The sequence below is a fragment of the Dendropsophus ebraccatus genome, chromosome 2, assembly GCF_027789765.1.
Source record: "Dendropsophus ebraccatus isolate aDenEbr1 chromosome 2, aDenEbr1.pat, whole genome shotgun sequence".
Lineage (NCBI taxonomy): Eukaryota > Metazoa > Chordata > Amphibia > Anura > Hylidae > Dendropsophus > Dendropsophus ebraccatus.
Window position 1 is genome coordinate 72,801,221 of NC_091455.1, and position 72,089 is coordinate 72,873,309.

At 44.8% G+C, this 72,089-nt stretch overlaps 1 protein-coding gene and 1 long non-coding RNA gene across 2 annotated transcripts; both read left to right on the top strand.

Moving 5' to 3' along the window:
- The first annotated feature begins 13,520 nt into the window (after positions 1–13,520).
- Positions 13,521–16,869, top strand: LOC138783268 (uncharacterized). The gene is made up of 2 exons (XR_011361655.1): positions 13,521–13,681; positions 16,660–16,869. It is a non-coding gene; the product is annotated as an uncharacterized lncRNA (long non-coding RNA).
- An 8,605-nt stretch (positions 16,870–25,474) lies between these two features.
- RAB12 (RAB12, member RAS oncogene family) lies at positions 25,475–50,326 on the top strand. Its single transcript, XM_069957759.1, has 6 exons — positions 25,475–25,818; positions 31,607–31,667; positions 36,284–36,422; positions 39,260–39,349; positions 40,420–40,524; positions 49,079–50,326. The coding sequence occupies exons 1-6, from the start codon at positions 25,563–25,565 to the stop codon at positions 49,190–49,192; spliced, it is 765 nt and encodes a 254-aa protein (XP_069813860.1). The 5' UTR covers positions 25,475–25,562; the 3' UTR covers positions 49,193–50,326.
- The last annotated feature ends 21,763 nt before the right edge of the window (positions 50,327–72,089 follow it).

Here is a 72,089-nt window from a genome sequence, read left to right on the forward strand (position 1 = left end):
CAGCCCAAGTGAAGTGAGCATCCATGTATGCATCATCACTACTGCGTTAAATTCAATGGGGTGGACGATCTGCATCCAGCCCTGAAAATGCGTTCAGCATCCTGACAGTGAGCAATGTTGCTAAATGCATCACCACTAACTTACTGCTGTACCTAGGTGCCTGGTGTCATGATCGTGCCTGAAAAGGCATCAGTGCCACCCTCTGCTGCGAAGTTTCGACCTCTGCGCCAAAGACTGCGCTTTTGGCCATTAACCGTTCCGTGTTTTCTGCTTGTGTCTTTTGTTATCCGGTCCATGTTTTCTCAGTTTTCCATGGACTTTCCTTGTTGTGGTCTGTTCACTAATTGTGTCTGCTGTGGTGTGATTGACGGGTCTCTTAACCTCTGGATTTCTTGTGTGTTTCTCCTGCTCCACCTATCCGCTTGGAGTCCGGGACTTCTGTTCCCTTATAAGCTTCTCCCTCCCTTCACTCAGGGCTCTTGATAGCTTTGTCCAGCTTGTCTGTTTCTGCTAGATCCAGCCTCTTGCCTTATTGTCTGTTTTCCTGATCCCTTTGCTTGTTCCTTGCCTTGTCCTCTAGTTACCTGGTTATTGTCTCTGGTTTCTGTTTCTCCCTGTACCTTGTTTACTGTCTGTTATTGCGTTTAGTTCCTTGTACCTTTCCTTGTATCTCTGTTCCGTGTTTATTAGTGTTTCTGACCTGGATTTCGTGACCTCGACTTTGCTTGTGGTTTCTGACTCTGTACTTCTGCTGCCCGTTTGTTGCCAACCTTGCCCGCCGACTATTCTTTATTGTGTTAGTTTGTCTTGTTTTGTTTAGTGTTTGCACTTACTGCAGCATAGGGAACGCCGCCCAGTTGCGGACGGTCATTTAGGGCCTGCTCTGCAAGCAGGTAGGGACAGTGTGGGGGTCTTAGCCATAGGGCCCACTTGTCCTGTGTCTCTGTGTTCCCTGGGGCCCTAACATTATCAAGAGCCTTAAAAAAAATTTTTTACTCCTTACCTGTGGCCAGTAATGGACTCAGCACAGGAGTTATCTGCCCGCTTTGAGGGTCTTGCTACCCTCGTTTCTGAGCTGGCCAATCAGGTCCAGCTATTGGCCCAGCAGCTACCAGCTACCACTCCTGCCACCCCAGTGGTCACGCTCAAGGAGCCTGACAAGTGTTCAGGGGACCTGAACACATTTTTGACCTTTAAAGAGGCTTGGCTTAGTTACCCCACCCCTAGCTCCTTTGAACAGGCCATTGCTCTAGCGATTTCTATTGATCGCACACTAAGACCGCGCCTAGACCACCCCTGTGTCATTAATGTTCCTTCTTCTGTCCCCTCCAAACCTTTGCCTACTATGTTTTGTCCTCTGGTCACCGTGGAGGAATCTTCTGATTTTGGCAAAATTAAAAGATCTCTGGCCCGTAAGGAACTCAGAAGAAGGAATAGACTCTGTTTTTATTGCAGAGAAAGTGGACATTTTATCAGCTTTTGTACCAAGTGCCCTGCAAGGTCAGATCATCAGTGTCCAGATGACTACCAGGAGGGTCATCTGGGCACGCAGGTGGGTGGAGTTGGTGTGCATTGTCCTGTTGATGATGCCATCTCTATGAATTCGTGTAATGTGGAAGTTGGTTCTGTGCATCCCGCTGAGGTTGCCATATCTTTAAGTTCATGTAATGCGGAACTTGGCTCTGTGACTGGTACTGATTTGAGGGGTGATGAGAGATTTGTCAGGAGACCAGCTGTCCGTCACCTGGATTCTGACTCTGATGAGTGGGAGACGGACAATGACATTTCCAGTGACACCGAGACATGCATTGTAAGAGGTCCTTTCCCTCCTAGGTCTGGTTCATCTGGTGAGGGTCCGGAGGCCCCTCATAAAAGGGGGGGGGGGTAATGTCATGATCGTGCCTGAAAAGGCATCAGTGCCACCCTCTGCTGCGAAGTTTCGACCTCTGCGGCAAAGACTGCGCTTTTGGCCATGATCCGTTCCGTGTTTTCTGCTTGTGTCTTTTGTTATCCGGTCCATGTTTTCTCAGTTTTCCATGGACTTTCCTTGTTGTGGTCTGTTCACTAATTGTGTCTGCTGTGGTGTGATTGACGGGTTTCTTAACCTCTGGATTTCTTGTGTGTTTCTCCTGCTCCACCTATCCGCTTGGAGTCCGGGACTTCTGTTCCCTTATAAGCTTCTCCCTCCCTTTACTCAGGGCTCTTGATAGCTTTGTCCAGCTTGACTGTTTCTGCTAGATCCAGCCTCTTGCCTATTGTCTGTTTTCCTGATCCCTTTGCTTGTTCCTTGCCTTGTCCTCTAGTTACCTGGTTATTGTCTCTGGTTTCTCTTTCTCCCTGTACCTTGTTTACTGTCTGTTATTGTGTTTACTTCCTTGTACCTTTCCTTGTATCTCTGTTCCGTGTTTATTAGTGTTTCTGACCTGGATTTCGTGACCTCGACTTTGCTTGTGGATTCTGACTCTGTACTTGCCCGCCGACTATTCTTTATTGTGTTAGTTTGTCTTGTTTTGTTTAGTGTTTGCACTTACTGCAGAGTAGGGAACGCCGCCCAGTTGAGGACGGTCATTTAGGGCCTGCTCTGCAAGCAGGTAGGGACAGTGTGGGGGGTCTTAGCCATAGGGCCCACTTGTCCTGTGTCTCTGTGTTCCCTGGGGCCCTAACACCTGGCCTCTGACAGGAGTCTTCTCTCTTGTATGCGCAATAAAAGGTGGCTACATTTTCTGATTTCTGTAGTTTAGTAGCTGTAGTTTGGGGGTAGTTTAAAGGGGTAGTCTAATATAACAAAAACTCATGTTCATACATCCCATTAGGGAGTTTTAACTAGTATCTTGGAATGATAAACTAGTCTTATCCTGCATTACACAGATAACTCATTGATTTGAATGGGTAATGTATGATGCTTAGCAGAAGAGCTGATCACTAGAGGTCCTAGAAGCAATACACTTTGTGATCGGTTTATCGTTAAGGGGCACATCCATCCTTCAAAATGAATTAAACTATTTTTCAATTGGCTTCCATTACAAAGAGCCAACCAATGAGTCTTTCCCCACAGTCAGTGAAGGATTCGAGGTCATGGCTCAAACATACAGGATTTAGCAATCACACATGTTAATAAGCAACTCTGCACATAGTTTTTGGATAATGACAGATTTCTTACTGTGTAGGATAATGGCACAAAATAGAAATTCATTAGTACAGACAATTTTCCTCAGTAGATGCATCGCCCCTTGCAAACTAAAGTGCTGATCTCTCTTGAATGCTTTAATCCAAATATAAAGGATTTCTTCTAGCTTCATAATGTTCAACCATTTGAACAATTTGCCTAGCAAATGGCAAATCCTAAAACAAACTGCTCCGAGCAGTGTAAAGGCATTAGTGAGGAATGAGGGTCTTCTTGAGTGCACTTTGCAGTATTACATGCCTCATTTCCTTGGGGTCATACTCAAGAGCTCAACCACCGTACCTTGGTAATGTTCACATTAGGTTTGTCACAAGTTCTATGATGCTATGGTGACTGATGTGGCATAAAAAGTGCACAGTAGGCTGTTTATATAGACTACTGAATGTAGCTCTTCTTCAAGCTACATTCTATTAATATCGTGTGAACATTACAAAACAGTCAACTCTGACAAAACTCAGTGAACATTCCATGGGGAGAAAGGTGGGCATCGACTACCAGGGTGTTATAGCTATCACATAAAAAAAGCAATGGCAAAACCCTAAGGCTATGTTCCCACGACATCTTTTTAAGGCAAAATAACGGACGGTATTGTGGGAACATTGCTGCAGTTTGATAATGACAGCCGTAAATATTGATCATTATTGACAGCCGTCATTGTAGCCGGATCATCTCGGCCGGTACTTAAGTACCGGCCGGGTGATCTTTCCGGCCATGGAGCTCTGATGCGGGTGCATCAGCGTGCACCCGCATCAGAGCTTCCCATAGCACACAGTGAAGCAAGCGTCCGGAGCCGCTTGCTTCACTGTGTGTACTGACAGGTCTTTCTGTGGCCGCAATTCACTGAATTCCTGCCGCAGAAAACTGACCTATCATTTTTTTCCGGCGCCGCACAGGATCCCGGCCAGAGCGCATACGATGTGTGTATGCTCCGGCCGGGATCCAATTGACAATAAGCCTATGTTCCACCCAGCAAAACTACGGCCGTAGTTTTACGTAGTGTGAACATAGCCTCAAACTGATAAGAAAAAACAAATGGCAAAGAGCTACAGAATCTAGTTAAATGGGTTACTCAGGAACCAAAATTTTACATTTTGGTGGAAGCAGTATGAAAATATAAGAAAATTATATACTTACCTACCTGGTTCCCTCTCAGCTCCACATCTCCACATGTCTTTATAACACTCTCCTCAAGGAAAAACATTACCTATTTTTACCTATAAAAAATAAACATTACCTATATCAGGGGATGTCCAGAAGATCTAATTGCATCTACTATTATAAATCTATTAGGATATTATACCGAGGTTAATTTGTTGTCAATGTTTTTTTATAATTATATTTTTGGTATCAAATTACCTCTTCAGCCCTTCACACTATATACACACCACTGCAAAATTACTGGGGGAAAAATGTATGTCCCTTTAACAAAGTTTCCTTCCACAGTTAACCTTGCTTGGAGACAGGAAACCCATATATTGCTCATTCATTTCCACACATGAATTTGGCACCAGAGACAGATGAACAATCTAAGCCATATGTGTAGTAAAAATGGTATTACATTCTTCAGCATGTGAGGAGACGCCCTAGTGTTCTCGAAAATCTTACTTCAAGTTGTGTTCATATGGCCTGATTCACACAAACACACATATATATATATATATATATACACATATACATATACACACACATTTATATCTTGATACTTCAGTTAACATATGTGATAATCTACTGAAAAAGAAATTCTTAATATAATTATATATTATATAATATATATATAATAAATATTTTTACCTTGTGCCACATACTTTCAAAGGAACTCAAATATGTATATCAGAAAAACCCTTTAAGCATTGTGATCTACTATGTAGATATGTATGTATAAGTGTAAAAAGGTGTTTAATCCCCTTACAGATCATCCCAAGCTCTTTTAGGGCTGATGGCCAAAGCCATGAGAGTTTTGCCTGAGCAAAGATCAGGCTGATCGCAGGTGTTCTGTCACCGCACCCTCTGCGATCAAGTAGCAGCATCCTGGCTGTTCCCGGCAGTTTAACCCTTTACAAACAGTGGTCAGTCTCATGGAAAGGGAATGACAGAGGGAGTCAGACTTTTGTCACTGTCTGCTTCACTGTGTTTGCTAGAGAGGCAGAATCACAGTAGTAGAACACATTCAGGTCCCTGCTGCTGCAGCAGGGAATTCAGAAGAATCCTTTCCCTGCAGGTTAACCCTTTACATGCAGTGGTCAATAGAGACCGCACCATGTAAAGGGACTGACAGAGGGAGGAAGCTCCCTCCGTTCCTCTCTGCACTGCTCTGCTTGAAAGATCAGCAGGAAACCATGGTCAAGACCCTGATGATGCTGCTAAGAACAAAGGTGCTGCTAAGAACAAAGGTAAGTCCATTTCGAACAGTTAACTTCTTACATGCTGTGCGGTCAAAAGTGACTGCGCAGCATGTCAGAGCATGCCATAGCATGTAATGCCATGCAATAGCAATCGTTGTGTGCTGATGGTGGTCATAACAGCCAGGAGTATCAGGCTGTGCTGGAGCCAAAGGTTAATGTCAGGAACCGGACAGCAGGACAATACAAGACAGTGAGCACTAAGCTCAGCCCCGCACACTGTCCTCTACCTGCTTGCCACAATCCGCCCTAAGAGGGCAGCGAGCAACTGGGCGGCAGTCCCTGCACTGGCTAGGTGGGACACAAAGACAAGACAGACAGACAAAACACAATGAAGAATAGTCGACAGTCCGGGTCACAACAATCAGGCAGCACAGTACGAAATCACAATCCAATAGCAGAGTCAAAAAAACAAGCAATATGGTCAGGGGAAGGCGGCTAGCAAGGATGGTCAGAACACAAGGCAAGAAGGGTCAGAGACAGATAATAGCAGAAACACAAGCAGGCAGACACAAGCTCAATATCCGGCAGTGAGAGGCAGGCTGGCACACACTAAATAGGAGACCAGAGGTCCAGTGCAGGAACTGATTGGACCAGACCCCTAATCTCCTCAGAACACCTGGGGCAAAAGCAACCTGACTGGCAGGGAGAACAGTCTGTCAGACTAGCTAACCAGCATCAGAGTTAACTCCGGAGTGGCCAGGAGTATCTCAGGCAAAGCGGGTGTGGCTGACCAAACCCAGTGGAAATAGAGCAGTGTTCAGACAAGGTTCAGGACACGCAAAACATACAAAACACTGAATATCAGCGCCATCTCAGGCGCGCAGCACGAGCCAAGAGGTGTAAGGAGTTCGGCACAGGCATATTCATGACAGTTAATACAATTATAATGCTTTGTTCTAATCAGTATACCAATGCATTATAAAATAGTCATCTAAAAAGTGTAAGAAAAAAAAGAAAAAAAAAACATTTCCATAAAACTGGTTCTATTTTGTGAAAGTTTAACAACCCAAAACACACATATTTGGTATCAGTGCGATCGTTATGACCCAAGACATAAAGTACACATAAAAAACAAACATAATTGCTGTTTTTTTGTTCCACCCTTCCCCCCAAAAAGACATTTCATATACTTTAGAAGCACCCCAATAAAAACTACCACTCATCCCTCAAGTTATCACACAGCTACAGTGATAAAAAAAAATAAAAAGTTATGGCCTTTGGAATGAAATGGCACAAAAATTTAGACTGAAAAATAATACACACGTATGATATATATATATATATATATATATATATATATATACACACACACATCATGCGTATATATATCATACATATATATAATGACATGTTTGCAATATATATACACAATATATGTGTATATAAAAATAACTTGTCCTGAAAAATACAAAAAATAAGTGATTGAAGTGATGATTGAGGAAAAAGATTTTTACCCATTTTTGGCCAGGTTTAGTCTACAGTATATGGGCACCAACATTTTTGCCAAAAGCAGCAGAGACAGCTCTGTTGGATTTCATTGGAAAACTGACACATTTTTGAAAGACACATTTCTAGCAGCTAAACAGATGATGATGATAGATCTGTATCCATGAATTCAAATACAGTAGTTTCCATACAGGTCTGGCCTTAGGGTGAATGGCGCACTGTGCGGAAATTACTTTTGGCGCCTCCCCCCCTCCACCACCACCATCAAAACGCACTGTTATCAGAATAAGTGCTCCATACAGAGTAGGATACCCTGAAAGTGCCCCAATACATATGTACACTCTTCTCTTACCACCATATAGTGATTACATATTGCCTCCAAACTGTTTTAAACAAAACAAAAAGATATTACCAATGATACCATTACATAATACGTGGACACCAGGGAGAGAGTGGCCTGTTTTGACCACAGGCAAAACACTGCCTGCAGCCACAAGAGTGACTAACAGAGCGGGAGCCAATGGCTTCCGCTCTGTCAGTGTGGCTGTATCTAACTATGAGCACTAATGTCGGCACTGTAGGGGCGGCAGGTATGGGTAAGTAGAGTAATAACTTACCCATCCCAATGGCGCCCCCTTGACAGTCTGGCGGCTAGCTCCCTGTACGACTGCACCAGTCGCACATAGCTAAGGACAGCCCTGTATCTATTAAACAACTTTTCAGAGGTAAGTCTATCCTTTAGAAAGAATGGCATGACATAGCTGAAAACCAGATGAAGCTGCCTGCTATACGTGTGTATTCAGATTTATACCTGGTGTACTGAATGCATCTGACTGGTTTTTATAAAGGGAATCTTGTATCTTGTTCTGTGCTACACAAGAATGAAGCTCAGGCCAAGATAAAAGGTTTTGTTTCACAGAATACTGCATTTTAGGAACACATCATTATCTTCAGAAGTATGCAAAATTTCTAACATCACCATTATATTACTTGTAAGGAATAAACTAAATATTTAGCATATTTTTTAGGTTTACGCCTAGATTTATAGTATTTGAAAGAGTTCAATGACTTGTCTGCTTCTGTGGCTCAGTAAATGGTTTGTGTTGTGAGAGGGCCATCTTGTGGTAATAGGCGGCATGGACATTCTTACACATCTAACATTTATGTGAGTTTGTGTCCCACATAGGCAACCTAGCCACGTACATAGAACAGCAGATGCATTTATAATCACGAGATTAACACCAAGTGAGCATAGCCCTGCTCAAGAGCTCTGGAGCAAACAGCCACTATTGCATTCATTAACAGTGTTTCATTTAACATTAAGACTGTGGAAGGCGATATCATTTTCATGTTCAATAGTGTTATTTATGCTAATATCACATAAAGAGACAGATTATTGGGGGGATAGGGGCACAATCTCTAATGCTGCGTTTACACGGAACGATTATCGTTCGAATTTTCGAAGACGATCGCATTTGAGCAATAATCGTACCGTGTAAATGCAGCAAACGATCAAACGATGAGTGAGAAATCGTTCATTTTGATCTTTCAACATGTTCTTAAATAGTTATTCGTCGTAAATTCGCAGATCGCTTCGTGTAAACAGTCTTTCACCGATTTACCCTATGTAAAAGATAACCTTAACCGCTAGACGACCCTGGACGTACAGTTACGCCATGGAAGTCTATCACCAGACGTAGCGTGACGTAGATAATGTAATGATGTCCTGATTTGTGCAAAATTGCCATAAAAAAAATTTGATTTTTTTTGCAAATCATGGCGTAAGTATAGCCAGGAGACAGTACACCACTGAAAGTATAAGTCTTTTTGGGTGGTCATGGGCCCCCCAGGAGCTCAGGGCCCGGGCTGCCGCCCGAAACGCCCCTGTTATAATCCACTACTGGCCCTGGCACAGGAAGCGTGGTGGCATTATTCTAAGTCGCAGGTGAAGGTGGCATAGAAGTTAGGACATTGCAACAGATTATAATATAGGCGGTCCGAAAGACCGCCCATTATATAATCTGTTGGGATGGCCTGTCAGCGGGCCAGTTCTAGGAAACCTATTGATTTCCTCGGTAGTCCAAAAATAATGCCACCACAGGCCAGATTTGGCCAGCAGGGCAGAGTTTGACATTCCTGCGCTAGAGGATTCATCACACAATACGTAGAGTAACAAGAAGCTAGGAAGACCTCATGGTTATCAACATAAGGTCAGGGTCACAAGTAGTGTATGTGTTGCCTATTTTAACCCCTTAAGGTCAAAGCCAATTTTCGTTTTTGCGCTTTTGCTTTTTCCATTTTATGTTTAAAAGTCCATAGCGCTTGCATTTTTTCACCTAGAGACGTATATGAGCGCTTATTTTTTGCAAAACAAATTGTACTTTGCAATGACAGGCATTATTTTTCCATAAAATATGCTGCGAAACCGGAAAAAAATCATTTGCGCTGTCAAATTGAAAAAAACAAACAAATTTGTTTTGATTTCGGGGAGTTTTGCATTTACGCCGTTCGCCCTATGGTAAAACTGACTTGTTATCCATGTTCCTCAAGTTGTTACAATTACAATGATATGTAACATGTATAACTTTTATATTATCTGATGGCTTTTAAAAAATTCAAACCATTGTTAACATATATATGTTCCTTAAAATCGCTCCATTCCCAGGCTTATAGCGCTTTTATCCTTTGGTCTATGGGGCTGTGTGAGGTGTCATTTTTTGCGCCATAATGTTTACTTTCTATCGGTACCTTGATTGCGCATAAAAGACTTTTTGATCACTTTTTATTACATTTTTTCTGGATTTGATGTGACCAAAAATGCGCAATTTTGCACTTTGGAATTTTTTAGCGCTGACGCCTTTTACCGTGCGAGATCAGGAATGTGATTAATTAATAGTTCGGGCGATTACGTGCGCGGCGATACCAAACATGTTTATTTATTAATTTATATTTATAAAATGGGAAAAGGGGGGTGATTTGGACTTTTATTAGGGGAGGGGAATTTTTATTAATAAAAACACTTTTTTACATAAACTAGAAGTCCCCCTGGGGGACTTGTATATACACGGCAAAGATCGATTAGATCACAGCAATCTATTGCCGAGCCGGGATCAGCGTCATTGCGACGCTGAGGCCCGGGCCGGCCAGAAGAACGGATCTCCGAAGATCCGTCCCACTAGACACCAGGGATGTTGTGCATAAAGCACTTCAATGCAGCTGTCAAACCTGCGCGGCAACAGGACCCGCGCTGGCTAATAGAGGCACTGCCCGGCTGCAGATTGCAGGCGAGAGCGATGCCGTTCAGAGCGGGGTCACGGCGGGTACCAGGTACGTCATGGGTCGCTAAGGGGTTAAACAACTACGGTATCCCAGAGTGGGTGTCCACTGCTTCTAAGTAAGCATGTACAAGTTGGTACTTGGTTTTATAGGCTCTGAGACTGAAGTTTGTAGTATACTGCTGTCACCACTAGGTATCACTGTGACTTGCGCCTTATATTGCACAGCTGAAGAATAACAATACTAAGGGTTAACTGATCACCTCAGAGGTCCCCAACCTATCACAGAGGGTTATCTTGGTTCCCTTGCCCAATTAGATCCCCCCTGAAGAACCATATATATAATAGGGTTGGGACTAGTTGGGGCAGACTTCCAGAATATTGTATAAGGGTGCCTTCACATGTACCATATTGCTGCGTATTAATGGCACAAAACTCGCATTTTAAAGTAGCTGCGTTTTTTGTGGTGTTAAACTCGCCTGTGAAAATGATGTGCAAATCAAAACTCGCATGTAAAAATCGCACCAAACTCGCATGTAGTAATACACATACATTGACTTGATAGCAATCAGTATCACTGTGGATTTATGTGTGAGAAACTCGCAGCGATACGGTACGTGTGAAGGCACCCTAAGAAAGAGTATATCCAGAGTGCATACTGAGGAGATTCTTCCAGGGCCTGGACTGAGGGACTATTCTTTACTTTACATGTAATGTCTGGCTAGAGCACCTCTGGTTGAGGCTGCAGTGAAAAGGTGGGACTAGTCTTATCCACGCTGGGCGGCATCTTTAAAGTTCCTGAAGAGCACTCCAGGACTGAAGTCAGTAGCTAAGTAAGAAGAGTATTGCTGGCAGACTCTACTGCAAGTACTAGGTTCCTAAGGTATCACACCAACGCCTAGCTTTCCCACTAGGTGGGCTTGCGTTCCTGATGCTGTGTCACTCTGTGCCCACAAGATAGCTTAGTCAGATGTTCCTTCCTGTTGACATAGGACTGTTTTCTTCTCACAGACCCCCAGCTGATAGGGCCCCAACCTGTAACCAGCAGCTCCAAGTCACCAACGCTGCCCTAGAGTCAAGTCTATTTCAAGTATCTATTGTATTCAGAGAATGTGTCAAGTGCTTATCTATATTCTTCCCAGCATCAAGGCTGTGCTCACTTAAAATATATTTCCTTGTGTAACAGCAACCCAGATGTGATTTCTAAGAGTGAAAAAGTATTCATTGTTCCTCCAAGATTACTATAACTGTGAACAAACTGCCTATTGCATTGAGAAAGACTGTTTACTATGCATTGCACTACAAAGATTTTCAAAGACTTTACCTTGTTTCAAGTTAATTGGACTCAGTATTTCCTGTTGCACAACAACTTGCAATACACCTGCACTATCTACACCTGTTCTCATACAAAAGCAGTGTGTAAGTGTATCCAGGGGTGGGCACTACCACTCCTGGCCACTGTGATAAGTGCCCCAGCAGTACATACCAACTTGCCCAGCGACATAATATCTGGCTCACCCGTGTCGCTGCACAACATGTTAGTTTCAGTGCTGGAAATGCTGAGGTTTACTAGAAAGGGGGTAGGGTTGGTGTGCAACTCCAAACATCAAAGTTGTGGCACAGCAATTAAACTAGACTTAAAACTTAAACTAGACAGTCTGTAGATGCATGTAAAGTAAGCCAACTAAGGATCAGTGTAATGTCAGGCCACACACTGTGGTTTGTGACAGCATCTTGTCCATTTTTTAATAGTATGTAATGAAGGAATTTTATGAATTTTACTGAAGGTAAGTTTCAGTACTAAAGCTGCTGATTTTGGCTGCACATTTATGTGTGTGTATTTACCTGAGGATCTTCATTGTTATTGTCTGTGCTGTTCATGCAGTTAGGGCATCTAACAAGCTAATTTGGTATAAAATGTATCTATATATAATTGTGCAGTTAAAAGACACTAGTTTACTGCAGCATTTATGCTAGCCTGTCTAGTCTGAGGGCTTATTCCCACACTCTGTAATCCACAGAGGTTATGGAGTGTGAAGCTGCACGGTGGACAGTACATTCCTGCGAAGATTTAAACACCTAGGAGGAGATTTATCAAACATGGTTTAAAGTGAAACTGGCTCAGTTGCCCCTAGCAACCAATCAGATTCCACCTTTCATTTTCCAAAGAGTCTGTCAGGAATTAAAAAAGCTATGTATTTGGTTGCTAGGGACAACTAAGCCAGTTTTACTTTACACAATGTTTGATAACTCTCCCCCCTAGAGCTTTCCCGGCATCATGCTGACACAGGATGCTGGGAAAGCTGCAAATTCACTACTCAGCTTCAAATTACTTAACCTCCATGGATTACGGAGCATGAGAATTAGCCCTCAATTGACAGTGTTAGCTAATCTGAGGGAAATTTGGAAAATTGTTAAAAAATTTCATTTCCGTTTCACTTAGATAATAAGCCCTTACACAAGGATCTCTACCCTTTTGTTTAGGTTTCTTCAGATTACTTCATTCTGCCTGTTTGCTACTTCTTATATGCAGTCTATGTTGGCATATATTGTATATGTCAGTCTGGCATTTACAGTATACATAGCAAATAGGATATGTCATTGATGTCTCATACACGTGGATCTTATCTGCTCTGCTTGGGGTGGCTGGAGATGATCAGAAAGTGAAAAAGGAGTAAACAGTTACTCTGTTACCATAACTCAGGATTAACAGGCATTACAGAAACAGTTTTGCAGAGTTACGCTGTTTATGCATCTCCCATTATCATGGATGAGTTATATAAAGTGCATAAAACCACTCAGCTGACTGTTTCAGCTTCTCGACCACCACAAGCAGAAGGGTCATGGTTCCTCAGAGACTAGGCCTGCATCTATCACAAATTTACTGCCTATCCTGTGGATAGAAATGAATGTCATAAACTATATTTCAGTTTCCTTTCCTGCCACCTCCCTTTTAAGTTCCTGGTACATTGTAGTCTGGGCTCCAGCAACGTCACAGCCCTGCTGATGGATTGCCCGCTCAGCCAGTCAGTGATAGCAGCGGTGTCCTGCCCCTGTTACTGGTTGGCTAAGTGGGCAGTCCATAAGCTGGATGTTGCAGCAGCAGGAGCTGCAGGAGGCTGGTGGCTGTCAAAGATAGGTAAGACAGCACTGCAGGGAAACAAGAATGGGTAAAGTATATCTGATGGTAATTTTTTATTTTTGCAGGGCTTTTCCCCTTCAATTTTATCTTCTTTTTACAAGACAGACTAATGCCTCACTGATGGATCAGGTTACATGATGCCCATACAAGTCTACAGAGAGGAGAGAAAAAGGGTGAGGGAGGCGTAAGGGGTTCATTTTAAAGAGACAGAAACAAACACAGAGATTGCAAAGTAAGTACACAAATTTATTATATTAACTTTTGACTGTAATTTCGGGCATATAGGACGACCCCCAACTTTTAAGAAGGTTGTCAGGGGTTTGCCTTATACGCTGGAAAATGTTAACCCCTGCCTGACCGCAGCCGCGTGTCTCCTGTCCCTTTCCCGGCGCAGGCAGTGTGACGTACACTGCCCGCACTGGAAATCCCCGAAGCTCTCTAGGGCAGCCTAGCGTCCCATCAATGAAGATGCTGGAGATGGTCGCCGGGAGAGCTTCGGGAGAATGACAGAGGCTTCGGGGACTTCCAGCACCTCTGTCATTCTGCTAGGAATGGGTCACAGGTGAGTTAACTGTTTGTTTGTTTTTTATAGTGGTTGCCCCATACAGTGGGGATGTGGCCATTTTTTAGCTCCCCCACCGTATGGGGCAACCATAACCGGCAACCATAAGACGACCCCCGACTTCTAAGAAGATTTTTCAGGGTTAAAAATTACACTGGAAAATACGGTAACGGCCAAAATAGTGCAATTCCTCATGTATACACACGCTTGACAGCTTATCCTGAAATATAGACTGAAACAGCAGGCATATTTTAAGGCTATCTTCACACTGTGTATAAAAAAAAATGACTGTATGTTCACACTAGGTTTAAGGAACAGAAAAGGTGTCCGCTCTTTCAATTTAAATAGACATCAGTTTTTGCTGCAGTTTAACTGACTTCAATGCAATGCATTCACACAGTGTATAAAATGATGAGGTTGTCTGCGTAGACATGAAAATAATGATCATCACAATTATTTTCATTTTAAACTCAAAATGACGGACATAATTTTTTCTTTTCAAAAACAGAGGAAAAAAAGCTGTGTGAACAAAGTCCTCATTCACACACTGTATTTTTGGATTAAACACTGGCCGTTGTTTCAGGCCTGCAACAACAGCCGTTGTTTAATCATAGCGGCCAATCGAATTAACTACTATGGAATCCTGGCTGGATTGTCTGCTATGGCTAATTGGAGTGCAGGCCACACCCAAATGTGCCCGTATTCCAATTAAAAAGAAGTCATGTTAACCAGGCTGGTACTGCAGCACCGACCAAGTTGAACATCTCAGACAGCGGCTATTCTGTGACACGACCGCTGTCTTGCCATGTATAAACATGGCCTAAATCAAAGTAAAAAGTCTATATGCTTTAAATCTATATATAAAAAAATATAGTAACATAGTAAATAATACACAAGGTAGAAGAGAGATGCAGCTGCAGTTCCTCTTTGTTTTTCTAGGCCAGTGAAGCTACTCACTGAAAATAGAGCTGACAGTTATGGCAGTAAAATTACTATGGGTTTTATTATCTGTGTTTCTCTGAAAATAATACAGGGTGTTCTCTGAAAAAAGGCCTATTTTTGGAGTAGGTCTTTTATTTCGAAAAAAACACAGAATATGCCCCTAAACTATAGTCCCACTCCACACAGTAGTTAGCCGCCATACTGTATGTCCCGCTGTAGTTAGGCCTCCATAATGTATACCTCCCTCTGCAGTTGTTCACCCATACTGTAAATATCCCTCCTCTGCAGTAAGACCCCCCAATACTGTATACCTCCCTGTCCCCTCTGCAGTTGTTCTCCTATAGTGTATATATCCCTCCTTTGCAGTAAGACCCTTCATTCTGTATACTTCCCTCCCCACTCTGCAGGTAGTCCTTACACTGTAAACACCCCTCTCCTGCACCCACCTGAGCAGATGGGTGCAGAGCATAACAAGTCTGGCACTGGAGTAGGGCTTATATTTCAAGCCCACCCTAAAAAGCCTGCCAGTAGTGTTATTACGAAGGCACGTTTTTCATTTTTTTCATCCTGTTCACACGTACAGGATCTGCAGCAGATTTGATGGCGCAGATTTTAATCTGCAGCAGATCCGCTGCAGATCTGCAGCAGATTTGATGGCCCAGAGTTACTTTGCATTGAATCTGAGACTTCAAATCTGCGCCATTAAATCTGCTGCAGATCTGCTGAAGATCCTGTACGTGTGAACGCACCCTTAGGTGAATTTTGTAAGTTTTTGGGGGGATGTAGTTGAGTAGGGGCTCTTGGACACTTAGGAAATCACACGGATAACTTGCTGCAGAGTCTGTGCGCGCTCCCCCTTGACTTTTTGCCCGTCTCATAGACTCCATTCTATGCTCAGGCAGATTCAGAAGAAAATAACTACAAAAATATGTTGTATGTATCAATCTAAAACATAACGTTTAATACTACTTTTAAAATATACGGACTTACAAACAAAACATAAATTGGAAAACTCTGCCACATCTCAATCAATGGCCACACTTAATCGATAATGCAGAGTGGGAACAGAGACAGTAACACTTACGGTTCTGATGTATTCAAGGTCAGCCGACCCCAAACTCAGTGATGGTCTGGGAAACAGAAAAATCCCACAGTGAGTCACATTGATTACTGTACCTGAAAAATTAAAAGAACCTTGATAGCTGGGAAAATGCCCTAGTCGGCCCTTAATGCAGGCAGGCTCTCCCTAGTCTGTCCCTGTCCCAAGACACAAGGCCATTGAAAAAAATCCTATGGGGTCTCATACAGACAGGGATCACATCACCATGTAGCAGTCAGATGTGATCCTGTTCAGACCCCATCTTATACCAAAGGCAGATTCAGCCATCGGCCAAAGAAATGTCAATTCTTTAGGCGGACAAGAGAATCTGCCTGACCATAGAATGGAGTCTATGAGACCGGCGGAACTTCAAGCGGAAGCGTGGTGGGGAAAGCAACGAAATCTGCAACAAGTTATCCACTCAACTTCCTTAGTTTACAAGGGCCCCAAGGCTGTGTTAACATTGCATTTTTTAAAATAACCCTTAATCTAGGTTAACATCCTACTTATCACTGAAGGCCCATATGACATGAATTCACGCCTACCATTGATCTGAACTAAAGCTATTATACATACCTGTTCTTACCATTGATGTTTTCCAACACAGCCTCTACAGATAAATGTCCTCTGTAAACCACCTGAAGACATAACTACGTGTTCGATAACACGAAGATAGTTTGTACCGCTACTCCAAATTATTCCTTGATGAACCCATAAGAATACAGTATGAAAAGAACGCGTCAGAAGGAAGTGGACTAAATCTTCATTATCCCCAATAATCACAATTATCAGTATTAAAACAGAATAGTGTTTATGACATATGATAAAAGTTTTGTTTCCTCATTCCTATGCTTTGATCGGTGCGTGATTACACCAGTGACCAGACTGGGTTGCAGTGTCCCAGAACAGAGTATTTATTTGTCACTTTATCTCTGCACCTTTGTTGTAGCCAGTTCTGTTCTGGAAAGCTATGGTCCACTGCAAACTGTGTGTATTGTGTCACCTCTCTCAGTATTCAGGTCTGCTATTCCATTTATTTCTTGTGCAGTGTATTATGACTGATCAGCTTCCATAACCAGGACATAGGACGCCTCAGTGAGGCCTGCGGTTGCCCTGGCTACATTGGGACTGGGCTACACTGGGAGATCTATCACTATGTTAAAGGGGAACTCCATATAAGAAAAATTTGTTTTCTGTTAAAAGTACATTAAAAGTTATATAGATGTGTCTATACAATGTATTACCATATCTGTACGGTTCTGCCACACTGGTAGCTGATAGAAATCCAGGAAGTGAAGAAAAATGGCCAGTTCACATTGTCTCCTGCTCCTGCTGCTCTCCTACCTTAGGAGACAAAAATTCCATGTCTCTGTTGTCTCACATTGTGTGTGTTGGCTGATGATGCAGACAGGGGGCAGGGCGTGATGTCACAGGAGGCTTGCCTCTTAGTGAATCCGGCCGGCCGGGCGCCCGAATCTGCGCCTGGCATAACAAATCTACACCTGTTTCCAGCAGGTGTAGATTTGCTTCATGATTTGCGCCTGTGAGCAGGCGTAAATCATGATAAATGAGGCGCAGGAGGAGGCCACGCCTCCTCTCCGTCTCATCACGCCCCTGCGAGCTCCACCAGCCCACCCATCAGGCGAGCGGGGCGTACAGGAGGCGTACGCCAGGGAGAAGAGGCAAATCTGCGCCCTCTCCCTGGTGTACGCCTGTGGCGTACCCTTCGTAGATCCCCCCCCCCCATTGTGTACAGACATATTACAAACAAATATGCACAATATATACACATCATACACAGATATAAGGAAATGCACATTACCTATATGCATACATAGTACACAGTCACACACTTGCACGATACATACATCAAGTCCCTGATTTTATCATTTCCTTGCAACATATATATGATGTATATTTATGGTGGTGTCCATGTTGCTATGATACTATAATTGGTGTGACCCTGTCACTTGAAAAAACCTTTTGACAAACCTTGCAGATGTAGGTATAAATCTTGCGATGCATATTTTTTTCTTTAAGATTTAAGTGCCACTTTAGTCCAGGGACATGCACATACATGCAGGAGTTCTACTGTCCACTGCTCCATCCTACTTGTGCTCATTGTGCATTGTGACTCTGCTATATGTGATTGATCCCCAACTTCCTAAGCATAATAACTTACACCATATAACACAAAATAAAGACACAACACATTGTAATCAGATGTCATGGCTCCCTCGAGGGAAACCTCGAGGGAGCCATGGCTGGAGAGTTGCCCCTCCCCTGGGCTTAGAGGGTAATACCATACTATAAATATAATAAACTGGATGTGAGAGAAATCTGGCTGCCATATCTGTCACCTTATTCATGGCTAGGCGACTGTAGCTCTTCTCCCTCACAGATCCAGGTCCACTTCTCAAGAAGATGGAGATTTGATGAAGGGGTAGTCTAAAGCAGACCACCCCTTTTCCCCTGCTAGAACCTCTGAGGGGTAGGGGGCAGTAAAGTAGTAAAGCTCAAGGTCCTCTGGCGCATCCAAGATGGCACTGATCAGGGCGCGGTGCATTGCTTTATGGAACCTTCTGTATGACATAAGCACTTGTCATCACAGTGAACGGTTGCCATGGTTACTGCAGGCAAATACATGTGAAGCATTAAAGCATTAACCCATGAATGACTGGTGATGTGCTTTACTGCAGAGGTCACCAAGCAAACAGCTTATGTTTAGGCCTCACTAAGAACATGGTTTGATGTTGCCCATAGCAACCAATGACAGATCAACTTTTGTTTCTCAAATTACTCTGGTAAAATAAAAGCTGAACTGTGATTGGTTGCCATGCGCAACTTAGACAGTCTAACCTGCCCATAGCAACCAATCAAAGCTCAGCTTTACTTTTATAAGAGCTTGTTAACATATGAAAGGTGAGCTGTGATTGGTTGCAATATGCAAATTAGACTGTGTTTTGTCTCTGGCAGATTGATAAAGCTGCTCCATTGCTGTAAAGTTTATGATGATGATGATGATGACTGAAAACACATGACATGACATGACATCCCTTCCTCCATACCTCCCAACACGTACTTACCTCTGGTACAGGAAAGTACCAGATACAGCTCACATGCTGTGAAGTTTTCAGCTTCAGGGCCACACTGTGCAGGCTGCGGCCCCTCTCCCTCCTCTCCTCCTGTGTCCTGACTGCCAGCAGCAGCACATAGAGCAGATAGAGGCAGCCTGAGAAGAGGAGGTGGCAGAGGGTCCCAGGGGAGAGGAGAGGGACTGCACTAAATCTGCACACTACATGCTGCTGCCTGTCACCCCAGTCACTCCCTTCCTCTATATAATATGATGAAACCCAGGGTTACTAGATAGAGGCAGTAAGTGACCAGGTGAAAGGCATGTGCAGCAGTGTTGGATGATTATATGTCATCCTGCAGCTGCTAGACAGAGAGGCCCAACTCCTGTTTGGGGGCCCATCAAAGGGTAGGGCCCACCGGGGGATCCCCCTGTTCCCCTGTGCACCAGTCCGAGACTGCATCACTGTGTAGCATGGAGAGATGACTCCACAGCTGTTTTCTTCAATATTTAGTGCCTTCAGATCAGTTTATTCACATACATCTATGAGTGAGGGATAAACATCAAGGCATGTACTCCTAGCACAACATCCCATAGTGGGATAGAACAGAATGTGATAGCAGGATGCCAAACTACAGTATCAAAGTCTATAAATAGGCAGTGGGACTCTCCTGGATCCCGGGAAGGGATCACACTCCCAATCAACTACTAGAATAAAATGGCTAATAGCATAGATCAGTCTCTGTGGTACAAAGACTTCCTATGGTATATATAACTTCTTCACGCTGTGTTTTTCAGGTAACAGGTAGCCTTTACAATATCATACACTGCTGCTCCATTCACACAGTCTCTCTCACTTTTTCTATTATTGATGAAACTACTTCCACTGAACCGGACTATGATCTCTTCCAGATGTCTTAAACTACAGAACCTAGATAAATAGATAGATAGATAATCAAAAATAGGACTGCAGCACTCGGTGAAAGTAAATGAAGGTGGGTGCCAGTTGTCACACCTGGGTCCACCGATGTATGTAGATAGTCCACAAAATCGATACGACTGCAGCACTCTCAAATAGTGAAATTTTCACTATTTGAGAGTGCTGCAGTCGTATCGATTTTGTAGATAGATAGATATACAGTGGTGCCTTGGATTACGAGCATAATGCGTTCCAGGGCCGTGCTTGTAATCCAAATCACTCTTAAACCAAAGCAAATTTTCCCATAAGAAATCATTGAAATGCAGACAATTGGTTCCACACCCCAAAAATAATGATTTATTATTCTGAATAACATGTAAAATAAAATTAAACAAACATTTAGAAACAGATGAATAAGTCACATTATAAACTACTGTACAGTATAGCAATCAGCATGTGGTGTATAATGTACAGTAAGTGCATAAACCTGGAAAACAAAGGCAGATACAGGATGAAACTGCAGATCCCAATAATGCAGTAGCGTAGTACAAGAGGCTAGGATAGAGAAGCAGGGCTGCTGTCAGAGGTCTGTGAAGTCACATGACTGCAATGGGGAAGGAGGTGTGTTCAGCATTGACCAATCAGAAAGTGAGAATCACAGAGCTGTACAGGAGGACATCGACAGAAACTTTTCTATACAGCAGTATGAATGGCTGAATGTAAGTGCAGGCACATTATAGCAGCAGTGTGTATAGCTGAGTGTGAGTGCAGGGACATTATAGCAGCAGCATGTATAGCTGAGTATGAGTGCAGGCACATTATAGCAGCAGTGTATATAGCTGAGTGTGAGTGCAGGCACATTATAGCAGCAATGTATATAGCTAGGTGTAAGTGCAAGCACATTATAGCAGGAATGGAGAGGATGGGAAATGCAAGGGCCGACAGAGACTGCAGGGAGCACAAAGGAATGAGCAGGGCAGATTTGGGCACAGTATAGCAGCACTCTCTGACCAGAGATTACCTCCACAGTCCTGTCTCCTGATGCAAGCCCCAGCCTGAAGTGGATCTGATGTGGTTTGGAAGGTGAGGGATACTTCCTGGGTCAGAGTACAGTGCTTTAGACCACCCTATACAGAGTGCAGACCATGCCTCTCTCCAACTCCCCCTTGTTCCCAGTACGGGGAGTTCTTAAACCAGAGCAAAGCTCTTAAACCAAGTTACAATTTTGAAAAACTGTGAGCTTTTCTTGCAAAGCGCTCTCAGTTCAAGTTACTCATAAACCAAGGTACCACTGTACATCCGTTCAAGCTACCTGTTGTGAATATCTGCATCTGCATCTCTCCTATAATCTGCTAGCCAACTAAAACATTCCAATGTACAATAGTTTCAAGAGCAAAGAGACTTGACTTGAAAGTAAAATATTTCCGGCATCTGGTAGAATCTCCAAAAACACAAGGAGATCTGGCACACAACTGGCTAGGTGTGCCTGATCAAATACTAACAATAGGTATTTCTGTATTGTGGATTATAACACAATGTAGAATATGACATTTTAATTTTCCTGTAGATAGATTTATGGTTTGAATATAAGAAAATTCCTTTTCCACCCGGCTGAGTTTCTTTTAAATGCTTCAATTTGTTCACGATAAGAAACATTTTACCTTTTCATGCTCAGAGAACTTGCACTTAGCACTGTATACATATAAAGTAGTTGTACTGATGGGTTCTTCCAGCATTGCATTATATTTTTAAGGCTTATGACCCCGAAGTGCTGATTGTATATTTCAGCTTACTTCCACGGTCGGCCGCATGCTTTCCATTTCTATTACAGGCTTATAATGAAGTTTTCTCTTAAATAATTATATAGAATACACAAAATAAATTATTTTCTGCCATAATCATTGTCTGCATGGTTCTCTTTGTCCTTTCTCTGTATATGCTGTATGTTCAGATTAAAGTGGATGTCAGTTTAAGACCACAAACTATTGCGACACATTCACACAATTAAAATAAAAATAAATTCCCTGCAGATTTGAAGCATGCGGAGGATGACTTACTGTTTGCATTAAATTTTTACTGACATAGGACATATTCATACAACATACTACCATGTCCAAAGTTCTACTACAACATACAGGGGCTCGGCGCCACCCTTACTTTGGCCTCCAGGGGCCTCACCTGTCTGCGCTCCTGCTCTGTCATGCCCAGGCTACTGCGCGGCTCTTGCGGGTTTAAAGGGCCAGTGCGCCTTTAATTGGTTAATCACCTACACTTCACTATAAATATGTGCACCTGCCCTGACTTCCCTTGTTGGAGCCTTTCCATGCTAACCGTTAGTATTGCGGTCCCAGATCTCCTGCTTGATTCATGCTCATGATTTCTGTGTGTGAGCCCTGCCTGAGATCCCTGCTGTATTCCTGTCTGCTGTGGGGCTTACGTATCTCCAGCTGCACCTTGCCTGCCACTGCGAGCAAGCCAAGCTACGGGTAGCAACCTGCGGTCGCCTGCTGCAGCGAGTCTGTCCCGCTGATGGGCACTGGTGTAGACCAGCAACCCCTTAGAGTTTTCTACCTGGTGTTACCATCGCTAGTGGCAGTCCAATGGTTTCATGACTCATAATAATGAAAGTATACTTACCCATCCCCATGCCTTTGCAGCGATGAATTCCTGATATATACTAGCCTCCGCCCTCCAGCAACATCAATTGCTCGGCTGATGGATGACCGCTCAGCCAATCAGTGACTGAGGCAGGACACAGCTTTAGTCACTTACTGGCTGAGCAGGCAATCTATCAGCCGAGTAATTGATGTTGCAAAAAAAGGAGTTGGGGCTATGATGTATACAGAAGCTGGATGAAAATTACTTCTTGCACTTGCAATTACTCACTTGTCAGAGAAAAGTGAGAGCAGCCATACAGGGACACGTGGACTGGTAAATATACTTTATTTATTATGTTCCCGCCCCCCCCCTGCATCAGATTTTATAGTTTCATGAGACTTTAAAGTGTCACTGTTGTTATAACAGAGAATGTGAAATCAAGCATTTTTATTTTAGTTATCAAACTTTAAAAAGAAACTATACTTACTTGATTCCAGGTCCAATGTCCTGAGGGCAGAGTGTCAGGTTTAATGCATCCGCCAATCAAATGGCTGCTTCCTGTGTTTTGTCTTTTTTCGATTGCCGTGCCCGCTAATTAGCCTTTTAAATGCAGCTGACAAAGCTGACAGCTGCATTTAAAATGCTCCTTTGCCACTTACCTGGTGTCTAGTGGGGTCGCGGAGGAGCGATCCCCACATCTGTCACCGGCAGGGGTCTGCGCCATAATGGCGCTGATCCCGACTCGGCACTCTATTGTTTTCGTCTGCAGAAGCCAAAAGCAATAGAATTCCTATCTCATTGATCTATGCAGTATATCTATACTGAATAGATCTCTATGAGAGATCAGAGCAGTCGTACTAGAAGTCCCCCAGGCGGGCGTCTAGTATGTATGTAAAAAGTAAACAAATGTTTTTTTAATGATAAATAATCCCCTCCCATAATAAAAGTTTGAATCACCCCCCTCTCCCCATTTTATAAATAAAAATAAATAAATAAACAAACATATTTGGTATCGACTCACACGTAATCTCCTGAATCACATTCCCAATCTTGCACGGTAAATGGCGTAAGCGTAGAAAATTTCCAAAGTGCAAAATTGTGCATTTTTGGTTGCATCAAATCCAGAAAAATTGTAATAAAAAGCGATCAAAAACTCGCATACGTGCAATCAAAGTATCGATAGAAAGTACAGATTATGGCGCAAAAAAATGACACCTCAAAAAGACCCATAGACCAAAGGATAAAAGCATTATAAGCATGGTAATAGAGCAATTTTAAAGGAACATTAATTTAAAAAAAAGTTTTAATTTTTTAAAAGCCATCAAATAAAATAAAAGTTATACATGTTATATATCGTTGTAATCGTAACAACTTGAGGAACATGCATAACAAGTCAGTTTTACCCTAGGGCAAACGGCATAAATAAAAATACTCCCCAAATTTAAAAAAATGTGTTTGTTTTTTTTCAATTTCATCACACATTTTTTTCTGGTTTTGCAGTGTACTTTATGCAAAAATCAAGCCTGACATTGCAAAGTACAATTAGTGGCGCAAAAATTAAGTGTTCATGTGGGTCTGTAGGTGAAAAAGTGTAAGTGCTATGGCCTTTTAAACACGAGGAGGAAATAACTAAAAAAAAATTTGTCCGGTGCTGAATTGGTTAAAAGGTTTATCAGCTAACAACAAAAGCAGGTTAGAATAGCAATGTGTGTGGTGTGTCCTGCTGACTGATCTATGTAGCGAAAGTGATAGATGTATTTCTAGAATACCAGCCCTTTCTTTTGGGTGCCTTGCTTAGTCAGGCCTCTCCCGATTGACCTGTCTGGCACAGGAGACCCCGCCAGGAGTACCACTCCTATCAGCTTAGCTCATTGGATCACCAAGGCATGCAAGGTCCCTGACCACGTCAAGGTGAAAGAACCATGAGGGAGCTCCTCCACCCTAAGCCAATTAGCCATCCCAACCCTTAATTTACCTTTCCTTTGTTAAAACCTACCTAGAACTCCTTAAAACTGTGAGCACGAGCCCTTCCTGGCGCCCTTCCCTGCCCACCCCCCTATCTTGGACCCTCCTGGCGCCCTTACCAGCCCCAGTTCCCTAACCCGGATCCTCCTAGGGTCCTTCCCAGCCCAGGCCCGTCCCAGCCCCCTAACGTTGACCCTTCCGTTGCCCTTCCCAGTCCAGTTTTTTAAGTCAGTAGTATGTAAAGCGCCACCCCAATAACCTACTGCGGACGGTGAATTCCTAACCTGTCTGTCCTCCGGCCTGGCTCTCAGCATCCAGACGTCCCACTCAGGGAGCTGGGAGCCACAGAAGCAGGCTGAAGGTATAGTATTCTCCCTCTGCAGTGGGTTAAGGGAGTGGCGATTTACATACGTGGAACAGAATGAAACCCATATAGACAGAGCCAGGAATTGTAGCGGGTTTCTACGTGTGAGCCCACCCTAAAGCCAACTCTGCTAATCAGTCTATTTTTACATAAAAACTGTGTAAAAACAAACAAAAAAATGTAAACAAAAACATTAAACATGTTTAACATAAAGGAGACAGCAAGTGGGCCTCTGTGCCCTCCAATGCCAGGGCTGAATTGTATGCCCAGTCCGGGCTGCAGTCCTATGTAACGTGCTCTGTGATGTCTGCTGAGAGCTCATTCACACACTGCACTGCTACATGCGGCTGTCTGGCCCCCTCTATGCTGTGTGTGGTAATAGTGATGATGATTGGCCGCCGGCCGCACTAGCTGTGCCCGGGGTCTTCCACACCCATAGAGGGCGCTCCGTGCACATTCCCAGCCCGTTTCCTCCCAGACGTTTCCGTGTGGAGCGCAGGATCTCCCCCCAGTGACCGCCGCCAGGACGCCCCGGCCCGCCAGCCTGCACCCGGGCTGGACTCTAGCGGACGATACGGTTCGGATGTGCTGATGGATCCCAGGCCGGGATACCACAGGGGGCTCGGGGGCGGCGGGAGCAGCAATCACATCTCGTACGGCGGCGGCTCCTCGGCCTCCGGTTCCCCGGCGCTGACAGGCGCTCAGGGCCGCAGGAGGAAGCAGCCGCCCCGGCCGGCGGACTTCAAGCTGCAGGTGATCATCATCGGCTCCCGGGGAGTGGGGAAGACCAGCCTGATGGAGAGGTTCACGGACGACACCTTCTGCGAGGCGTGCAAGTCCACCGTGGGTGAGAGTCCTGGCATGCTGGGAGTTGTGGTACTACCCGGCTGCAGTGTGTCTGTGCCTCATGTGTCTGCCAAACAGCGCCACACCTGCCCATAGGTGAGGGAAGGTAGTGCAGCTCAGGGCTCAGCTATCCATCTGTGACAGAGACCCTGGCATTACCTTATGGCAGGATGGCTGCACCTGGGTGGGGTGTGAGGACCCTCCGCCATGCAGTACTATACACTGATAACACAGTGCAGATGGGGACAGCTCCTTGTACCGCTGCCCAAAAATTAAGGAAAATGTCCAACTGATCCCATGGCCACACTTTCCTGCGCCCGTCTGTAGGCTCCATGATGTCACCCCTCTCCAGGGGACCCCTCAGTCCTCACATCATCACAGGAGAGGGCAAAACACAGACAGGCCGGGGCCACAGAGGTGTCGCCCCCATCTGTCAGCTCAGGGTAGTGTAGCACCAATATCCAAATGCTTTGATGTGGCTGGAGAGCCGTATAAAGCTGTATATACTGTGTGTCACATCAGACTGTATACATTTACGCTGTGCGTCACATAAGACCGTGTACGCTGTGTGTCACATAAGACTGTACGCTGTGCGTCACATAAGACTGTATACGCTGTGCGTCACATAAGACTGTATACGCTGTGCGTCACATAAGACTGTATACGCTGTGCGTCACATAAGACTGTATACGCTGTGCGTCACACAAGACTGTATACGCTGTGCGTCACACAAGACTGTATACGCTGTGCGTCACACAAGACTGTATACGCTGTGCGTCACACAAGACTGTATACGCTGTGCGTCACACAAGACTGTATACGCTGTGCGTCACACAAGACTGTATACGCTGTGCGTCACACAAGACTGTATACGCTGTGCGTCACACAAGACTGTATACGCTGTGCGTCACACAAGACTGTATACGCTGTGCGTCACACAAGACTGTATACGCTGTGCGTCACACAAGACTGTATACGCTGTGCGTCACACAAGACTGTATACGCTGTGCGTCACACAAGACTGTATACGCTGTGCGTCACACAAGACTGTATACGCTGTGCGTCACACAAGACTGTATACGCTGTGCGTCACACAAGACTGTATACGCTGTGCGTCACACAAGACTGTATACGCTGTGCGTCACACAAGACTGTATACGCTGTGCGTCACACAAGACTGTATACGCTGTGCGTCACACAAGACTGTATACGCTGTGCGTCACACAAGACTGTATACGCTGTGCGTCACACAAGACTGTATACGCTGTGCGTCACACAAGACTGTATACGCTGTGCGTCACACAAGACTGTATACGCTGTGCGTCACACAAGACTGTATACGCTGTGCGTCACACAAGACTGTATACGCTGTGCGTCACACAAGACTGTATACGCTGTGCGTCACACAAGACTGTATACGCTGTGCGTCACACAAGACTGTATACGCTGTGCGTCACACAAGACTGTATACGCTGTGCGTCACACAAGACTGTATACGCTGTGCGTCACACAAGACTGTATACGCTGTGCGTCACACAAGACTGTATACGCTGTGCGTCACACAAGACTGTATACGCTGTGCGTCACACAAGACTGTATACGCTGTGCGTCACACAAGACTGTATACGCTGTGCGTCACACAAGACTGTATACGCTGTGCGTCACACAAGACTGTATACGCTGTGCGTCACACAAGACTGTATACGCTGTGCGTCACACAAGACTGTATACGCTGTGCGTCACACAAGACTGTATACGCTGTGCGTCACACAAGACTGTATACGCTGTGCGTCACACAAGACTGTATACGCTGTGCGTCACACAAGACTGTATACGCTGTGCGTCACACAAGACTGTATACGCTGTGCGTCACACAAGACTGTATACGCTGTGCGTCACACAAGACTGTATACGCTGTGCGTCACACAAGACTGTATACGCTGTGCGTCACACAAGACTGTATACGCTGTGCGTCACACAAGACTGTATACGCTGTGCGTCACACAAGACTGTATACGCTGTGCGTCACACAAGACTGTATACGCTGTGCGTCACACAAGACTGTATACGCTGTGCGTCACACAAGACTGTATACGCTGTGCGTCACACAAGACTGTATACGCTGTGCGTCACACAAGACTGTATACGCTGTGCGTCACACAAGACTGTATACGCTGTGCGTCACACAAGACTGTATACGCTGTGCGTCACACAAGACTGTATACGCTGTGCGTCACACAAGACTGTATACGCTGTGCGTCACACAAGACTGTATACGCTGTGCGTCACACAAGACTGTATACGCTGTGCGTCACACAAGACTGTATACGCTGTGCGTCACACAAGACTGTATACGCTGTGCGTCACACAAGACTGTATACGCTGTGCGTCACACAAGACTGTATACGCTGTGCGTCACACAAGACTGTATACGCTGTGCGTCACACAAGACTGTATACGCTGTGCGTCACACAAGACTGTATACGCTGTGCGTCACACAAGACTGTATACGCTGTGCGTCACACAAGACTGTATACGCTGTGCGTCACACAAGACTGTATACGCTGTGCGTCACACAAGACTGTATACGCTGTGCGTCACACAAGACTGTATACGCTGTGCGTCACACAAGACTGTATACGCTGTGCGTCACACAAGACTGTATACGCTGTGCGTCACACAAGACTGTATACGCTGTGCGTCACACAAGACTGTATACGCTGTGCGTCACACAAGACTGTATACGCTGTGCGTCACACAAGACTGTATACGCTGTGCGTCACACAAGACTGTATACGCTGTGCGTCACACAAGACTGTATACGCTGTGCGTCACATAAGACTGTATACATGTACGCTGTGTGTCACATTATGCTTCCCCCTACCCCACCCCCGGTGTCCTGACCTCGCCGGTGACAGCCTGTATGGGACCCTCATACTAAGTGTCAGTATATCCTTGGACGGCACATTACTCAGACTTACCAAAACAAAAGCGAAGGCGAGTGAGGCACTAGTGAGCGGTCAGGTTCTGCCCCTCGTTCCTCTGCGGCCCCATGGGTGACTATGAGCAGCCGCGTCACATCTTTTTTCACCACTTTTCATTGTGTGTCAGTACGAGTATATACAAGTATATATGTGCAGGTGATCTATAGATAGATGATGGGGGGCAGGGCGCCCTGTAATGTCATGCCTGCCCCCGCACACCACACACTGTGTCCCGTGAAGTAACGCAATGCCTGAGTGTCCGGTATCAGCTCTGTGACTGACACGTCTATTGACTGCCATGTATTTCCCCACACGGATCACTTACACCATGACTGACAGCCAGGGCTAGTAATGGAGTCTCACTTGGCTTATGTTGTGTTAATGACACATTAAGCTCCGCTCACATCCACCTATGTCCGGTCCTGTTCATGGAAACCATTGACTGCCATGATAGGAAAAGTAATGCTGCATACAGAGTCGATGCCTCAATTCATGATGGGGGCTTCACAACTGATGTGAACATGGCCCAAGCGCTGAGCCGCCATTGCACCCCACTGCTCCAGCGACACTCTGTGTAGGCTGCTGAAGGTAGTCAGGTGTTGTACTCGGCTATCAGTGACCACTCCATAGACTATGAATAGAACAGCGGTTTGGCTATACGAGGCTTTTAGGGTATATTCACATGTATTGGGTATCTGCAGATTTCCTCTTTCCTAGTGCAGCGTATGTGCCTGGTGTGAAGACCATTGTAATGCTATGTGTGAGTACATTGCTGCTGAGCACCAGGGGAGCAGTACAATAAGCTGAGCCCTCTATTAATGCCCACACAAAAAGGGTGTTCATGGCAGTCAGCTGGCACACTACTCCTCTCCCACGGTCAGTAACATGGGCAATAGACTCCTCACACTCTGAGAGACAGGATTTAGAGACTCCACAGAAATGCATGATAAGTAACCTGAATAATACAGATCTTCCCTGCACTCCTGCGTAATAGGGTACGTAGGCAGCTGTGACTGTGCGGATAGCAGGTGCGATTCACAGGTCGTGATGGCGGCTGAGGATGTGCATCACTTTCTCCATATAGTGTGATAACCTGGTGGGTGGATTACCAGAGAGGCATGTGATAATAGATTGTGTGTAAGTTTTCCTCTGAGTCTTATAGAGGAAATCGTCTGGAATTGGGATGGGCAGATGTAGTATATGGGACTATCATGGTTCTGCCCCTCCACACTGGTAGCAGGGCTAGGGGGAATAAGAGTATGTACGGTGGGGGGCACAATCTGAGGGCTGTGTCTAATAGACAGGTTATCCAATAAGGCCGCAGTGTTTCCGCCATGTCGTCATGCTGTCGGCTTCAGATCCGTGCAGCAGGAGAACTTCTAGTGTGTGGATCAGTTCTTAACTACTAGAAATGCCGAGGGTTGTCTCATAAATCTGCTATAGGAAACGCACAGTGTGTCCACCATATGTGACTACAAGCGTCCATGTTATTTACAGACACCTACATATATATGGCCGCAGTCCCTCTGTATGTTATGGCGTCCTGGGAGCAGTTGTTGGGAATGTCGGCTGCAGACCAGGCCCATCCTGTCTTTGTGACAGAACAGATAAGGTGGAGAGAATAGACTCCAGCAGATCTCCGCACTATCCCTAATGTGTTTACCAGTGTCACTGACTTGACGTTCCTCGCCAGGCTGTTTTCTGCTGCCGGCACCTGTTCACTGCCTTGTGACTGGGGGGAGGGGGCCGAAAACTACATTTCACTGCTCATATTGTGAACAGAACGTTACTGTGTGGAAGCTTCATGGCCACGGGACACTACACGTTCCATAATAATATTGTGTCTGGCAGCATGAGGAATCCGAATGTACATAAGGGCTTGGCTCTGCCCCCCCTGGCATGATAACGTACAGGCTATAGAAGATAGAACCCTAAAAGTGTCACATTCAAAAACTTTCATCACTTGGAGTGTAAGGGCCCTATTACACACACAGATTATCCGACAGTTTTTTGGAGCCAAAGCCAGGAACAGACTATTAACAGAAAGCAGGTCATAAAGGAAAGACTGAGATTTCTCCTCTTTTCAAATCCATTCCTGGCTTTGGCTGCACAAATCTGTCTGATAATCTGTGTGTGTTATAGGGCCCTAAACGCTGAGGCTGCTGGGAGAAGTGTGTGGTGCACACAGAGCAGGGTGCTGGATCTCATGCTTCCTCCTCATTCCAGCAATGGTGATGGTGTAAACCCCCAGACCCTCAGCAATCCTTTTGACATGTCTGTACAACATCTTTATGGTGATCGGAGCGATGTTTCTTGTATAACGTATGTACAAGGCTTTGCCGTATACTAAATGTGAGCTTGGAAAAGACCAGATTGTGGTGGAAACGTCGCTTGTACCTGAATATGCCCCCTCCCCTTCCCAAATGGATTCTTGACTCCTTTGATTTCAGTGGAGCGATGGGTCGGCACACACACCTGCTCTATCATTCTCTATGTAAGTTGCTGAAGGTAGCTGAGCATTGTACTGGGCTACCTATGCCAGTTCCATAGACAGTGAATGGATTGCCTGTGCACCTGCCGACACACACTTCCATAGAAGTCAAAGGAGTCAGGATTCAGGAGATCACAGGGATCCAGCAGTCTCAGTGACAGAGGTGGGTGACGTGTGGCCGTTGTTACACCTAAATCATGAGTTATTCTGAATAGCAGATTTACCTACAGTTATATAGCAGTCTGCAGACAGGCCAACTATCATGGCTGACATTTATTACAGAGATGCTCAATACTTTTCTTTTTCATTTACAGGTGTCGACTTCAAAATCAAAACTGTAGAATTAAGAGGAAAGAAAATTAGGTTACAGATATGGTAAGTACATTATGTGCCCGCTCCTCCATCTATAAAAGTGGGATGATGATCAGTATGGTGCTGTGTTACCCGCATGAACTAAAACTATGCATGGAGCTATCTTTAACTATGACTCCATTTACATAGATGACGTGTAAGGGTATGTTCACACTGAGTAAAATGGGTGTAATTCCGCAGCGGAACTCTCAGCTGTGGAATTACGCCTGCCTCATTGTGTCATATCTCAATGGGATAGCGTGCGCTCCTCCACAGACGACGCTCTCTGCTCAAAGAAGTGACATGTCACTTCTTTGAGTGGAGAGTGGTAGCAGCGGAGGAGCATTTACCTCTCATTCACTGACAGGGGGACACTAAGCACAGCGGAATTCTGCCATATTTGCTAAGTGTGAACATACCCTAATGCTCCGTGTAGACAGCTCACACTATATGTAAATGCATCCTAAACATACATTGTAAGGGTACAAACACACACACCGTATGCGCAGCGTATTTACTGCTGCGATTCGCAGCAAATACGCAGCAGATTAGATCTAAATAACTGAACACAGCATCAAATCTGCTGCAGATTTGCGTATTTGCTGCATATACGGTGCGTGTGTTTGTACCCTAAGGCTGGGTTCACACTACGTATATTTCAGTCAGTATTGTGGTCCTCATATTGCAACCAAAACCAGGAGTGGATTGAAAACACAGAAAGGCTCTGTCCACACAATGGTGAAATTGAGTGGATGGCCGCCATATAACAGTAAATAACTGCCATTATTTCAATATAACAGCCGTTGTTTTAAAATAACAGCAAATATTTGCCATTAAATGGCGGCCATCCACTCAATTTCAACATTGTGTGAACAGAGCCTTTCTGTGTTTTCAATCCACTCCTGGTTTTGGTTGCAATATGAGGACCACAATACTGACTGAAATATACGTAGTGTGAACCCAGCCTAAGGCTGCATTCACATGTTCCATACGGAACACGGAGAAGGAATGTCTGTAACGGATTCCTCCCCCCGCCCGGACAGCATCTGTGATAAGCTGCTGGGAGCGGGGGGAACTGTATGAATATGTGTCACTGTCATTACAGTGTGGCGCATATGCATACAGTTCCCCTGCTCCCAGCATGTTATCACAGATGCTGCCGGGCGGGAGGAGGACTCTGTTACAGACATCCTATGTCCGTATTCCGTGCGGAAGTTGAAATGTGTGAATACAGCCTAAGATTCATCATAACTAGGAAATGTATTTGGCTTCCATACGTGTAAGTTTAGCACTGTTACATACACACTGATATATGCACAGTATGCATATACATACATACATACATACATTGATACACATACACACAGTCCAGTGCTGGCATAGGACCTTTGATGTCCCTGTTACATTGGGTGACACATCTGTGAAACATTTTATGGCTCTTACCTTTGGGGACACATTGATGTATTTTAGTAATATTAGAAACTGCTTTTAACCCATTCTCTACCACAATCTTCAAGGTTTTGCTCTTTTGTGTGCTTATGCTTGTTTCTGCTTGAATTCAGCCATTAAACTCCAGTTTGTATGATTTTCACCCGACATGTCTCTTCTCCATACATCTGTTCAGTGTAGGCATGTGACTAAATGATTCACCTTGTTAATATTGTCTATGTATGTGCTTCATATTTTCTAACTTTTTGTCTCCCCTATCTGTTCACCATTTCATTAATATCATAATTTACTTATTTTGCTTTCTACTGACTACACCAGTGCACTAATGCTTGAATGTGTATGTGCCATCATGTCATCTGTGGTTCATCTGTGTGTTCCTGTCTGGATTGCTGTTGCCACATGGCTGGTTATGCAGCACTTGTTAGAGAGGAGGTCCGTGGGCTCATCACAAGGTAACACATTACTTTTTACTGCCTTTTCTCTCACATCTTACAAGTGCTTTAGTCATCTCATATCTTTGAAATAACTTTTTCTTTTATTTCTTTAATGTTCATTAAATAGAAAATAGCTTATGTCTGCAGGTTTGTATTTAAAGGGGAACTGACAGCACGGATATGCATGTATCCATGCTGACAGTTACCTACTAAACAAGCATCCTGTAGGTACCTTTAGCTGTGATCCTGCGTCCTTGGAACAAATTATCTTTCTATTTAGAGGGGGTTCTGTGACACTGTTTGCATCTGGCTGGCCCTTGGACCATGGCTCTGTCACTACGGCTGGCTTACAATCACTCTGAAGAAGGTGGAGGCGGCCTGGAGACACAGCAGTGGCCGGAGAGCAGGGGGGTGCAGACCGTGTCATCCAGTTTTTTTCCCAAAGACGCAGGATTTCCGTGCCAGTATACTTAAGAGGATAGTCCCTTAATAGATAAATGAAAACTGGCAACATAGATATGTGCGTATCAGTGCTGTCAGTTTCCCTTAAAGGGCTCAGGTAGCACCGGACCTGTATATGTCCTTTACAAGAAAGCTGTATATCTTTAGACTCGCTTCTTTAAGCATCTCTGTGTATACATATGGAGCACTGAGCTCTGCAGTGTTTGGAAACTCCCCTGAGAATCAATGGAGCTATGGCCATGTATGCATGCTGCCGCTCCACCCACTCAGGGGACATTTGACCTACTTTCTACTATGGCTAGAGAATTGCTTCTGTTATTGGGATAACTTAATTCTGCTTTTACAACACACTTTATTTTACAGCTTAGGGCCATGTTCAAACAATGTAAAACAACGACCGTTGTTGCAGATAGCAGCAACGCCTGTTGTTTGACAGTGGGAAGTTGCATTTGTTTCTATGCTACACCAGCCACACTGTATATACTCGGTTGTTTTTCTCTGCAGCTGCACAAAAAACTGACAAGTCTATTTTGTGGGGCCGCAATTCACAGAATTGCGGCCGCAAAAAAGAGTCTGTGCACACAATTGGATAGTCTGCATGATATTACCTAACCCAGGTGCTAACTTTTGGGGAGTTCAAACAATACAGTCAAATAGCTTTTTCTGCACCTGTTTGCGCAAAATTACACTAAAAGGACATGGCATAGCTAAAATATTGGCAAAAAGCTGTACAGTGCTGGGAAACTATGTCTATCCTCCACTAGAGGGCGTATGTGCTTTGTAGTTTCTACTTTCAGGATTCCTTAGCTGATCACAGTGTCCCCTTTTCTGGGACCCCAGTGATCAGCTGCTTTGTGTGTAGGGAAACCTACCAGTAAGTGTAAAATTTATTAATGGATGAGATACAGAGGACCAGCACTACTAATGGCATCAATGGAGACAAGGAATGGTCGGGAATGCAAGTCCAATAATTGAAAAGAAGATGAAAAAAGTACGGCACTCACTGAAGTATAACCAAATACTTAGTGCAGTTTATTCAAACCACCGTGGAAGACAGCGTCGTAGGGGAAAGGTGGAGCAGTCCGGCAAGGAGCTCCTGACAGTCATTGAATCGAGAAACTGTCGCTTGCTGCTCCACTTTCCCCTTTCCATGGTGGTTTGAATAAACTACTATACTTGGCTATACTTCAGAGATTGCAATATTTTTCTTCTGATTTTTTCAAGTGTAAAGTTTATCTGTAGCACCACCACAGGGAAATGTGCATTACCCAGTGTCCATTTACATCATTGAGCTATCTATGACCTGCAGGACAGGCCAGCTCCATTTCTGAGATGAGGAAGCTCTCATAATAATTTAGAATAGGGTATATATCTTATTGGGTTTACTGGCAGTCTATAGGCTGATCTTCTTACAAAGAACACTACAGTGTATTTAGAAAGTTACTCAGCATGTATACTGATGGCATAATCATGGTAAGAGGATACAAATCCACTGTACTTCATCATGTAATAGTTCTGTGACTTCTTATAGCCTTTTGATCACTTTAATAAAGAGTGGTATAACATATCAGTGCTAAGATATACAAGATGCCCCCTAGCTGTTTTGCACTCCATTTTGTAGTGATTTAGTGCACAGGGCAATAATTATTGGCACGATAGGCCCAATTTTGCCCTGTGGAATAGGGTCAGCGATCAGATTATTGGTCGTCCACATCTTGTATTAGTGAGATCAGCAGCTGTTTACAATGCAGCTCTGGCTGTCTAATACTCCAAGGATATGTTCACATAGGACAGAGAAATCTGCAGCATCCACACTTTCGTCTGTATCAAAAATCTTTACCATATTGCATAATCCACACAGATTTGGACACTACTATAACTGTGGATTGCACCCACTGAAGGGTGCAATGGTTTGTCCTTGCAGAAATTCCACCTTGTGTGAACATTCCCTTTGGTGCTATTAATCTGTTTATCACTAAAGTAATGTAATACTGTGTCTATTGTCTTTGAATTGTATCTGTTAAAGGGACATTAGTAACTTCTAGTACCAGCCGGCCCTCCACTGGTGATCTCTCAGCCCCTAATTCTGATATTAATAAAGAGACATTACACAGTCATTAGGCATTTTGTGAAGCCGGTGCCAACATGGTTGAGCTCCTTTGTCGCACTCACAAGTCAGGCTTTGTCTTGCACAGTGTGAGTAGGTGTGAAGCTGAATGCTAATTGATGCTCTTTGTGTGGGATTTGTCCTGCGTATCTTTCTATTTTTTAACGTCCTCTTCTTGCTTTTTGTAGGGACACAGCTGGCCAGGAGCGCTTCAACAGTATCACTTCAGCCTATTACAGAAGTGCCAAGGGTATCATATTAGTGTATGATATCACCAAGAAAGAGACTTTTGATGATTTACCAAAATGGATGAAGATGATTGATAAGGTGAGGTTTATGGACAAGTGTGACAACCAGTCACCAAACAGAAGTGTGTCTCTAAGTTATGCAAACTCCTGTACACAGCAAGATTTCCATTTGGACCCTAGATCCTGTACTTATGATCAGCCACACAAAGGTGTAATGGTGGGGTGGATACGGAAAAGGCCAATCTACTAAATACCTGCTTCTCTATTGTACTTACATGGGAAGACTCTATGACAGATGACATGACTAGGGATAATGTAAATCTTCCAATAAATCTCACCTGCCTAACCAATGAAAAAGTGTAAAGCTCCGCCTTAAAAATATTAAAATCCACAAATCACTGGACCCAGATGGCATCCATTCCAGAGTTTTGCAGGAATTAAGTACAGACCCTTATTCCTAATATAGTCTATAATCACAGGGATTGTTCCAAAAGACTGGACCCATATTTAAGAAGGGGTCAAAAGGTGATCCTAGAAACAATAGGCCCTTAAGCCTGACATCTATTGTTGGTAAAGTATTTGAGGATTTTCTAAGGAATGCTATACTGGACTGTCTTAATAAAAATAATATTATAGCACAGCACAAGCATGGGTTTTTGAGGGATCAATCAGACTAATTGGATCAGCTCCTACAGGGAGGTCAGTTATAGACCCGTGTTGGCTCCCCTTCTCTTTAATATTTTTATTAATGACCTTGTAAAGGGGCTACAGAGTAGAATCTCCATATTTGCAGATGATACTAAACTGGGTAAAGTAATCAGCACAGAGGAGGATAATATAATATCACTGAAGGATTTAGAGAAGCTGGAGGCTTTGGCAGATAAATGACAAATTAAGTAATGGGAGGCATAGATACTAAAGATGAGAACATAGTTTTGCATCTTTATAAATCACTGGTCAGACCACATATAGAACACTGTGTACAGTTTTTGGCACCAGTATATAAGAAGGACACGGTGGGTGCAAAGGAGGGCAACCAAGGTCATTAACCCCCTCATGACAGCAATACATACATATATGTTCCTGCTGCACATACCCCTTGCAGCAGGAACATGTATGTACATTCCTGACCGTGAGAGTGGTCCCGTACACATTAGTGTCCTAGGAGCTGAGGATCTTGCAGCTGCCTGTCATTAACCCCTTAAACATTGCGATCTATAGCGATCGCAGCGTTCAAGGTAGTCAGTGACAGGACAAACTCCAGTCACTGAGTGATCGAGACCCCCGTGCTGCCATACTGCGGGGGTCTTGATCGCTTGTACCGACGGTCAGGGGCAAGCCCTCCGTTCTGTCGGATCAGCGTTCTGTGCATAGAGTCTGCACAATAAAAGTTTAATATACCTTTCCTTGCCCATTATAAAAATTATTTAAAAATATATATATATATTATATACTGTAGTGTGCGGAATTGTCCGTTCTATTAAAATATAACATTATTGTTCCCTGCAGCAGGATTGCTGATTTTTTTACAATTATTTATCAGAAAATTTTTTATAAAAAACGATTAAAATTTTTCTATTGCACCAATATGATATTAATAAAAACTAGAGATTATGGCGCAAAAAATTACACCTCAACCAGCCCTGTAGGTTGAAAAATAAAAGCGCTATGGCTCTTAGAAAGCAGGGAGGAGCATTGTATTAATTTGACCTAGACATCCTTGCATCAATGGGCTGGGTCTTGAAGGGGTTAAGGGAATGGGTTAAGGAATGAGTTACAGTAACAAGCCAGGTTATCAAGCTTGGGGTTATTTAGCTTAGAAAAAAGGCACTTTTTATTTTACTGTATGAGCAGTGAGAACTCTCTGCCACATGATGTTGTCATGGCCGATTCATTAAATAAGTTCAAGGCCTGGACGCTTTTCTGAAAAATACAATATTACAAGTTATGGGCATTAGATTTCTGGTTATACAGGGATTATTTTGATTGCTATTTAGAAGTCGGGAAGGAATTTTTCTCCCTGTGATGGGGCACCTGGCATGTGTCTCGTGAGGGTTTTTGCCTTCCTCTGGATCAACACAGAGGTTAACCTTGATGGACTCTTGTCTTTTTAACCTTATTAACTATGTATTTTACTACAATAACAATGGAAACACTTTAGTTATCGTATTTTCCGGCGTATAAGGCGACTAGTCGTATAAGACGACCCCTGACTTTTAAGAAGATTGTCAGGGGTTCGCCTTATGCGCCGGATGTTAAACCCTGCTGTAGTAAGGCAGGGGTTAACTGTGCGTCTTTTGGCTCGTTCCTGGTGCAGGCAATGTGATGTACTCTGACTGCGCCGAGGATCCTCGAAGCTCTCCCGAGCAGCCGAGTGTCTCATCGGAAGAGCTCGGGGACACTCAGCTGCTGGGAGAACTTTGAAAGAATGACAGAGGCTTCAGGTACTTCCGGAGCCTCTGTCATTCTCTTGAAGCTCTCTCGGCTGCTCGGAAGAGCATCGGGCATCCCTGGCACAGTCAGTGTATGTCAAACTGCCTGTGCCAGGAACGGGCCAGGAGACGCGCGGAGGTCGGGAACGGGCCCCAGGTGAGTTAACTGTTTTTTTTTTTGTTTTGTTTTTTCATAGTGGTCGCCCCAGACGGTGGGGATGGGGCCATTTCTGAGCTCCCCCACCTTATGGGGCGACCATACGCGGGTATAAGACGACCCCCAACTTCTAAGAAATTTTTTCGGTGTTAAAAAGTTGTCTTATACGCTGGAAAATACGGTATGTGACACAGAACCTCTTTATGGCCATACTTCAGCCAGCACAATACATGACTGACTTCATTTTACTATTAAAAGTGTGACAAAGTAGATGAGTAACCTTTTTATTGTGAAAAAATGAGTGACTTACTATCTGTGCTAATGCAGTATGCGTCTGAGGATGCAGAGCTCCTCCTGGTTGGAAATAAGCTGGACTGTGAAACTGACAGAGAAATCACTCGGCAGCAGGGAGAAAAGGTAAGGATTCCAGGGAAAGAATTTTATTTCTTCCTTTGTCAGTAAATGTTTCTTATTCCATTTCTTTTCATTATATACTGCTTAAAAATATTTGAGTCTCATAATTATGCACACAGTAGAAATCCTATATTTCCATACACTGTAGCAATAGTTTTCCTGCCATTTAATCCTAATACATAGTAATCTTACTATACCAGGTGGCTCCCAGCTGCAAACAGTAGGTGCGGGCTGCCGCTAATAGCCAGCACAGAGCGATCCTCTGTGTCAGCTATTTAACCATTTGAATGCCTGAATTACAGGGTTGGTAATCCAGTGGTGGCGATAGCTACAGACTGTTGCAAGCCTAGTACAGAAATGATGGATCAGTGCAGAACATATGTACTGCATTGCTCCCTATGAGAAATCATGCTTTGGCTTATAAAAGTCCAAGGGGGGGACTTCAAAAGTGTGTGTAAAAAAAAAAATATATATATAATAATTTTTTATTTTTTTTATTTAAATAAACATGTCCGCTATTGTTGCATGCAGAATTTTCCACATTCCTCATCTCACACGGTAATCGACATAAGCACAATAACCCACCAAAGTGCAAAAGTTGAATAAAAATTATCAAATAATCACATATACACAAGTGTAGTAACGAATAAACGAATAAAACTACAGATCATGACACAAAAATTACCCCTCACACAGTCCCAAAGACCATTGCACCATTGTCCATTGTACACAGGCTGTATATACCCACCGCGCACGGAACATGTAAATAAGGCCTTAGGCTGGAAAGAATACACCTATTTCTGCAGGACATACAGCAGCTGATAAGTACTGGAAGACTGGATATTTTAAAGTAGAAGTGAATTATGTATTTGTATAACTTTCACATAACAGTTAATTTGAAAATAATGTTTTACTCCAGAATACCCCTTTAACAGTAGTTACAGCACATATGTGAACAGAGCCTACATATATGTATTTATTTACCTGCATTACATCTGTATAGTTGACAGTGACTTGATCATTCGCAATGGGTTTTCACTATGTACTTATTATTTTCCTATATTCCTATTTAGTTTGCACAACAGATAACTGGGATGCGGTTCTGTGAAGCAAGTGCCAAGGACAACTTTAATGTAGATGAAATCTTTTTAAAGCTGGTTGATGACATATTAAAAAAGGTAACTATTTTCCCCATGCCTTTCCCTGTTATTATATTTGTAACATACAGTAATTCTCTCCTATGTGACACTGTTATGAATGTTGCGGTGATGTCAGCTGTAATGAGTCTCAAGACTTGGTCATTATGGTTGACATACCATTGTTTTGGGGACTAGAGCAGAGTTTCAAAAGTGAGGGTCCATTTACACAGAAAGATTATCAGAAAGATTATCTGACAGATTATCTGCCAAAGATTTGAAGCCAAAGCCAGGAATGGATTTGAAAAAGAGGAGAAATCTCAGGCTTTCCTTTATGATCTGATCTCTATTTATAGTCTGTTTCTGACTTTGGCTTCAAATCTTTGGCAGATAATCTGTCAGATAATCTTTCTGTGTAAATGGACCCTAAGGGTACTATTACACGGAACGATAATCGGCCGAATTGGCCCGATTCGGCCGATTATCCCTCCATGTAATAAATGCAACGATCAGCCGATGACAACGATCATCGGCTGATCATTGATATAGGTTAGACCATATTTTTGTCGGGCGCCGACCGCGCACTGCTACGTGTAATAGCGGTGCGTGGCCGGCGACTAACGATATACATTACCCATCCACGTTCCAGGGCTTCTCCTGCCGTCCTCTTCTCCCAGGGTCCCGTGCGTGCTCTAGCTTCACAGTGGCCTGTCAGCTGATAGGCCGCTCAGCCAATCACAGGCCGCAGCGGTCCCGGCCTGTGATTGGCTGAGCGGCCTACCAGCTGACAGGACGCTGTGAAGCTAGAGCGCGCACGGGACCCCGGGAGAAGGGTAGTGACTAAATCCCATACCGCGGGAGAAGCGGACGGCAGGAGCAGCCCTGGAACGTGGATGGGTAATGTATGCCAGTTTAGCAAGGGCTGCAAGGACATCGGTAACGATGTCCTTGCAGCTCTTGTCAAACGATTATCGGACCGTGTAATAAAGCCAGTAAACGAGCAACGATCTAGCAGATCGGCGCTCGTTTACAGGTATTATCGGGCCCTGCTCGGCCCGTGTAATACCACCCTAAGTATATTAAAAGGTTTTTTTCTCATTAGGATGATCCTCATGGCTTCATATTGTCAGAATAGCCTTTCCGGCTGGAATAACGCATGCTGTTTTTGAGACAAACACATGGATACAAAAGAGAGAAGTTGCAGGCTTTCCTAAATACATTTCCCTCTCTTTGGATCCAATTTGGCTTTGTCTTAACATACTTCCACAAGACCACATGTGTGATTCCAGTACAAACACACGCAGCAGATACGCAGCAGATTTAATGCTGTGTTCAGTCATTTAGATCTAATCTGCTGCGTATCTGCTGCAGAAAATACGCTGCGTATCAGTCGTGTGTGTTAGCACCCTAATGCTTTCTTTTAACATCATATGAAATGTAGAGAGAAAGCAGACAATTGAAACTAATTTCTATAGTAATAAACCTGTATATAAAGTAGCACTGTAATGTCTACAACTCTGCATTAACCAGTGCACCACACAATTGGGAATTGACATTGTATGTGTAAGCCACCAAGTCTGTTGAAAAGTAGATAATCCAACAATAACCGCTCCATAAAACACAGAATATGTAAGATTTTGTTTCCCCTATTGTAATTTTTCTTATGTGTCACATACACAAGTAAATGCATACAACCCCTAGTAAATTTATGGTACCACCACACTCGAAAGCAGCGTTTCTCATTCCAGTCCTCAAGACTCACCAACATGTCATGTTTTAAGGGTATAATTATATCACCTGTGAAACTAAGGAAATCCTCAAAACAAAACCTGTTGGTGGGTCTCGAAGACAGGAGTTGAGGAAACACTGCTAAAGGGAATATTCAGGCCCTAGCCTGAGCGCCCATTCCCCTCGCTCAGCTTTGTCTGATTCTCTAATTCTTCCTACTTCTGAGTTGAGTGCTTAGGAGCAGGACCAGCCACTTAAGCCAGTAACTGGCCAAGATGGACACTTCTGTGGTCAGTGAGTCAGCAGGTTCTGTTCCAGAGCCCTCGTCTCAGAAGCAGGAGGGAGAATACATTAGGGGACTGGACATAGCGGAGCGGAAGCTGCTTGGGACCAGGGCTTAGGCACAGCAAGTATGTCTTGTCTTATTTCTCGTGCGTCTTATTGGGGGACACAGACACCGTGGGTATAGGCTGCTGCCACTAGGAGGCTGACACTAAGAAAAAACAAAACAAGTCGGCCCCTCCCAGCAGGCTATACCCGCCCACTGGCACTGAGCTAATTCAGTTTAGCTTAGTGTCAGTAGGAGGCAGACGCAGGTCTGGTTTCTCCAGACCAGTTTCTGCTTGTGTTTTTTTATCATGCTTAATTTTTTTTTTTTTTTTTTTTTTCCTTTTTACAGGTCTGGGGCACGGTGGGTCATTAAAGACTCGCCCTGATCCCCCCCTTATGCAACCAGGGCACAGAACCTAACTGGAAAGGGGCTGTTTACCCTAGGTTGCCACCGGCCAGACCCAGCGCCCAGGACACAGACTAGCCCTGCTGTCTGCTTGCTCCTTCATGCGGACTTGCTCCGCCAGCCCCTGCCCGCCCAGCCTCCCAAAGTTGCGCGCGGCAGCGCGGCATAGTGCCGGCAGAAGATCAAGGGGTCATTCAGCGGGGGTAAGTAAGAGATCCCCTACTTCTCTCCCTCTCCCCTGGGGTCCCCCGTTTCCCTCCCGCGGTCCGTCACTAGGTCCGCTCTGCCATCCGGGGGGGTAGAGAGCCCAAGTCCCCGTCCGTCCCTCCGGGCACCTCCAGCTCCGTTCCCTGCACCTTTTCCCTCCCCCGCTGCGTTCCGGTCCTCATACCGTCTCCGCACGCGGGGGGGTCGGGAACTGGGGTGCCGCTTTAGGTGCCGGCTGCGGGGCCCCCCCCCCTCCTCTCTCCTAGGACGGCGACTTCCGGGTCCGGCCGTGACTTCCGGTCCTCGCGGCCACCTCTTCCCGCGCGCGCGCGCGCGCGCCGCTTCTCATCTGGTCCTTTTAAAATTCCCGCGCGCGGGCTTCTTCCCGCGCGGTCCGACGTCTGACGTCACGCCGTACGTGACGCGTCACTACGCACGTGACGCGGTCTTCTGTACAGCCCGGTCGGTTCGGCAGACTGCGCAGCTCCGCGGTCGTCAGGAGTCCTCAGCCCGTGGGACTACAACCCCCAGCCTGTTCTCCCTGGCCTGTCTGCTTCTTCTGTCAGCAGCCGTCCTGTGCCCTGCCCGGACCTCTGCTTCCTTCCACAGATTCATGCCTGGTAAGGTCTCTATGGGACTTTAGGCTATATTTTTTCTGTTTTTTCTGAGTTTTCTCATTGTGTGTATTCTGTCATTCTACAGGTTTCTTCTCTGCTCCATCAGTTATCTGCCTGTAGGAATACACTAGCTGGCTGTGATTTTTTCTTACTAATATATATATATATATATATATATTTAGTTTTTCATTATGTCTGACTCAAGATCTGAATCCACACGTCGCCAGCATCCTCCCCCTTCCTCTGTTACCTACTATTTCTGTACGTCTTGTAACACTAAATCTGCTTCTGGCCACTCTCAGCCTATCTGCGCTGCTTGTTCCATGCAGTCCTGTTCGTCTATGTCCCCTACTCAGGACCCCCCACCAGAGTCTGAGGAGTCTGCCCCGGCCTGGGCGCGCTCTCTCTGCCAGTCAGTGTCGCAGATGGCTCAGTTGTCTCAGTCTGTGGCGGCCGCCCTTGATCGCCTGTCTGCTTCTTCTTCAGCGCCTGCCCAATCCCGCCCGGCAGCCAGTTGCGTACGACCCGGCAGGAGTCGCTCTCACAAGCGTCCTCGCCGTGCCTCTTCTCGCTCTTCCTCTGGCTCCCCTGGAACTAGCCTGGCCCCTACTCATATCTCTCCTAACAGGCGATCCCATTCGCCTGGAGATCTGTCGGATTCGGAGTCGGCTTCCAACTCTGATCCTGAGGATGTTTCTCCCGCGGCTTCCACTGTAGACAGCCTTGTGGCCGCAGTCCGCGATACCTTCCAATTGAAGGATTCTCCGGACCCCTCGCCTGCTGATGAGGTTTTTTTTTCCATAAAAGCGGCCACCGTGTCCGCAGCACTTTCCCCAGTCACAAGGAATTTGATGACCTGTTTTCCAAATTTTGGAAGACCCCAGACAAGCGTTTCTCAAAGCCTAAACACTTGTCGGTCTTTTATCCTTTCCCCGAGGACCTCGTATCTCGCTGGTCAGGTCCGCCTGCTGTGGATCCCCCGATCTCTCGGTTGACCAAGGTCACGACTCTTCCGCTGGACAATGCGTCGTCTCTTAAGGATTCCACTGACAGACGCACCGAGTCCTTAGCTAAGTCGGCTTTTGAGGCCTCTGGCTCATCTCTCCTTCCCACACTTGCCTCCACTTGGGTGTCCAAGTCCATTTCAGTGTGGGCTAAGCAACTGAGGGACGGCATTACTTCTGGCGTATCGGCCGAGGACTTGACCGACCTCGCCCAACAGATTCAAGACGCAGCTCAGTACCTCTGCTCGGCTTCCCTGGACGCTGCAGCCTGTTCGGCTTTTGCGTCGGCCAATATTGTTGCTATTCGCCGGTCCTTGTGGCTTCGTGAGTGGCGGGCTGACAACGCTTCCAAGCGGTCTCTCACCAGCCTTCCTTTTGCGGGCTCTCGTCTCTTTGGGAAACGCCTGGATGACATAATTTCTGATGCCACAGGGGGGAAGAGTACCAATCTTCCACAGCAGCGCCCCAAGCGTCAGGATTCCCGTCGCAAACCAGGCTCCTTTCGTTCCTTTCGGTCGCTCCCGCCGACTCGCTCCGGGAAGACTGCGGCCCCCCAGAACAAAAGGTCCGGGTTCTCCAAAAAACGTTCTTCCTGGCAGGCGCGATCTGCCGCCTCCCGCCCCCCCTTTAAGCCTGGCACCTCCAAGCCCTCCTCCTCCTGAAGGTTTTCCCCCACCCGGATCTCCTCAGGTGGGCGGCCGCCTCCTGTTGTTCCAGGAGGTCTGGCTTGCTCATGTTCAGGATGCCTGGGTGCGAGAACTGATCTCACAGGGTTACAAGATCGAGTTCGTTTCCGTTCCCCGCGATCGTTTTTTCCTTTCTCGTCCCCCCAGGTCCCCTGCCCTGGCGGCCGGTTTTTTCCAGGCCATCCCTTCGCTCCTCTCGAAGGGAGTGATTGTTCGCGTCCCTCCTCTTCAACGGTTCCGCGGGTTCTATTCGAACCTATTCGTGGTTCCGAAGAAGGACGGTTCGGTACGTCCGATTCTAGACCTCAAGCGTTTGAATCGTCACGTCCGACTATCTCACTTCCGGATGGAGTCCCTGCGTTCTGTGATCGCATCTCTGGAGCCAGGCGAGTTCCTTTCTTCGGTGGATATTCAGGACGCGTATCTTCACGTGCCGATTTATCCTCCTCACCAACGTTTCCTGCGTTTTGCAGTAGGGGAAGAGCATTATCAGTTCGTGGCTCTCCCGTTCGGCCTGGCTTCGGCGCCGCGGGTTTTCACGAAAACCATGGCGGCTGTCATGGCTCTTCTTCGGGCTCGAGGTGTCTCAGTAACCCCTTACTTGGACGACATACTCGTCAAAGCTCCATCCAAGGACCAGAATTTAGAGAGCCTCCATGTCACCCTGGATACGCTCTCTCGCTTCGGTTGGCTGCTCAACCGTTCCAAGTCCTCCCTGGTTCCTGCCCAGTCCATCGTTTTTCTGGGGATGCGTTTGGATTCGGTACAGGCCCGCGTTTTCCTTCCAGAGGACAAGTTGCAGTCCCTTCAGGCCAATATCAGAGTTCTTTGCAGCCACCGCCCTGTGTCCATACGTTCCTGTATGAGGGTTCTGGGGAAGATGGTGGCGTCTATGGAGGCGATCCCTTTTGCCCAGTTTCATTCCCGCCCCCTGCAGCTCTTCCTGCTGTCACGGTGGGACAGGTCACTCCCCTCTCTGGATCGGAGGGTGAAACTACCGGCTCGCCTCCGCCAAGACCTTCAGTGGTGGTTGCGGTCTCCGAGCCTCTCTCTGGGTCGCTCCTTCCTTCCCGTTCATTGGCAGATTGTGACCACCGATGCCAGCCTGCGGGGCTGGGGAGGGGTTTGGAACGATCTGACGGTTCAGGGAACCTGGTCGGCCAAGGAAGCTTGTCTTCCCATCAACATCCTCGAGCTGCGGGCGATTCGTCTCTCCCTTCTGCACTGGCAGACACAGCTTCACGGTCTCCCCGTTCGGGTGCAGACAGACAACGCCACTGCAGTGGCTTATGTGAATCATCAGGGCGGGACCCGCAGCAAGGCCGCCATGATGGAAGTGGCGCTGATCCTCTCCTGGGCGGAGGAAACCGTGCTTGCCTTGTCCGCTGTTCACATTCCGGGTGTGGACAACTGGATGGCCGACTATCTGAGTCGTGCACGGGTGGATCCAGGGGAATGGACCCTGCATCCCGAGGTGTTCTCCCAGATCTGTCGCAGGTGGGGGACACCGGATGTGGATCTGATGGCGTCTCGCTTCAACCACAGACTGCCGAAGTTCGTCTGCCGGACGAGGGACCCTCTGGCTCTGGCCTCGGACGCCTTGGTGATTCCCTGGCGTCGGTTCAGCCTCCCTTACATCTTTCCTCCTCTCCCGCTTCTGCCGCGGGTGGTGAGAAAGATAAAGTCGGAAGGACTTCCGGTAATCCTCGTGGCCCCGGACTGGCCACGGCGCGCCTGGTACACGGATCTCGTGAACCTCGCCGCCGACGTTCCCTGGCGTCTACCAGACCGACCGGATCTTCTCACTCAAGGTCCGCTCTGCCACCCGAGTTTAGCCACGCTACGTTTGACGGCGTGGCTGTTGAAACCTGGATTCTGAAATCACGCGGTTTCTCTGATGCGGTCATTAGAACCATGATCAGGGCCCGGAAGCCTGCATCGGCAAGGATTTATTATCGTTGTTGGAAGGCCTTTCTCCGTCACTGTGAGGCCTGTTCTGCACCTCCACTTCCCTTTTCTCTGGCGCAACTCCTGGCCTTCCTCCAGGCAGGTCTGGACGCAGGCTTAGCTCTGAGCTCTCTTAAGGGCCAGGTTTCTGCCCTTTCAGTTTTTTTCCAGAGACCATTGGCGTCAGTTCCTCAAGTCAGGACTTTTCTCCAAGGAGTGGCGCGCATTGCACCTCCTTATCGGCACCCAGTTCCCCCGTGGGATCTGAATCTCGTCCTGGATGCTATGCAGTCTCCTCCGTTTGAGCCCCTCCGGGAAGTGCCTTTGGCCATCTTGTCCTTTAAGGTGGCTTTCCTGGTGGCGGTTACGTCTGTCCGGAGGATTTCGGAATTGGCAGCCCTTTCTTGCCGTCCTCCCCTGCTGGTGTTGCACCAGGACAAGGCGGTACTTAGGCCCGTGGCTTCTTTTCAGCCCAAGGTGGTTTCGCCTTTCCACCTCAACGAAGATATTGTTCTTCCCTCTTTCTGCCCGGCCCCCTCTCATCCAAGGGAGCGCGCGCTCCACAAGCTGGATGTGGTTCGCGCCCTGCGCATCTATCTCTCCAGGACAAAGTCTCTTCGACACTCGGACTCACTCTTTGTCATCCCTGAGGGTCCTCGAAAGGGGTCAGCAGCGTCTAAGGCGACCCTGGCTCGCTGGGTCCGCTCCGCCATCGCTCAGGCTTACCGGAGTATGGGTAAGTCGCCCCCGTTCCGGATTGCAGCTCACTCGACTCGTTCGGTTGGGGCTTCCTGGGCCATTCGGCATGGGGCCTCAGCTCTTCAACTCTGTAAGGCCGCCACGTGGTCCTCGCTGCACACCTTTTCTAGGTTTTACCGTGTGGACACGTTTGCATCGGCCGATGCGAGTCTGGGCCGCATGGTCTTGCAGGCAGCAGTGGCTTCTTCCTCTTCTTAGCTCCACTCTGTCTCTTCCCACCCAAGGGACTGCTTTTGGACGTCCCACGGTGTCTGTGTCCCCCAATAAGACGCACGAGAAAGGAGGAGTTTTTACTCACCGTAAACTCTCTTTCTCGTAGTCTTCATTGGGGGACACAGCACCCACCCTCTGTTGTCTGATTAAGGTTGCCTGTTGGCCTGTGTTTTTTTCAGATTTTGAGTGTGGACTGTTTTTTTCTTTATGGTTGTTTCGGCTCCTCCTACTGCTTTTTCACTACTGAATTAGCTCAGTGCCAGTGGGCGGGTATAGCCTGCTGGGAGGGGCCGACTTGTTTTGTTTTTTCTTAGTGTCAGCCTCCTAGTGGCAGCAGCCTATACCCACGGTGTCTGTGTCCCCCAATGAAGACTACGAGAAAGAGAGTTTACGGTGAGTAAAAACTCCTCCTTTTTCTACTTACTAAGGGGCCTGAGTGACACTATACATTTTAAGGCTGGGACTAGGATACCCCTTTATGACTGAGTGGTAGCTTCTTCTGGCATGCTGCAGACATCTGACATGGATTATCCAATCATCCTAATGTAAAGACAAAATACCAGAATTTTAGCAAAATAATTACCTCACAAATCTATAGGTTATTGTGGAGATCGGTGCACTTAATAACCAAGTTAAAGTTTTTCTTTTCTTCTTTGTATAAGTATTCCACATGGTAACTCCTTAATATGTCTTGTGCAGATGCCCCTGGATATAATGCGGAATGAGCTTTCCAACAGCATCTTATCTCTTCAGCCGGAGCCAGAAGTCCCCCCAGAGCTGCCTCCTCCTCGGCCACCTGTCCGTTGCTGTTGATTTTTTTCCTGACACAGCAGGATGGAGACGTTCAGTCCCTGCGTCCTGTGATACAATCATTAGGAAGCTCCCACTTTGCACTCAGTAAAATATGTAAATATGTAATCAACAAGTAAAGGTTTTAAGTTTGCATTTCTTTCTTCAGCTCCCTGGAGCAGTAGACCGGAGTTTGCACTTGAATATGAATGGGCTCTGGATTGGAAGGATTGGCCCGTCTTTCTAAGCGCTGTACTGCAGTGGTTCCTGCAAAGCACTTTATTTCAGGCTCCACTAGTTATGTAGTATCTAGAGTTGAAATCATAGTGTTTCCAGCTCAGAAATTTGGTTTCTCAGTTACCAATCTCTTTTGTATTTTTTTATTATATCTAGACACACTATATATGGTGCTTTGCCAGTTGTATTATCACTCCAAAATATTTAACTATTTAAGGTTTCCAATAAATAAAATGCTTCCATATACAGTATTATATTTAGTTTATTAAACAATGCTACTTTATTTTATTTTTAAATTGTAGCAATAGTTGATTACTGGACCCGCCACGAGTATTAATGTTCACTCCAGTAGTATTTATTAACGTCTAAGTAGCTTGAAGAACTTTTTTTTTTTCTCTCCTTTTGTTCTACTGTCCATGCCCCCTTCTGTTTTCTCTAATGCTCCTTGCACAGGATTCGTGTGGTATTGAGGCACACTCAACAAGTTAAGTATGTGGCTTATGAACTCAATGAGGACCTAATTGCACACAGCATTTAATGGGCTTACTGGGAAGTAATGACTGAGAAGGCTGCAAGGAGAAAGCAGCATACTGTTTCATTTGGGAATGGAGATGAGACTGACAATTTTTATTAGTAGTATTCACCTACTAATCCGTGCATTTAACCCCGCCACATTGGATTTTTTTCTAAGGGGGGAGGGGGTTGGCAAAATATTACATTACACCTAAATAGCACATATTGTTTTAATGATGATGGTTTTGTGAATTCCATATTTGATATCTCTATTGAAGTGCACTGTATATTCCTTTATGGACATAACAGTGACAGATATGCATTTGGATAAATGTGTGTCTTTGTGGTATTGGAAACAACATAGTATTTCTAACTAATGAAGTGAAAATAAACTTTTTTATTTATGAATAGTTGTGCAGTGTTTTTTGTCTCATGTTTTCTGTATCTACAGCACTTCTCTTCTGTTCTGCTTCTATTAGGCATTGTGCTCCATTTGTTTGTTAACCACTTGCTCACCACTGCGAGAGCCAACATCTGTCTAAAAGAAAAGTTTTCTCTTCTATTCTCCCTCGGTATCTATACTTAGGGCCCAATCAACAGTGTAAACGAGGGCCGATCTGCTAGATCTGCACTCGTTTACTGGGCCTATTCCACGGCCCGATGAGCGTTTATCGAGGCCTGCAGGGACATTGTTACCAATGTCCTTGCAGCATACATTACCTAGCAGGGCTCCTCCTCAGCTCTGTCTTCCTCCCCGGGTCCCGCGGCGCAGCATCAACTCCGGATCGGCCTTACTGAGCTTCCAGACCGCTCAGCCAATCACTGGCCGTGGTGGTCGCGGCCAGTGATTGGCTGAGCGGTCTGACAGCTCAGTCAGGCCACACCGAAGCTGATGCTGCGCCGCGGGACCAGGGGAGGAAGACGGAGCGGAGGAGAAGCCCTGCTAGGTAATGTATGCTACTTCTCAAATCGTCGGTCGCTTGCAGCGCATCGCTATTCCATGAAGCAGTGCGTGGTGGGTGACAGATGATTTTAGCTTTAGGACTAAATAAACGATCAGCTGATGACACGATCATCGGCTGATCGTTTTCTCTATTCCACCGAGCGATAATCGGCCGAATCGGGATGATTATCGCTCTGTGGAATAGGCCCCTTAGGATCTTAGTACCAGGGAGGTGGCAAGGCAATAGCACAGCAGAAGTTAACCCTATCTAAAAAGCAGTAAGTTGTAGTTATAGGAACACAAAGTATACAATTCTGCTAGGATTCCTGCTGGGTCACACCAATCACCTAGCAACACGGTGCGATCACACAGAGGAGAGGGAGCTGTCATAATGAAGAGTGGTGGGTAACTGCGCTGTTTGTCACTTTCATAGGCATGCCATAAAGTATTCAGACTTAAAATCCTGAAGAGAAGCAACAAAGTACTAGTTGGGTTTTCTCACCCTAAACAAACATTGTTGTGTGATTTATCTGGTTACTATGAAATGAACATTGGGTGAACAATATAACTTTTGTCAGGAGTTAAATATGTTGTAAGTGCTAAGAGTGGATTATGGAAATGTTTTAAACAGAAACTAATCTATTATTTAAAAAAATTCAATACACATAGAGTTTACCTTGTATAAGTGAATATTAAGCAACCAGGCAGCATACCAAGACCAACTGTGGCCACATTAACACCAGTATGTATGTGTAATATGTTGGCTCTAACTCTGGGGACTGTCACTTAGGGCAGTGCTTCTCAAACTGTGAGGCGGGTCTCACCAGTGAGGCGCCCCCTAGTTGTTGGTGAGGCCCAGCTGGGGAGCCAGTTTTAACAAAAGTAGCTATGATCTGCACAGTCCTTTTGCTGTTTGCAAAAATCTCCATTTTAGCAACATTCTGAATTTATTTTGTACTTGCTTTATTAGAATATAGAGTTTGACAGATGGGTGAAAGGTAGCCCTAGCATTTTCAGCTTTTAAATAGACTTTCACCTCAGATGGTTAGACTCAGGCGCCCTCTTGGTCAGTCTGGTGAGGCCCAGGCATTGCCTTGGTCTGTTGGGTGAGGCTCCAGTAAAGGGACTTCAGCCCTGGGAAAGACTATTTGCAACAGAAAATAAAGCATTTTTCTATGTACAGAAGCACAAACATATAATAGCATAGATATATAAAAAGGTTTACAGAAGACTCCTTTCCTTTAAGGTTTATGGAGCTGGCCCTTTCTTTACCCCTTGTCAGTTGTTGCACTCCCCCTGCTGAAAGCTGCAACTTGCTTGGCACACAGTTGCTCTCATAGTCTCAAGGCAGAGTTCAGTAGAAAAACACATCTACTTGAATCACTGGTACTGGCAGTGTGCAGATCTGTAGATTTATGACAGTGAAGCCACTTTGCACTAGGCCTGGCATAATTTGATCCTACTATGAAGCTATGGAGCCTTTGCTCAACTACTTCTCACATATTGAATTTTTCTTGCATGCAGATCGATTTGAATTGTGTCCTGAAATGACTTTAAGCATGAGTTTCTTTCCCCTTGCTGTCCTGGACTATGCTCTTAATACATTGTGTAACATAGAGAGGCTGTACTAGACTACTTTATGCAGGGAGTCTGCAATAAACTGAATTCTCTCTTTCTTACACTAGAGAGATTGGACTAGATCCAGTTCGTCCTCTTCCTTTTGGAAGGTTCTAGCTGTCTGAGTTATAGGTTAACGGCCATGGGTCTCCAAACTGCGGCCCTCCAGCTGTTGCAAAACCACAATTCCCATCATGCTTGGACAGCTAAAGCTTTACATTTGGCTGTCCAGGCATGATGGGAAATGTAGTATTGCAACAGCTGGAGGGACGCAGTTTGGAGACCCATAGGTTAACCAAGGCATATGCAGCAGCTCGGCATTAAAGTGTGACCAGTGGATATTACTCAAATGGTGGAGGTAGTAGTCCAGAATAAAGTTGTTAGTAGAGATGAGCGAACTGTTTGGACTTTTGGTCCAAAAGCAGTTCGCTCTCTCGTCATGCCTGTAATCCCGGCTGCATAGTTGCGCTCCCGGGAATATGCGGCCAGGATATTCCAGGGAATCAATGTTGAAATCCCTGGAATATCCTAGCCGCATATTCGCGGGATCGCAACTATGTGGCCGGGATCATAGGCATGACGAGAGAGCACCGATTCCATCGGCCCAAAAGTCCAACGGACCGCTCATCTCTAGTTGTTAGTGGTCACACTGGCTCAACCAGTCCTCCCACATTTCCATAGGCTGACACAGTGTCGGGCATGCACAAATGCTATTAAATAAAGAGGCCTGCACACCTTTAGAGATATATACCCATTTGGGACACATGACATATCCACAGGCTATGCCTTAAGAGTCTTCTAGATGTGCATCCCACCTCTTGGTACCACACCTATCTTCACATAGAGGGCTCCCTGACCCCCTCTGGTCTGTTGGCAGCTGCTAAAGGTAGCCAAGAAACCACAAACAGATGAATCTAGTGAGTTGCACAATTTGGACACGAGGGGGACATTTATGAAGACCGACCTATGAGTTTGTCGGTCTTAAATAAGGCCTTGCTGGATTGACTAAGAGGCACACACCTCTTTGTAAATCTGGTCTGACCCTATGGCAAGTGCAGAAATCTACACCTGTTCCTGCGAGCAGATGTAAATCATGTGCAGGAGTAGGCCATGCCACCTCCTCCTTTACCTGCGATCCCCTGCCTGCCCATCAGGCAAGCAGAGAATATGGCTGGGGTACGCCAGGAACAAGGGTCGAATCTGCGCATTCTCCCTAGCGTGTGCCAGTGGTGCAGGCTTTGTAAATGCCCCCCAAGAAGTCCACATCCTGTCCTCCAGGATCACATAAAGTAATTGCACAAGTAAAGAAGAGGAAAAAAGGACCAAAATGTACATGTGTTTAACCCTTAGAGAACCCGGCCTATTTCAATTTTTGCGTTTTCGTTTTTTCCTCCTTGTGCTTAAAAGTCCATAGCACTTGCATTTTTTTCACCTAGAAACCCACATTAGCCCTTATTTTTTGCGCCACTAATTGTACTTTGCAAAGACAGACTGAATTTTTTCATGAAGTACACTGTGAAACCAGCAAAAAATTCAATGTGTGGTGAAATTGAAAAAAAAACAACGCATTTTGTTTATTTCGGGGGTATTTGTTTTTACGCCATTCACCCTGGGGTAAAACTGACTTGTTATGCATGTTCCTCAAGTCATTACGATTACAACGATATATAACATGTATAACTTATATTGTATCTGATGGCTTGTAAAAAATTCAAACCATTGTTAACAAATATATGTTCCTAAAAATCACTCCATTCCCATGCTTATAGCGCTTTTATCCTTTGGTCTATGGGGCAGTATCAGGTGTCATTTTTTGCGCCATGATGTGTTCTTTTTATCGGTACCTTGATTGCGCATATGCGACTTTTTGATCGCTTTTTATTACAATTTTTCTAGATTTGATGTGACCAAAAATGCACAATTTTGCACTTTAGGATATTTTTGCGCTTACGCCATTTACCAGGCGAGATCGGGAATGTGATAAATTAAAAGTTCAGGTGATTACGCATGCCGCGATACCAAACATGTTTGTTTATTTATTTGTTTATTTTTATTTATAACCTGGGAAAAGGGGGGTGATTCCGACTTTTATTAGGGGAGGGGGCTTTTTATTAATAATGACACTTTTATTTTTACTTTTACACTTATACTAGAAGCCCCCCTGGGAGACTTCTAAGTATAAGTGCACTGATCTCTCATTGAGATCTACATGCTGCATAGATCGATGAGATAGGCACATTGATTGCTTCCGGCTGCTGCAGCCGGAAGCTATCGAGTGCCGGGCCGGGATCAGCGCCATTACGGCGCTGACCCCGGACGGGGTAAGATGTGTGGATCGCTCCTCCGGGACAACGTCGGGTACGTCCAGGGTCGCCTAGGGGTTAAAGGGGTTGTCTAGTTAAAATCTTTTTCTTTCAAATCAACAGATATCAGAAAGTTATATAGATTTGTAATTTACTTCTATTAAAAAATCTCATGTCTTCCAATGTCTTGGGTGGACAGTTCCTGTCTCGGCCAGAGATGTCAGCAGAGAGCACTGTGAGCACATTTCCTGCATGACATACAGCAGCTAATAAGTATGGGAAGACGAGATTTTTTTAATAGAATTTAATTTACAAATCTATATAACTTTCTGACACCATTTGATTTGAAACAAAAACGATTTTCGCTGGATAACCCCTTTAAGTATCCCTTACATTCTTTAATCTACTTTTACTGTAATTTGAATAAACCATTTTAATGTTGGTGTTGAGTGCAGCTGATTTTATTGAAATCCAAGAAAGCTGAAATAACTGCAAAAGATGCCCCAACCAGCAGGGGGTAGTGCAAACGTACTTAGCAAGTGTCACTCACCCGTCCCACTTTAGCGCTGCCACCGCTCCCCATCTCCTGCTGTTCTCTATTTCCTGGTTCCTCTGACATCACAATACCAATACCACAAGAACTGCAAATATGTAATAGCTTGTGAGTGGCACTCTTTCTATGTTTGCATTACTGCCTGCTGCCCAGCATTGTTTTATTTTGCCTGGAAAACCGAGCTTTGATGTAATATTAGCTTGGATAGCATCAAGAAGAAGGCATTGAGAAATGAGTTGCTTACTGAGAACGAGGTAACAAAAGAATCAAATGCTTCTGTACTTCCTTTTTTTTTTTTTTTTTTACACAATACCAGCTTGTTATATTTTTAAGCCATGCACACATTTCCATGTTTTCTACCTTCCATCTGTTCTGGTCAACTAAATATTTAGTACATTTTCTGTTTTTGTGAATGTTCATCCAACTGATTCTTTATACTACATGTAATCGCTGAAAAAATATGAAAAATTATCCTCAGTGATATGTACAAATATGACTACTGTGGTGGTAAGTATAGTAAAGTTAAAAATGTGAAAAATAACTCTTCTAAAATAGATACATTTGTAACTTATTGTTTAACTTCAACAAACTACCACTAGAGGACACCAGAGTACTAAAAATTAGTAAACACCACCTTAGTCAATAGACAAGGGTGGGAATTGTTCCCAAGTTTGTAGAATACTGCAATATATGTCCCTGCATGGAATGTATGCATGTGTTTAACTCTGTGGGTATTCTGTTTCTGCCATTCATCTCTCTATACTAATTAGGTTGTGAGGGTGAAGTTTTGTAGCATAACATTCTACGTGTGATTCAAAACATTGTGCAAAAGCTATGCAAACTCAGAGCTCCTGTAAAATGTATACACTAAAGGCCAACATCGCTGCCAACTTTCATGTTGCATACAAAATTGTTATATTTTAATAGATAGGACAATTCTGCACGCTACGATGTATAATGTTTATTTATTGTTACAAATTTTATTTTTTATAATGGGAAAGGAAAGTGATTTAAACTTTTATTGGGGGTTTATTTTATAAGCGTTTTTTAAAATATTTTTTTAAAACTTTATTTTACACATTTTTTTACTGTTAAATATGCAATCATTAGATTGCAAATACTGATCAATGCTATGCCATTGCAAAGCATTGATCAGTACTATTGGCGATCTTTTCTCATAGAGCCTACCTAAGAGCACAATCTATCTGAAGATGGCTGATCCGACAGTTAAGGAGATCTTCACCTATCAGTGTAAGTGATCAGGACCCCCACAGCCATGTCAGTGACAGGTGCTTATCCTGTCACTGACTCCCTTAAACATTGCAATCGCTGTAGATCATGGTGTTTAAGGGATTAATAACAGGCAGCTACTTGACCATGGCTGCCTGTCATTACCTCCAGCAACACTGATGTGTGCTGTCTCCTTCAGTGCAGCAACGTGGCTGATGTGAAGGGGGTTAAAAAATAAAACCATCTGGTTGGTATCTATTGACAATTCAAATTATTTTCTGCACCATTTGCTATACACTAGGCCCTTTCTGTATCTAGAACTTTCAAGGGCTTATAATGGATTAGAAAAATGACACCAAAACTGTCCAGTTTCTTGTTTCAGAGCCAGCCAGAGCACAGAGCCAGTGTGCTAAGTGGGCCAGTCCATGAACAGCTTCCCCAGCACAGCACCCTCCCTGCAGTATAGTAAGGGTACTATTACACCAACAGATCTGACGAAAGATTATCTGCCAAAGATTTGAAGCCAAACCCAGGAACGGACTATAAACAGACCAGGTCATAAAGGAAAGACTGGATTTCTCCTCTTTTCAAATCCACTCCTGGGTTTGGCTTCAAATCTTTGGCAGATAATCTGTCGTCAGATCTGTTGGTGTAATAGTACCCTAAGTCATTGGTTGAAGAAAGCTGTATAGTTCAGACGCCACCATGCAGGAGAGGGGCCAGCCGTTAGATTCCTATCAAGCCAGCCTCATACTCTTCATCTATAAGTTAGTTCAAAACCCAAGGGCTGAATGCAAAGTAAAGATGGGGGGGGGGGCTTAATGAAGAGGTAAGGCTTAGCAGGATTGCAGGCAGAGTTTAGTTGTGGTCAGGAATCTTAGGTGCAGAGGTCCTGCCAGCTCCTCCTTGCCAAATACAAGGTTCAGTCAACAACAAAAGCAAGTGGGAATAGTATTGTGTGTGGTGTGTCCTGCTTACTGATATATCTAATGAAAATGATAGATATAATGGGGATAGTATATGTCCATTGTACTCCCGCCAGGAGTACTACTTCCACCAGCTGAGCTCATCACCAAGGCATGCAATTTCCCTCACCACATCAAGGTGAAGACACTATGAGGGTGCCCCTCCATCCTAACCCGATTACCTATCCCAACGCTTAATTTACCTTTCCTTTGATAAAACTTACCTAGAACTCTTTAAAACTGTGAGCCTCAGCCCTTCCTGGCACCCTTCCCTGCCTATGCCCTCCCCAGACACCTAACACGGACCCTCCCAATGCCCTTCCCAAACCCCCTACCGTAGACCCGGCCAGAGCCCTTCCCAGGCCTGCCCTAGCCCACTAATGCGGACCCTCAAGACACCCTTCCTAACCCAGGCCCGCCCCAGACCTCTAACAAGGACCCTCCCATCACCCTTCCCAGCCCCCTAACACAGACCCACCCTTCACCCTGCCCAGGCTTACCCCCAGCCCCCTAACACAGACCCTCCCATCGCTCTTCCCAGCTCAGGCTCAGCCCAGCCTTTTATTGTGGACCCTCCCATTGACCTTTTCATCCCCCTAATGCAGAGCCTCCTGGCGTCCTTCCAAGCCCCCTAACATGGACCCTCCTGGCGCCCTTCCCAGACCCGTCCCGCCTTAACCCCCAATGCAGACCCTCCCATCACCCTTCCTAGCCCAGGCCTGCCCCACCCCTTAACATGGAGCCTCCCGTCGCCCTTCTCAGCCAAGGCTCCCCCCAGCCCCCTAACGTGACCTTCCTGGCACCCTTCACAGCCCAGGCCCACCCTAGCCCCCTAACGTGGACCCTCCTGGTGCACTCCCGCTGTCCTGTATGCAGTGTTTGCACATCTATGACTGTTCACACTGCAGGTTGCACGCTGCTTGTGGCTTAAGTACAGACAAAAAAGAGAAGGTGCAAAGGCTTACCGTATTTACTCCTCCCAGTATACACACGGTAAACACCTGCTCTGTAGATATTAAAAATATAAAATATATTTTTTTTTTTTTTTTTTTTTCTTTTAAAGTGAGGATCTTGGCAAACTATTTGATCAGAGTGTACCATGAGTGTGCCACGTTTTTTTTGTTTTTGTTTTTTGTCTATACTTAAGCCACAAGCAGAGTGCAACCTGCAGTGTGAACAGTCATAAATGTGCTGCCAAAATTTCCTTTTTTTTCTGTTGAATGTGGGGTGTGTGGCTACCTCCTGTTGGCTTGCACTCCGCCCATGTCCCAAGGCTGCTATAAAAGAGATCATTTGGCTCCTATCTGCCCAGTTGTAAGCTTGTAACCATGTCTCTGAGGACACCTTACCGTGGCGACATGGTACACTCTGTATGATCAAATAGTTTGCTAAGATCCTCACTTTAAAAAATATATATATATTTTAATTTTTAATATCTACAGAGCAGGTGTTTACCGTGTGTACACTGGGAGGAGTATATACGGTAAGCCCTTACACCTGTGGATTGCTGTTGCACCTTCTGTTTTTTGTCTGTATGCAGTGTTTACCACTAACACGTACCAGTATATATTCTGAGATGTACAGAGGAGCTGTGCCATCATAAGGAATCTGTGAAAGGAAAAATGGACAGAAAATTGCCCCTCAGAGACCACAAGACACCATAAGTCTTGTTTACAGCTCCAGCGGTCCTACGTTGTTAGTCAGGGTAAACTATGACTAACACATACCTTCCTCCTCAGTGTCCTCGGCACTATGGGGGGGTAGTTCCCCTTTAATACCCAATATAGGATTTTTCTATTCTCATGGACATTTCCCAACATGGCATCTACAATAATATCCTAAGTACAGAGGGGGGAGTTATTAGGATGGTGTCTCCCATTCCAGTGTTAGGAAATCCTTTGCCAGCACAGGGGCATGCTAGTATTATATAGAAGCATGTGCTTGGTACTCTTTTGTAACCTGAAAGTATTTGGTAGCCTAAAAGTTCAGACTAAACAAGGCCCAGTGCACTATTTGCAAAACTATTGTCCTTCAACATAAAAATAAACCTAGGACAAGAACCATGTAAGAATCTGCTAGATATTGCTGACTCTGATCTATCATTAGCAACACTGACTGATTACAATGTTGCCGCTCATAGAAGGACACTGTTCATTTAGTTTCTCCTTACCACCAAGGTCCAGAGATGAAACATTCTGTGCTATAATATGACTATGTCACCCTTCTCATAGCCTCCAGTTATACTTACTAACAGAAAGGGAACAACGAGAAAATTATGCCTGCAGCTATAAATTGAGTGTTATACGGCCCCCAGCACTGTTTCTAACCATACAAGTCATTGTTATCAGCATTACTCGTATAGCCCGAAATGTACTTTGTAAATGTTCTGTATTGTATGTAAATGATACCTATATAGGCATCAGGGGGGGGGGTCCTCAGCGGCTAAGTAGTCACGGCTGGCGGGAAACAATTTTTGTAATCTTGATGCTATTCTTGATGCTATTGGCTCCTATGCTAAGAAGAGGCGTGATTATCAAAGAAGTTTACAGCCACCCGTGACTACTTAGCCGCTAAGGATCGCCCTGATGCCTACATAGGTATATTTTATATACAGAGCAGGACATTTTCAAACTACATTTTCAGGCCATATGGGTAGTACTGATAGCGATTACTCATATGATTGAAATCAGTGCTGGGGGCAGGGCTGTTTTAATACATTGGTGGGCCTCAAAAGTGGGCCTCAAATATTTCAGGCTCCAACACATACAGTAGTTAGGTCCCTTGTACCCCTATAAAGTAGTTACACCCCTCTCTACCCCTATGTAGTAGTTACACCCCTCTGTGCTCCTATAGTTTTAAGGTGTCCCTGTGGTATAGATACCCCGGTGTGCTCCCCCAGTTATGTACAGCCCTCCTGTGCACTCCCACAGTAGTATATAGCCCCCTGTGCACTCTCCCCAGTAGTATATAGCCCCCCTGTGCACTCCCCAGTAGTATATAGCCCCCCCTGCGCACTTCCCAGTAGTATATAGCCCATCAGTGCGGTCCCCCAGTAGTACATAGCCCATCTGTGCGCTCCCCCAATAATATATAGCCCCCCTGTGCTCTCCCTCAATAGTATATAGCCCCCTGTGCGCTCCCTCAATAGTATATAGCCCCTCTGTGCGCTCCTTCAATAGTATATAGCCCATCTGTGCGCTCCCCCAATAATATATAGCCCCCCTGTGCTCTCCCCAAAAGTATATAGCCCCTCTGTGCGCTCCCTCAATAGTATGTAGCCCCCCTGTGCGCTCCCTCAATAGTATATAGCCCGCCTGTGCACTCCTTCAATAGTATATAGCCCCCTGTGCGCTCCCTCAATAGTATATAGCCCCCCTGTGCGCTCCCTCAATAGTATATATCCCCCTGTGTGCTCCCTCAATAGTATATAGCCCCCCTGTGCGCTCCCTCAATAGTATATATCCCCCTGTGTGCTCCCTCAATAGTATATAGCCCCCCTGTGCGCTCCCTCAATAGTATATAGCCCCCTGTGCTTTCCCTAAATAGTATATAGCCCCCCTGTGCTCTCCCCTAATAGTATATAGCCCCCCTGTTCTCTCCCCTAATAGTATATAGCCATACCTCCCAACTTTTGCAAAGAGCAAAGAGGGACACGTGCGACGTGGTCCCCATTGCCACGCCCCCATAGTGACCCTGCGTAGACATGCCCCCATAGCAACCCTTCATAGCCACACCCCCATAGCAACCCTCCATAGCCACCCCCTCCATATAGTTCCCCACATAGTATCCAATGCCCCCATATAGTGCCCCACATAGTATCCAATACCCCTCATATAGTGCCCCACATAGTATCCAATGCCCTCATATAGTGCCCCACATAGTATCCAATCCCTCCATATAGTGCCCCACATAGTATCCAATGGCCCCACATAGTGCCCACATAGTATCCAATGCCCTCATATAGTGCCCCACATAGTATCCAATGCCCCCATATAGTGCCCCACATAGTATCCAATGTCTCCATATAGTGCCCCACACAGTATCCAATGCCCCCGTATAGCGCCCCACATAGTATCCAATGCCCCCATATAGCGCCCCACATAGTATCCAATGTCTCCATATAGTGCCCCACATAGTATCCAATGCCCCCATATAGTGCCCCACACAGTATCCAATGCCCTCATATAGTGCCCCACATAGTATCCAATGCCCTCATATAGTACCCCACATAGTACCCAATGCCTTCATATAGTGCCCCACACAGTATCCAATGCCCCCGTATAGCGCCCCACATAGTATCCAATGCCCCCATATAGCGACCCACATAGTATCCAATGCCCTCATATAGTGCCCCACATAGTATCCAATGCCCCCATATAGTGCCCCACACAGTATCCAATGCCCTCATATAGTGCCCCACATAGTTTCCAATGCCTCCATATAGTGTGGCCTCACCAGAAAAACAACAAAGCAGTAACTTACCTGTCCGCCGGTCCCAGCAGAGCCCGCTGGGACCGGCGGACAGGTGAGTTACTGCTTTGTTGTTTATATTTTACACCCAACATAATGCGGGATCCGGGACAGTTGGGAGCTATGTATAGCCCACCTGTGCGCTCCCTCAATAGTATATAGCTCCCCTGTGCGCTCCCCCAATAGTAAATAGCCCCCCTGAGCTCCCCCCCAATAGTATATAGCCCCCCGTGCGCTCCCTCAATAGTATATAGCCCCCCTGTGCTCTCCCCCAACAATATATAGCCCCCCTGTGCGCTCCCTCAATAGTATATTGCCCCCCCTGTGCTCTGCTTCAATAGTATATAGCCCGCCCCCCGTGTGCTTCCCCTCCCATATAACCTTAAAAAAACTAACACTTATACTCACCTGGGTCCACGGGTCCCTCCTGTGGCCGCACTTAGAATTATAACATACTCCACGTACACCTTTTTAATCATTCTATTATAATTTACAGCATTGACTAATCTCTTAAGGGTAGAGTGCATTTTTTGACACTGTGATTAAGATATTAGTGTTTTAAGCACATCAGTAAACAAAGGCCCACAAAATATTAAGAGGTTTTCCAGCATGTCTACATATCCTATGGGGGATTGCAAAGGGATTATTAGCGCCCTATTACACCAAAAGATGTCTGACAGATAGTTTTTCGCAAGCAAAACCAGGAATGGACTACATACAGAGATCAGGTCATAAAGGAAAGACTGAGATTTCTCCTCTTTTCAAATACATTCATGGCTTTGGCTGTAAAAGTCAGAAATCTGAATAGGGTGGGTTTCTTCTCAGAATCATCATCTCTAGGGGGAAGATCAGTTACAATGACTCTTTTTTTCCTACTATTCTGTGTTTTTGATATTGGTTTTTATCCTTTACCTTAAGCAAATCACTCTGAAGAAAAACATTGTGTAGACTTCTTTATATCAATCCTTTAACTAAACATCTTGCTGAACAGGAACATTGCTTATACGTATTTCTTCTTTGGCATCATAAGGAAATCACGTACTAACATAATAAAAATTGTGTGTGCTGATGAGTCACAGCAATTGCTAGTATTATTATACGTAACAGCAGGGTGATGGTACACAGTGCCCTGTTTACTTAAAGGGGTTATCTGGCATTAGGAAATTTCTTTATATAATGCTGCCCTGCTGGAGAACATAATAAACATTGTATGCTTACCTCTCTGCGCTCCCCTGGTGTCCTGTTGCAGCAACTCTGGTGTCCCCCACTGACTGCTGTCACTTCTTAGATGTCTCATGACTGACAGCCCGCTCAGCCAATCACTGGCCGTAGCACTGTCCTGTCTCAGTGGTGATGAATGATGCAATCTGACACCGACCTTGACCTTGGAGCTCAGCTCTGTTTCTGGAAATTGTTCTGGGATCTTTGGTCACCATTTGTATTATCCATCTTTTCAACTTGTCATCAATTTTCCTCAGCCATGTCCAAGAAGGTTGGCTACAGTCCCATAAACCTTAAACATCTGAATATGTGTTACTGTAGTAATAGGAACATCAAGCTATTTGAAAATAGTCTTATAGCCTTTACCTTCAACACTATTGACAAAAATTTTCTTTCTAATCTCCTGAAACAACTTTCTCCTTAGCTTTCTTTGGGCTATGTTCAGTGTGGTACACACTAAGATACAGGGGCACAGCTTGGTATAAACGTCCGGGGCCCAATCACCAGAAGAATGGAGCCTAGCCCAAAGGTTTTTTGCCCCCACCGGAGCCGGATAATAATGTGGGCGGTAGCCTGAATTTGATCTTACACAAAAAGTTTCACTGCAGATGCACATCACTAGGGAACCCACCAATGCATCCTCTGGTGGCCCCTGAGTGATATGCAGCTGCAGGGCCGTCCCAGGAACCTGCCCCAGATTCCTGGGTGAATGCTGTATCCAATTGTGCATGTGCCTTTAAGATGCACACACAAATGACGGGACACTTACAGGCAGGCAGGACCTCCGATGCAGGCAGCCATCTACTATAGGTGGGACTACACAGGGGACCATCTACGATAGGGGGCTACACTGGGGTCCATCTACTATAGTAGGACTACACTGGGGGCCATCTGCTAAAGGGGACTATACAGGGGGCCATTTACTATTGGAGGACTATATAGGGGGTCATCTGCAATAGGAGGACTACACAGGTGGTTATCTACGATGATAGTGAGTACTACACTTGGGGACATCTACTATAAAAAGGCTACACAAGGGGGCTTTCTACAATAAAGGGACTACACAGAGGGAAATCTACTATAGCATGACCTACCCAGGGGTCCATCTACTATATAAAGGATGCACAGTGAGGCATAATACTATATGGGGGCATAAAGGGGCCCAAATATGATAAAGGGGCATAGAGTTGGACCTACCCGCTATATGAGGGCACAGAAGGGACAATACAGATGAAGAGTTTGTAAAGATATAAGGATGGTGCAAAAGTGAGGAGTCTAAAATGTTTGTCTGGCAGATTATGCAAAGACCAAATGTGGCTAGGAGAAGTCATCCAGGCTGGATGGAAAAGAAAAGGGAAATTGAGTGACTCTCATTAGAGAAGACACCTCCTGAGAGTCACTGGATGTAACTGCACTGTAATCACTTATATGGTCTATAGAGCGTGTTTAGAGGTGGGATCTATCTCCTATATGGTCACTGTATGAGTTGATATTGATCTTTGTGCAGCAGATTTTATTCAGCAGCTGTGGCTACTGGTGTAACAATACATGGTATAACAATAATATTTGCCCGTTGTATTTAGGTATTTTTGGTAATAGTCTTGGTTGACTGGGCTTGGTCAGTAACAGTATGGTGCTAATATATATGGTAATATTTCCTTCTTGTATACTGGTATTGAGGATTAGGTAGGTTGATAAACTGTTTTGTTGTTTTAAAGTTATTTATCTCATCGAGCATGACACAACTCAGAGAAAATATAACACCTCTGCTATGAAACTTAACAGCTCAGTGACTACTTTTCACCCTGTAAGTAGACAGACTGACTGATTACAAATGGGAGGACACACCTGGTGCTAATTACAGGACACAATGTGAAAGATTTATCAAACATGGTGTAAAGTAAAACTGGCTCAGTTGCCCCTAGCAACCAATCAGATTCCACCTTCCATTTTTCAAAGCGTCTGTGAGGAATGAAAGGTGGAATCTGATTGGTTGCTAGGGGCAACTGAGCCAGTTTTACTTTACACCATGTTTGATAAATCTCCCCCATAGTCTCTATGGTCAAATTATTTTCAGCGGTTTGTTAGAGGTACCATCATTTCTGTTCTGGCCAGTTTCATCAGCTTGTTCATAAAGTTCTTTTTGTTGAACCACAATTCAGTAAATTAAAATGTATCAAACTTAAAAAAAAACTCTAATTTCTTTCAGTGAACATTGTGTTTTTTTTTCTCTCTAACAAAAAGGTACTAACAATTTTGCCCATCTGTGTATGCAACTAACAGTAGCTGACAAACAAGCCATGTCATACAATACATTTAATACATAGTCAATGACTGCTTGTGATGTAGTTCTGATCCTAAGCGGTCAGACCTGCAATCCTAAGAATGAGAATGGGAGCTGCCAGAGATAACTGAGAAGGAAAGGTGCAGCAACGCCCATGTACATCCCACTGAACCACTCTGACGGGAGACACAGGTGTCTGTTCTCTAGATCCCAGCATTTGGACCTCATGTGACAAAATAGTTATTCTCTATCGTGTGAATAGGGGATAACTTTGCAAATGGGGACTACCCCTTTAAATTAGTCTACATCCCTTCATCCAATAAAAAAGAAAACATTAGACCACTCATATTTCATTTCCTTTTAACACAACCATAGACACTCTGATTTTAATATACTGAGTATTGTGATGCATATCAAACTTATGGGAAGTACTAAGCCTCAGAAACAGTATTATTAATGTACATCCTGATCAGTACTTTGCTGAATCTGTAATGTGGGACTGAAATGTCTCCAAAGTACTGAACTCCACCCCAATAAAACGTAGATTTTTTATGTATGAGCTAATGAATTGTAATTGAGAGTAAAGAATATGATCCGAGTCCATTATGCAACCGGAAACATGCATCAGATGAATCTGAAAATTGTGTCTGCTTCATAAATAATGCAGCACAACAAGCAGATCAAATGCTTATAGGAACAGACCTATTCATCCACAGTATGTAAAACTTTTAAAATTTTATGTTGACCTTGTTGGTTTCAATCTGTAATGAGGTAAAGCAATAAGGAATACTTTATTACTATTAGGCTATGTTCATACTGTGTATCTTTTACATAATTCACAGCCGTTGTTGCAATTTGCAACAACATCCGTGATAAATGCAAAACATACGTTGTATGTGAATAAATGGAATCCCAGCCAGAGTGTAGACACGTAGTATACATTTTGGCTGGCACTCCAACCAGCCGCACGGAAAACTGACATGTCAGCTTTGTGCGGCAGCTATTCATTGAATAGCGGGTGCACAGAAATGTCAGCTCATACAATGGAGAGTGCGGCTCCGGCACATTCTCCATTGTGTGCTATGGTGAACTGGTATGCGGGGCACACAGATGCGCTGCATCCCAATTCAACAGAAATGAAGATCATCCAGCCAGTACTGCAGTTCTGAACGATATGATCTTCACTGACGCTGGCCGTTCTGTGAGTAACCGTGCCTTAATATTATATCATATCATTAAAAAAATAATGTAAGGTGCCACAAGCCTTTTAAACTGCTGACAATATCACTTGTAGCACTTATCCACACTGTACCTTTATTTGTACTGTCTGTGCTTTAAACCCTGATTAACACCTTTATCCGTCTTTTCTTAAGAGTCAGAGAGGCAATACCAAGCTCCTTAATTGCCACAGGCTGGCACGGCTCTCCACTCCCTAAAACAAATTGTTTTATGATGTACATGATTATATATTATTGTGCTGTATATAGATGAAGAGGCATTCCTTTCTGCAGCATCAATAGGATTAAGGATAACATACTGGGTGTCTGATCACTAGGACCCCCATGATCTTGATGACCTTAATGGTCAAACTAAAATGTGTTTTGCCATGTAAGTTATAGTCCCATTTTCCTATAGCCTCCATGAAGAAATTCATCAAATGGGGCATTCATACCTGGTTCCCAATAAACCGGCCACTGAGTGCTGTTCTACATCTGTCTACGTAAGGCTATGTTCACACAACATTTAACAGCTATGCAACGTTGCTATGCAACGGACGCTGTTAAACTACTGGCCGCTGGGCTGCATTCAGTGCGTTCCTGCAGCCGATACCTCTGTATCAGCTGCAGAAACGTTCCTTTTTCTAACATTGACTTGCGGACGCTGTCGGGTGTGCCCGCAAATCAATTAGCCATTCACTTCAATGTTGTCTGCGGCTGCTGCTTTTTGCTTAGTGTGCATATACCCTTAGGCTATGTTCACATAGCGTAAGAGACCGGCCGTTCTGTGACCCGGTTGGGTCACGGAACGGCCGGTCTCTGAAAAGATCATCCCGGCCGGTACTGCAGTACCGTCCGGATGATCTTTCGGGCTGCAGCGTTCTGATGTGGGTGCATCTGTGCGCGCCTGCTTTAGGACTTTTCACTGCACACTATGGAGCGAGCGGCCGGATCTGCTTGATCCACAGTGTGCACTGACAGGGTTTTCTGTGGCTGCTATTCAATGAATAGCGGCCGCAGAAAACTGACATGTCAGTTGTTTGCGGCGCCGTTAGAGATCCCAGCCGGAGCGTATACTATGCTGGGATCCCATAGACAGCAATGCAACGTATATTATCGTAATAATCATGGCCGTTGTACAACGGCCATGATTTTACTAAAATATACGCTGTGTGAACATAGCCACACTGTGTATCCATATTATATAAAGATTATCAATGGTAACTACATGCAAAGCTATCACGGATGTCACCATCATTCTGCAGTTAGGAAAACAACATTAATGTTTCAGTTACTGCAATTTCCTGTTTGGAGTCATCCTGGAAATAATATCCCATTAATTAAGACCAGACTAAAAATAAAAGACGTTAATGCATTTCTGTTACATGAGCCTGAAACTATTATAAATTCCTAAATAATTTCATTATATAGAGCATGAGGTGCATAAGAGCTGAACTGTGCCTCTCTGGGATAGAGAAATATACCTTAGTTCCAGCAGTAAATGTATTATTTTCATTTCCCTGTTAATGCCTCTGGTTGTGGTTTATTATAAAACCCACATTATTATCTGTGTAAATGTATAATCTCTTCCTCCGGCTTCTATCCCACAGCTAATGCCCACTCTGTCCTGATCTAAACTCTGACATTCTCATCTAGTCACGCAACATGATACGTGGCCAATTTATGTAGAGTTAAAGGAATCGTCCTATTTGTACATTATTTGTATCTTTCCTACTAAAAAGGGAAAACATTGGAGTGTTTTACATTACACATAAAATACTAAACCGTCATATTATCTTCTTCCTGTTTAGGGTAAGTATACACGATTGTTCTATGAAATGATCATCACTACACTGAGGATTTATAGCTTCAAGTACACCAAAGATATCTAGAATGTCACTTAGCACTCATAACATGTCGCTTATGGCACAATTCTCCGGGGGCTAATTAACTATGATAAGTGACTTTTAGGCTATGTTCCCAATAAGGGAATGAGCCGTTATATAGCGGGGAAAGGCGGCCGTCATGGTCATTATTTGTGGTTGGCATTATCCATAGACGCCTTTCCCCGATGAAATCCTGTAGTGGGAACATAGCCTGAAAATGAAATACTAGAAACTATATATTTTCACACTGAAATGTTACTTTAATAGAAAGAAAATGTGTCATGTGTCTTAATATATTAGTGAATGTTTCTATTGGACAAGACTTTGTGAATGCAGGGATGTTTACTAACCATTGCAGGTAGCAACAATGTGCAAATTACCCCCGAGGCACCTTGAAGACAAGAGATGAGGACTAAGAGGCAGGCTTTATTAGGTTCTTACAATACAATCCATATACTACTATATTTGGAAATATTAGACTAATAGGGGGGGGGGAATCCTCTAATCTTTATTATCATAGCCTGGCCAGAATGGGGAGAAATGACAATGTCTCCTCTGTCCTGCATTACACAGACAACCTATTGATTTGAATGTACAATATGTAGTGATTAATTTCCCCTGTGGTGGTGCTTCAGGGAAATCGAACACTTATTGCCAGGTTTCTGCACAGACTATTGCTGATTATTGGTTCCAGTGTGATCTATTTATTGTCCCTTCTCACCCTTCTCACAAGTAGTGATTGTCCAAAGCAGAAAACCCCTTTAAGGGTGCTTTCACACAGGACTGAAATGCTATATAGATTTGTTGCAAATATTTCTTGTCCCTGCCTGCTTGCCGATCATGCGCTAGGCTGCAAGCGACAACTTGGCAACAGTCCCTGTGCTGCTAAAGTGCTGGGACCGTCCAATGGTGAGAATAGTCAAATCAGAATACAAATAGAATAGCTAGTAACACATGCCAGAAATCAGACCCAGGTTAATAAAGCAGTACAAAGGTCAGAGGGGATACTGTAAACTAGCCGAGGTCAAACACAGTCACAAGTGAGGTACACAGCCAGAATGTACGCCAAAGTCAGGGAACAATAGCCAAAGTCAGGATAACAAGATAGAATACAGAAAAGCCTAGTGAAGTTCAGGAAGACAGAAACTATTACAGGCCGCTATGGAGCAGGTCGCTTACACCCCTGATTTATATGGAGCCCCTGGCCGCTTGTGATTGGCTCGGCGCTCCGGCACAGCTGACAATGTGGCTGGACCTGGCTGAAACCACCTGCCCCCGGCTGCTTATCTGCAGCATCAGCTGGCCAAGAGGGTGTGACACTATCTCCAACAGATAGGGTTACCCACCCAACCTGGGGACAGGTGTGGTGATGTTTTTGCAAGAAAGTCTGCTCTTGGCAGAGGAAAGACAATAGATAGGTATAGGTAGGTACAAAGAAGCAGACCAGCCATAGGCTGTATCCATGTTTTTCAGGACACCATAGGGCTGCATCTAACTTCTTTAACCACCAGTAATCAAATGCAGAGCGTTCAGATTCAGACAAACCGAAGCGTACTTGAGGTTCGCTAATCTCTATTCACAATACATTGTTATAAGGGATTGGGTAGTGATCTGTAAAGTATGACAATGACAGGGTATTTACATAGCTCGTGTTTCATTACATATGAGGAAAGGGATTAGGAAGGGTTTTGGGACTTGCAGTTGAGTGTTACTTTCTGTGTACAGGCTACCTCTCTGTGTACAGGCTACCTTAAAAGACACTGCAATTGAGCCTTAGGCTATGTTCACACGGCGTGTGAGACCGGCCGTTCCCTGACCCCGGCCGGGTCACGGAACGGCCGGTCTCAGCCCGGATCACCCCGGCCGGTACTTAAGTACCGGTCGGGTGATCTTTCCAGCCGCGGAGCTCTGATGCGGGCGCATAAGCGTGCACCCGCATCAGAGCTTCCCATAGCCCGCAGTGAAGCAAGCGTCCGGAGCCGCTTGCTTCACTGTGTGAACTGACAGGTCTTTTTGTGGCCGGAATTCACTGAATTCCGTCCGCAGAAAACTGACATGTCAGTTTTTTCTGGCGCCGCATGGGATCCCGGACGGAGCGCATACGATGTGTGTACGCTCCGGCCGGGATCCCATTGAAAATAAGGCTATGTTCCACCCTCGAAACTACGGCCGTAGTTCTGCGGTGAGAACTACGCCCGTAGTTTTACGTAGTGTGAAGATAGCCTTATAGTGTATTCAGTTGTGAGTAATAAATGAAGAACTATATAGAGTTTTTTGCAACAATCTGTAATTGCAACCATATTAAAATGGCATTACTGTGTCAAGTTGCAGAAGTGACCTCATTTATCTGTTGTGTGGCTTACAGCCAGGAGGACTTGAAATAAAGGCAAAGCCTGCTTGCATGAGCTTGCAAACTTGACCCAGGGGTTTATAGCAGCTGTTGCATTGTCAGTGTACCTTACGTGTATAAGGCTGCCAGGAACAGGATTACTCACAGGGCTTTAGTAAGAGAACAAATGTTATCTCCTGCAGTAATACAATTTCAACTTTGCTACAATTCCCACAAAGCACATTACAGTCAGACAACATTTTAGGACATGAGAGCAATGCCTTCATCTCCACTGTGGTTCATGTATTGAATCAGTTCATTCAATTCAGCCAGAATTTGGTAAGATAGATATTTGACATGTATGAAGATGTCTGTACAATGAAAATTATTATAGTGAATATAATAATTAGAATATTAATTAAACAATGACATGGTCCACCTTGTCTGCCCATATATTATTTCTTTTGTATTTTCATTTTAGGATAGATATAAGTTTATCCCAGGTGGGCTTACACTTACTTACTGTAGATTTACCAACCACATCTGCTGGAAGTTTATTCCATGCATACTGTATACTACTCTCACCCCCCCCCCCCCCCAACTAACCTTAGATTGCATCCCCTTGTTTTTGTATTTAATTTTTGATCATCTTCTATTCTTCCCTCCAAACTATACAGATTTATTTCTTTAAAGGGAATGAGTCACCTAAATTTTCTTTTACTGATTAGAGTCAGATACTAAAAGTTGTTCTTTTATTCTAATCTGTTTCTATTTTGTGACTGTAGCTTTTTTTTTTATTTCACTTTTTGTACATTTTTATGGAGGCTGCCAGATCTTGCCTGGGCTGTTCTTAACAGCATTTAGTATCATACTTTACAGCAAGACTCATGGACATAGATGACAATAAACAGAACCTGTTCCTTTGATATGAATGTAAAACATTACTGAGAATGCTCTGTGACCTTTAAAGAGATCATTCCATAGAGAGCTGCTATTGTATCCTCTATCTACTGGTGTCACATGTCACTGTACAGATCACTTTAAAGCAGCCTCCTCTTATCACCACAGACACAACAGGAAGCCTCAGCTTAGTTTTAGCCCCTGTGGTGAGAATGAAAATGTCAAGATTTTAGCATTATTTTATAATATAGAT

Bases quoted from the DNA above. Each gene is read 5' to 3' on its own strand.
- RAB12 (XM_069957759.1), top strand. From the start codon at position 25,563: ATGGATCCCAGGCCGGGATACCACAGGGGGCTCGGGGGCGGCGGGAGC. The intron at 25,819-31,606 runs GTGAGAGTCCTG...TTTCATTTACAG, and splicing joins GGCGTGCAAGTCCACCGTGG to GTGTCGACTTCAAAATCAAA. The intron at 39,350-40,419 runs GTAAGGATTCCA...ATTCCTATTTAG, and splicing joins CTCGGCAGCAGGGAGAAAAG to TTTGCACAACAGATAACTGG.